Raw genomic sequence first — 72,089 nt, 5'->3', positions numbered from 1 at the left:
AACAGAGGCACAGAGAGGTTAAGTCACTTACCCTAGGTCACACAGCTGGCAAATGGTAGAGGCGGGATTTGAATCCAGATAGTGTGGTTCCAAAATTTGCACTCTTAACCACTACGTACAGGATAAGTGAGTTAAGGGTGGCTGATCTGGCAGGGCCTTGTTGGGTAATGACTTTGGACTGTATCCCATGTGAAGTGGGAAGTCACCAAAGGACTTTGATTTGATGTACACTTTAGCAGGATCACCTTGGCTTCTGTGTTGATAACAGATGGGGGTGCCTAGAGTAGAAGCAGGAAGACGAGTTAGGAAGCTCTGTAATAATTCAGGTAAGAGATGATGATGGTGGTTTGCCTCAGGGTGATATCAAAGAAGGTAGTTTTTCATGCAGGTATTTTTTCAAACTAAAAAATGTTATATTTAAATAAAATAAATAAGAACGCACATGACACCAACACAAGCATATCCTGACTGTTTGTCAGTGCCCAGGTGCTGGGCTAGATGCTGGAAATACTACAGTGAACAAGAATTCAAGACCCAGTCCCTGCCCATTAGCAGCTCACAATATTGCAAAATAGTTACAGATATGAATAAACGTAATACAAAGCGATGTGTGTCATAATGAAGGTATGAGTGAAATGCCATTAGAACCAGATGAGAAAAAAATAATTCTGACTGCTGGGGGCAGGGGGGTGGATCAGAGGGAGCTGGGGGTAGAAAACAGATTATCAGGGAAAGCTACAGAGAGGCAGGTTATAGATGAGCTGGGCCTTGAAGGGAGTCACCGTGTAAATGCAAGATAGAGGATAGGTGCCATGCAGAGAGAGCATTTCAAGCAGAGGAACCACCAGAGACAAAAGCATCAAAGTATAAAAAGTGATGGTGTGACCAGGGGATGGGATAGGGCAGGGCAGTAATGGTTCAAGATGAGGATGGAAAAGTTTGGGCCATTTTGCAAAGGGCCTTGGAGATGAAGCCAGGAAGTTCAGATTCTTGCCTGTAGGCAGTGTGAAGTGATCATATGGCTTGATCATTCAGTCATTCAACCAACCAACCAGTCAGCCACTTTTGTTGAGGACCTGCTATATGCAGACACTGCTTTAGGTGCTGAGAATACAAAGGTGAACATGCTTTGTCTATAGGGAAAACATATATGTGAAGAAAAAATTAAAAAACACAAATCGAGTATGCTCTCTTGAGCCTAGAAATGACATGGTCACTTTTATTTTAGATCACTTCAGAACCAGTATGGAGGATGGACTGGGGGCATGCAAGTCTTGATGCTGGGAGATCAGTTAGGAGACTAGCTGGCTGTGATGGGCGGGACCAAAGTCAACAGATTTCAGAGGCACGTGTTGACCGAAGTAGATGTGGACAGTAAGGAAAAATCTGAGGATGACACTTAGGTTTCCGGTTTGAGAGACTAGTTGAGTAGTGACACCCTTTGCCAAGGTAAGAAAGGCGTGAAGACTGGTTTGGGAGAAAACAGATGAATTCTATTAGCAAACTGATGAGTCAGAAGTGCCTGCAGAGTCAACAAATGAAACTGAGGAGGAGGATGACAAAGGAAAATGAAGCAGCAGGAGAAAGTTTATTCAAAAATAAAAGAGAGTGAAAGGTGATCATTACTGTTAAACACAGACAAGTTCTCTTGGTAAAAGCACCTTTAATTTTTTCAGTGTTTTCACCCACTTATTTCAACTAATCCAAAACAATGTCACCATCAGAAAAGTTGACTCAAGAGGACCCAAAGATCAAACCAGTACACCATCCTGCACTTATTTACACTGGAGACTTAGGAGTAATGCTGTCAGATGGAAGCAAAATGCAAGTCTAAAAGGGTGGAAAGCTGATTAAGTGTATTTAGAGCATGGTGTTATAACACCGAAGTCAAAGGTTCAGATCCCAGGGCTGGTCAGCTGACAAAAAAAAAACAAAACAGGTCTGTCCCTTCATTGTAGGTTGCCTGGGAGGGAATAAAGAGAGTAAGAAATGTACTGTGTTAACAGAGGATCTTATCACCCCTTTCGGAGATATATGAACAGGCTTCAATGAGTCTATGAGGATGCTGAATTTGCTGGTACACTGTGTATGTTATGTGAGCATGTGCATTTTTGAGAATGTCCATTGCTTCCATCAGATTCTAAGAGTTCCATGGTTCAAAAACAACCGCTAAGGACCACTGCTTTAGAGCATCTAAGTACCATCACGTATGAATACCATCGTCCACAGATAATTGAGAGCAGTTTGCAAAGCTTAGCAAGAAGCTGTTGCAGGACAATCAGCATGAATTATGTGAGTCAGAGATAGAGGGCTTCCCTGGCTCGGCACAGCTGCTTGCTCCCAGAAATCTGATGTTTAGGTAGAATATTGAGGGGCTGGACAGAGAATCCCAAACTCTTGAGGAGGAAGAGGCCAAGTTGCTTCCAGGTGTGATGATGCCTTCCAGAAGACACAAAACAGATGTCCCTTTACCACCTGGCTGTCATTGTTCACCTTTCCTCCACTGCCGAAACCAAAGCAGCAGTTTTCCATACCTCAAGCAGAACAAATTTCAGAAGCTTCCAAGGTTCTTGATGAGCTGATTAAAAAGCAGAATCCAGTTTCAGGAAAGAAAGAAAGAGAGAAGAGGGGAAAAAAAACTGCTGGACGAGCATTTGGCTCTGGTCCAAGTAGAACCCACCTGTAATCACAAACTGCATTTACTCTAAACTCATAATGTGAAGTCCTCACTGGCATGCAGGCCTAAGGAGCATGCATACCACACTGAACCAGACCAGGTAGGATGAGTAGTGTTGGGCCCATCTAACTGGAGCTAAACAGAGCATTTTTGAGAGATAATAGGAGCCTGCCTAGAGCAGGAGTTCCCAAATGGTCATCACAATTGAGCCTAAGCAGGTTTTCAAAGCTTTAGGATGATGCCCACACAGCTTGCATCCTATTTCTGGTCACACCTTCCCTTCTGGAGAGACCAGGTGGAAGAATACAGACTCTGAGGCTTGGTAGACCTGAGTTCCAATTCCAGCTCCACCACCTGCTAGTATGGAACCTTGGGCAATTTAATTAGCTACAATTAACTTCTTTGTGGTAGGCTTCCCAAGTTATTAAATGGTGATAATATCACCTCTCAGGGATATTGTGAGGATGTGATGAGGTAGGTATTATTAATATTAATAATAATAGTCTCCTCAAGTACCAAATACTCGCAGCCATTGTTAACAACCCCTCACACCTTCTGCAACCCCAAAATCTTATCCCCTAATGAACTGAACCAGCTCTTTCTTAGAAAAAAGTTAGAAATAGCTGTCAGGCTAGAACGGCCACTTAGGTGGTGTCTTTCTTGAAGAATAACTTTCAAGAAAGATTTTCAAATAAGAAAATGCAAGACACATTAATTAAATATATATTTTCTCCCCTCGCCCCACCCCATTCCACAAGCCATGGGCATTAACCAAAATTGTGTGTACCTTATTACCCAACTCCTACCCTGTAGGGGAGAGGATTTTGACATACTTCTACCAACAATATAAATTTTAAAGAGAAAGAAAGTTCTGAGTCCTGAGTGGCAAATGAAAAGGTCTTCACACTCACCGTGCTAGGTTCTCCAAGAGCTCCTCTGGCCTGCATGAAAGCAGCTAAGATGCAACACAGTTAGAGCAATCTAGAAGTACCTAAAAGGATCTTTCCTTTTAGAGACTCTTCCTATTTATATAGCTTGACAGGGGCAGAGCCTTTCTAAGGATTGCTTTCTCCCTGCAGTGTCCTCTACTGGGCTTCCTAGCTACTGGCAACCAAATGCCTCTTGGGCAAGTAGTCACTGCCAAGCAGCAATGTAACCAGGACCCAGTTTTTTGTCTCCTCGTATTAACCCTTTAACTCAGAGTATTGGTTCCAAATTGCTACTGTAACAAATTACCACAAACTTAGTGGCTTAAAACAATACAAATCTACTATTTTCCAGTTGTCAAGAAATCAGTTTCACTGAGCTAAAGCCAGAGTGTTGGCAAGGCTAGTTCATTCTGGAGGGTCTAGGAAAATCCACTTCTTTGCCTTTTCTGGCTTCTGGAGGCTGCCTGCAATCCTTGCCTTGTGATCCCTTCCTCGAATCACTCCAACCTCTGGCTTCTGTCATCACATCCCCAATACTGCTCACTCTCACCTCCCTCTTATAAGGACCCTTGTGACTATATCACTAGACCCACCTAGAGAATCCAAAACGATCTCTCCATCTCAAGATCCTTAATCACATCTGTGAAGTAGCTTTTGCCATGTAAGGTAAGATATTCATAAATTCCAGGGATTTGGACGTGGACATCTATGGGGGGCCATTATTCAACCCACCACACCCAGGCTTATGCAACATGGAATAACCAAAAGACCACTGGACCAGGAGTAAGGAGAACTGGATTCCACCCCTTTCTAGTTGGGTAACCTTGGGCAGGTCCCTTCACCTGTCCAAGCCTCAGCTTCTTCACTTGTAAAATAAGGATGATAATAATAATTCCTAGCTCACAACATGTTAATTGAATATATGAAAAGCTTTTTTCTAGCATAGTAACTAGCGTAGAGTAGGCACTCAAGAAACGTGCTGGTATGGGGGATGTTCCTGTGGGGAGAGAGAAGATGAGCAGTTAGAAGGCCACAACAATAGTGTAGATGAAAGATAATAAAGTGCTAAGTGAGAGGCAATAGCAAGAATGGAAAGCAGGTGTGGAAAGATAAATGAAGAGATATACATGAGTCCAGATTTACACATTTCCTTGGACTCAGGGTAAAATGATCCTCTTTTTCCATGATCACTGGACATTATCAGCAAAGAACGGCTTCTATTTATTCTCAGCCCAACCACTTTTGAAAAAACCCAAAGTATAAAAGTGTCTGCTTGAAGGTCAGAGGTAGTAGGATGTCCAATACAGAGTCACAAATTGTCAAGAAAAGGGGACAACATGCAGTCTCTATGGTTGCTGTGAGACAGAACAAACTCTTGGTGGCTGGCCACAGGTCCCACACAAGCTGCTGGCTTATCTGCCATTTTCCAACACCTTCTGCTTACAAGGTGTGTGGCCCTGGGCAAATAAATCACCCTCTCTCTGTGCATTGATTTTACCACCTGTAAAATTGAGGTATTAGCAGTACCTACCTTATAGAATTGTTGTGAGGACTGAATGAAAATCCATGCTGTATACTTAGCACAGCACCTGGCACTTTACATGCTGATTTGTGACTTGATTTGTCAGTCAACAATGTCTTGGAGTTCTCTCTCTGTCAGTACATATATACCTATCCCATTCTTTCCACACCATTGCATAATATTTCATAGTAGTCTAGTCATTCAGGAAGAGATAACAAATGTCACCACAGCCTTTATCTTTGGGCAATATGCAGCTAAATCATCACAAGCAGATGGCTGGTCTAGGCATCACAAGAAATCAGGCCCAGCTTCTTTTGGCTACCTTCCTAGAGCTCCTCTCCCAGAGTTCTGGCTCTAATGGCAGGCTCTATTGAAACCTGCCTTCTCCTCCACTCCCATTCCTGCTGAAATTTCTGGTGCTGGGTAGGAGAGAGGCAAGGACAACTTTAATATGCATACTGATAACCTGGAGATTTTATTAAAATGCAAACTCTGCTTCAATAGGTATTGCACAGGACCTGAGATTCTGCATTTCTATCAAGGTCTCAGGTCATACCAATGCTTCTGATAACACATTTTCACAGTGTGCTAATTTAACAGAGAGTAGAAGGCATTCAATAATAATACCTGGGTAACATTTTACAGTTTATGAAGTCTTTTCATATCCATCGTACCTTGTTTTATCATCCTTACAATATGGTATATAGGTATTACTGTCCCCATGTTACACATAAGGAAACCAAACCTAAGTAAGAAATATGAAGTCATTTGCCCAAAGGCACAGAGACAGTCTCAGGCTGGAATCCAGGTGTTATGACTCCAGATCCTGTGCTTTTTCCAGGGGACAGTGGTTCTCACTCTTGCCTGAATATTAGAAGAATCACCTGAAGAGCTTTTTTTTTTCTTTGCTTATTCTTATATCTTGATGCTTTTATAGCTCTAGATGTGCGGCTGAAGGGTTAGCTCAGTTGGTGCTGATAAAACCAAGGACCAGCCTAATTACGTTAGAATCTCTCGGTGTGTGACCCAAACAGCAGTATCTTTTGGACTTCTAAGTGATTCCAATGCACAACTAAGGTTAAAAACCACTTCAATAGAGCAATGGTTCTCGAAGTGTGGTCCCTGAGCCAGTAGCAGCAGTGTCTGGGAACTTCTTAGAAATGCAGATTCTCAGGCCCACCCTAGACCTACTGAATCTGAAACTCTAGTGATGGGACCCAAGAATCTGGGTTTTAACAAGCCCTTCAGTTGATTCTAATAAACTCTCAAGTTTGAACATGGTCTAAAAAAGCTGGGGAAACAAAAGCACACCTTAGGTCCAGGTATAAAATTAGGCCAGCTTCTAAGCAACTGAAGTCAGCCTCCTAACTGATGTACACAAAATAAGAACTGTACTCAGGCTGACAACGGAAATACTGAGTTCCCATGACACAGCCTTTCTGATCCTTTGTAGGAGAGACATCTGCCAAAGGCCCTCTCAGACTGTCAAAACATCCTGCAATGTAATATTTGCCTCCAACTCTGCACCTTGCTCTCCACTCCCTCATTTAAAATACTAACCTTTCCAATGTGTGCTCTCACCCGAACTGAGTAAATAAGCTTCTAACCACTCTTCTCCCCACCCCTCTCTTCCCGGTATCCAAGATGAGAGCAGCAGGCAAAAGGTTTGTTCCAACGTACTCGAGCAAATGGGTATACGACCTAAAGGAGGAGTGACTTATACAGCCACCCTCCCTGAGCCCATCTCACCTACTTCAGCAACATCGTCACCCTTCTGCCTAACTTCCACAAGTCCTATCTTTGGAAAATGGAAAATTTCACAGCCAAACATTGAGCGAGCACCTTCCAGAATACAGCCCACCTCTTCTCCTCTGGTCTACATGATCAAGAAAGGCAAGCCTGTCAGCTGCTACTCACTGACCAGAGACATGGCCCGACATGCTGCAGAAACAGTTCTCAGTGAGTACCAACAACAGACAGCAGCTTGAGATGGGGAATGGGCTCTATTCTAAACCAGATGACAGCTATAAACAATTCTTTGCCTTGTTTTTCCTGTCCTTCTGAATCCTCAACAAATTGAGTTCCAAGGGATAAGAAACAAAACAGCACACTCTATTTTAGAGAATTCAAACTTGAGATGCTAGAAAGCAAAAGAGAAGAAACAGCATTAATGTACAGTAACTTCCCTGAAAGTATGCTGGGCCCCTCAAATAGCTAGCTGGCTCCCACTTCCCACTTCAACTGCTTATGATCATGTTGCTTGATTAAGAGCAATCATAATAGTAACTGAGAATCAGTTATTAAGAAAATGCTTAATTAAGCTGAGATTAGTTATTAAGCTGGTACTTGAGGCTTAGGAAGAAATGGAAATTTAATATCAAACTATGGAGGAAGAAAAGTGTGTCTAGAGTCCATTATATCTTCTGCCAGACAGGAGACCTGATGAATGTCTCCATCCCTCCAAAGTCCTTGAAGCGTCAGTGAAGGGAGAAGACCTGACATGACAGCATTCACCCAGTACTTGTGAGTTGTCTAGTAACTTGGTTGTTGGAGGGAAAGGGACTAGCTCAGGGCCCAGGAGGTCTGCACTGGGATTGCTGCCTTCAGAAAACTGGAGAGGCAGGAGGCTGAGGACTGAAAAAACAGAGGGTAATTCTTAATGACCAGCAGGATGCCAAAGATGGCAAGCGGCCAGCCTGGACGGCCAGCGATGACCAGAAGTGTGCTGTAGCTCTGAGCCACAGCTCCTCCTCCCCTGGCCCAAGAGGATTTTTTTTTTTTTTTTTTTTTTTTTTTGGCGGCTGGCTGGTACAGGGATTGAACCCTGGACCTTGGTGTTATCAGCACCACACTCTAACCAACTGAGCTAACCAGCCAGCCCTGGCCCATGAGGATTTGAGCTGGAGAGCCAGCATGCCGTGGTAAGTGGAAGTCCTGCCATTTAAAGACATGGAGTCATCTTTCTCATTTGGAGTGATCCTTGCTGTCCTGGCCTCCCTCATCATTGTTGCTAATGCAGTAGTGGCTGTGGCTGTGCTGTTGTTGATCCACAAGAATGATGGTGTTGGTCTCTGCTTCACCTTGAATCTGGCTGTGGCTGACACCTTGATTGGCGTGGCCATCTCTGGCTTGGTCACAGACCACTTCTCCAGCTCTGATCAGGCCACACAGAAGACCATGTGCAGCCTTCGGATGGCATTTGTCACTTCCTCTGCAGCTGCCTCTGTCCTCACCGTCATGCTGATTGCTTTTGACAGGTACCTTGCCATCAAGCAGCCCCTCCGCTACCTCCAGATCATGAATGGGTTTGTGGCTGGGGCCTGCATTGCTGGGCTGTGGTTAGTGTCTTACCTCATTGGCTTCCTTCCACTCGGATTCTCTGTATTCCGGCAGAAAACCTACCAGGGGCCCTGCAGCTTCTTTGCTGTGTTTCGCCCTTGCTTCGTGCTGACACTTTCCTTCACTGGCTTCTTCCCAGCCCTGCTCCTCTTTGTCTTTTTCTACTGTGACATGCTCAAGATTGCCTCCAAGCACAGCCAGCAGATCCGAAAGATGGAACATGCAGGAGCACTGGCTGGAGCTTACCGGTCCCCACGGATGCCCAGGGACTTCAAGGCAGTCCGCACTGTGTCTGTTCTCATCGGGAATTTCACTCTGTCCTGGACCCCCTTCCTTATCACTAGCATCGTGCAGGTGGCCTGCCAAAATTGCTGCCTCTACGTGGTGCTGGAACAGTACCTGTGGCTGCTCGGTGTGGGCAACTCCCTGTTCAACCCACTCATCTATGCCTATTGGCAGAAGGAGGTGCGGCAACAGCTCTACCACATGGCCCTGGGAGTGAAGAAGGGGCTCACCTCATTCCTCCTCCTTCTCTCAGCCAGGAGTGGTGGCCCACAGACGCCCAGGGAAAGCTCCTGTAACATCATCACTGTCTCCCACTCAGAGCTTGATGACTAAGACGGTAAGAGCAGAGATGTTTCAAAGTGCCTTTCCCTGGGCCCCAGCTAGGAGATCAGATGGAGCTAGGGGAAGAGAGCACTTGCTTCAGGCAAATGACCCCCATCCCCACCTCTCACCCCCAGGCTGAGAGGTAATTGAGGTGGGGTCATAACTTTCTTCTATAAAGTTTCTCCATTTGCAATCTCCACTCCTTCCTGTCCTTCTTTTGAAAAGGGCCTCTCTCCTCTACAGCTATACTTACTTAAAGCAAGAAACATACTGTTAAAAAGATGCTTATATATCAAATCCTATTTTTTAATATACTAGAGCAGCACTGTCCAATAGAAACATAATGCAAGCCACATACATAATTTCAAATTTTCTAGAAGCCATGTTAAAAAGGTTAATACAGACAAAATTAATGTTTTATTTAACCCAAAATATCCAAGTATTGTTTCAACATGTAATCAATATAAAAATTATTATTTTTCATACTAAGTCTTCAAAATCTGGTGTGTATTCTACCCTTACAGCACATCTCAATCAAACTGACCATAGTTCAAATGCTCAATAGCCACATGTGGCTAGTGGCTACCATACTGGATAGCACAGTACTTGAGAAATGAGGTTCTGTTCTGTTTAACTGTTTACTACAGTAATGGCTTTGGTAAAGTGAGGAGTCCTGTACCTCCTGCCCTCCATGATGTAAATCAGAGATTTTATATAGTGAGTTTGCATAAAATGTAGGAACCTGAATTAGAATCTAAAGCTTGTCTTTTCCTAACCTCATGGTGTTCAAAATAGTGTTTCCTTGGGAAATAGCCTATCTTCTGATTATTTCTGCTACTACTCCCAATCCACCACCTTTTAACTCTCTGGTGTCCCTTCCCCTCAGCTGGCCTCATATATCACTTGTAGCTACTTGCTGATGACAATGCTGAACCACAAATTCTCCTCTTCCAGGACAGAAGAAAGAGGAAAATGGGGTAGATCCCAAGATACGTGCTGCCAAGCTCTCCAGACTGGATCCGCTTTGCTCCTCAGAGCTAGACCTTCTTCCAAGTATTCCAAAATTTACATTTCCCTAAGAAACTCAGTCGCACAAGAAGATGCCACCAAAATGGCACAGGAGACCAGCTGAGAAGGAGGTGCCTTATCCTCCCTTCTGTGAGGTACAGAAAATGACAATGTTGGCTTGGCGGCTGAGAATTATGCTCAGGCTCCCTCTGGGCAACCCTGGCAGCAAAACTTCAAGAACAGAATGGGGAAGAAACCCAGGAACCACCCTCTACCTTCCTGAGCTTCCCTGTAACCCTTCCCTCAAACTCTTGGTCTCATCAGTGGATTCCAGAGTTTGACTCTCGAGGCCCTAAACCAGATTATCTTCCCAGAAAGCTGCTAAATTGACAACAAAGAGGGCAAGAGGAAACCAAAATAATATGGTTAATTTATCTGGGAGTTGGTGCTGAAACAACCTGGGAAGGTTAATCCCTTGATATCTCTAAAATGATGGCCGGACAATGTATTTGAATACAATGTGTAATAGCTAATTCCAAGAGGCCCTGAAAATTGTCATTCAAAACTCAAATAACAATGTTCAGAACCTCTCAAAAGAATGTCACTATACACCATGACGCTTTGCACTTGGGTTTTCTGAGTTCCTCTTTAGTCTTAGATGAACTACCAGCTTTCTATCATCAGTCATTCTGAAGATAATGATCATCCCTTTCAGTTTCCATACTTTTGAAAATTCCCTTTTCCCTACCTTCATCCTCTATCTTCAGCCCAAACGGTCCACTTCTCACTGATCTATTCTACTACACATCAACCCTCCTTCAGAAAATCTTTTTGCAGTTATTCTGCTTACCACTCTGTCCCAGGGGAGGAATGTGCTTGCTTTTACCATAGCACACTTTATGTTCCTACAACTGGAGAACTTTTTGGCTCTCAAATGGATGATGGAACACAATGTGCCTTGAAATACTGAGCATCCAGCAAGTAACAGTTACGCCAGCAATAAGGCACACTGTTGGATTGGGTTGAGTTACTGGGAACTACGTAAAATACAAATAGTAACTGGATTTTGGACAAAAATGAAAGCAGGTTCAAACCAATGCCTTCTTTATCGGTAGTTCAAAGATTAATTCCTGGCCATGCTGCAAAGGACTGATCTCGCCAAGGTAACATAAGCAAAGTGGATTGGAAATTAGTTAAAAAGTTAATTAGCCTGATTTAATCATCCACATTGTAAACATATATCAAAACATCACATTGTACCCATAAATATATACCATTATTATTTGTCAATTAAAAAAAATTTTTTTAAGTTACAGGAGAAAAGCACAAGCTGAGGGGATCAGTGTTTTATTAGGTTCAGTCTAAGAAACCCTATTATCCCTGGGAGTCAGTATGTGCAGTGGAAAAACCACAGGCTTTGAAATCCAACAGATCAGTGTTCAAATTATGATTCAGTCACTTAAATTCTCAAAGCTAGATTCCTTATTTGTAAAATTGGGGGAGTAATATCTACCTTGTGTGGTTATAGTGAGAATTAACTCAGATAATGTATGTGAAAATGCCTAATAAACTACAGCACATTGTTAGTGCTCAGAAAATGTTAGTTCTCTTCCTCTTCCTTAAAAACCCTAAAGAATAAAACAGCCAGCTGACTCATTTAAGGCAGTCCCTCATATTCAGATATTATGACCTACAGGACAAGGACAATTTGGCTCAGAACTTTGAATTTCTCAACCCCTGAGTAAGGTTTTTGAAAATGAGTGAAGAGAGGTGACTCAGGTTAAAAAAGACAAACAGTAAACCTGATACCTTAGCAGTATGGAGACAGAGGAGCGGACCCAAATAAGGCACTGGCACTAGTATCCTATGCTTGGATTCAAGAGTAACCTCGATTAAGAACACTGTATAATAAGCTGCCAAAAGCAGACATAGAATGCTATATTCAAGTCTAAAGGATTTCTTTGATGCAGACTCCTTCACAGATAAGGGAATGCATTTAGAGAGGAAACATTTAGATTTCATTCACACATCCAGTACTGTCTCCTGATGGACATGCAAAGAAGCCAGATTGTGTTCAGCAATTTGATCAAAATATCCAAAAGATATTAAGACCCTGTAGAATACAATGTAGATCAGTCCTATTTATAGTTTCTATGAACACCTTTTTGTGAATTTTTTTAAAAAAATTGTGACATGACTAAGTTTTATATTAACTCCTCATGGAGCTAAAGTTATGCATATCACACCTCAGTTTCCGAAGACTATTCACAAGAACCTAAGAACAGTGTTATAGTCTTTCGTACAGGGATGTTTTGAGTAGTTTCACAAGTGTGAGAGGCAGGTTGCCCTGACCTACCAATGCCCACTCTCCTGCTTGTCCACATGACCAATAAGCCCATCTCTTAGAGGTGGCCAGCCAGTTAGCCTTAGAATATCTTCTCCCTAGATGGAAAAGTATTAACTGATTCAAATGGGAACTAAACTCATGACCTTGATTTCTTTCTCATTATGCTCAGTCACTGGCCAAACTGAAAAGAGATCATGAAAATGACAAGCACAAGAAATACTTCAAGAACACACACAGAATAAGGAGAATCAGTGTCAATAGCCAGGCAACCAGAGCAGCACTGGACTCAAGGAAAGACCACAACTCCTTGGCTACTGTCAGCCACTCAATTTTGTGACTCCTTCAGTACCTTCCACGTCATTCTTCAAACTGCTGATCAGTCTGGAATCTTCTCCTTTTAATTAACGAATCTTCATTTGGTATTTCTGTAGTCTTATAAACTCAGTGGTGGTACCTACAAATGTCAACTGTCATTCACTCATTCCTCTGTTTGTCCATCCATCTATCTATCCCACAAACATTTATTGAGAGCCAGCAACTAAAATTGCCCCGGCTTTGCTGAGATTTCTTTTTTAGAGCTATACATTGATCTACAAGTGATGTTTATTATTCTTTTCTGATTATAAAAGCAACTTTCGTTCATCTTAGAAAATATAGAAAATCATAAAGGTACCCATAATTACACCACCCAGAGATGACCACTGTTATTCTCCTTCATCTGTTTTGTTCACTTAACTTTATATTGTGCATATTTCCTGTGCCATTAAGTCTTCTTCAGAAACATAACTTGTAATGAATGGTTGCATGTTTTTCAACAAATAAGTATATAACATTTTAATCATTTCCCTGGAGTTGTGCTAAAATATAGGTTATTTCAAATTTCTCACTGTTATAATACCACTATAAATACCCTTGTGTATAAATTTTTGACACATCACTGTTCAATTCCTAAGTATAACATTCTCCAAAGCAGTATTACAAGATCAAGGAGTATTAAACATTTATAAGAATTCTGATGCCTATTTTGCTGGCATTTCTCGCAGTGTTAATGTTTCCCTGGGATATCTGCTAAGAGAAGTCATATGTGAGCCATAAATGGACAGACCACACTGATATGAATATCTCAAAGAAATAAAAGCATGTGGCTTCCTGAAAGCATAAACCATACTGTGAGGGAGTTGAGGAAACCTTTTGATATGACCTACTGCTAGGGTTAATCTGCCTCCTGCAAATTCAGATATCTGGACTTATTAGAACAGAGCAGTTTAAGAACACCCCTCACAGTATAAGTCCATAATCAATACAGCACAATGTGATATCCAGATATTGATTTCAGTGTTTTCACTCTTAAAACTTTCTGAAGTAGTTGCTTTATGCAATACCATAAAATGCTCAGTAGGTATGAGAATGAGAAAACATTTTCACAGGAGCTAGGACACAGTTCTTGATGCAGTTGAAGCCATGAGGCTGTAGTCTTCACAGTTTGCTGAAAGGGAAAGATGTGCTCCACCTAATGGATCAATCGTGGTGGGATAAAGTGTACGAGAGTTTAACAGGCTACTACCCAGCCATATGTTCACTGGATGTACAAGCTGTTAGGATCATAATCAACCACTGGGTTCAAAGAGCGCTCTCATGAGGAGTCCTGGAAACAACTGATACAGCTGCTAAGGGTCTAAGAGTCTGTTTCAATACACAAAGCAGTTTCTGTTTCTTTCAAAACCTTCTTACACAATGGGGCAGGCAGGATTCATTTGCTCCTGAGCACTGGAGGGACTAAAATCATGTAGGGCCAAGAGCCTGAGGGTGTGTCTCCTCATTTGTTTAGGTTTATTCTTATTTGGTGTATGTCGCCCAACAATCCCATGACTGAATCATATTTCCCATTTACTATAATAAATCCATATCAGTTCCAGTTCTGTCTCAATTGCATTAAGGCACTAAAAAGCTGATAGACATGCTGAGATAATAGTCATAGGCCCAGTAAAATGCCATGCTGTTTTACAAAATTGTTCAATGTGCTTTTACCACCCATAGTAATTTTACAGATTTGTCCATTGAGTTATTCAACAAATATGAAAGCACTTCCTATAAAAAAGCAAATGGTTGTCATATCATCTCAAAGGTGGTTAAAAAAAAAAGGTAAGAAAACTAAACCAAAATTATAGCTGAATGGCTATGACATTATTTCAAACGTGAAAAACAGACTATAATCCAAACATTTATCCAAAATTCTAACCACCACTTTAAGATTACCAGGTCCCCTAGTAATCTTACACAATAAATGTGTTAAATTGTTTTTCTTATTTACTAAATAAATGGGAAAGACAAGGATGCATGAAGAGTGTTTATAGTAAGGCGCAGCCCAAAATACAACTAAAATCTGATGCTGGGACAGTGACTGGAGAAAAGAAATATCCTTTACAGTGACACCTCAGAAATTAAGATTATTGGGGAATGGCCATACTAACTGAGAAGACATGAAGATATTTATAATTAAAAAAAAAAAAAAAGGCGGGGGTGGGGCAAGGAGGCTGGCCAGTTAGCTCAGCTGGTGTTGTAATACCAAGGTCAAGGGTTTGGATCCCCGTACTGGCCAGCTGCCAAAAAAAAAAAAAAAAAAAAAAAGCAATTTTATTACTTTAACCTACATGCAGTATCCTAACTGGGCTAGACTAACAATAACATTATCCCTTAAATGATATGCTTTAGTGAATTGAGAATTATTTATAATCAGATTCTTAGTAGTCTAATCATTCCTCCTATAAATTTGTTTATAAGCATTAAAAAAAAACTTCTTTGCATTGGAGGAAAGAGGATGAGAAGTCTATCCCCTTGTCCAAATTACTAAATTCCAAACTAGTGACATCTGTATCAGTAATTCCAAGTTCTTCAGTAAATGGTCTAACATACAAGAGGAACAAGTTCCTATTATTCTGGTGTGACAGCAAGACCTCTTTCTGAACCTTGCTGTGCTACCCCTGGTGAACTGTGCTCCCTTAGTCTAGAGGAAGAAGGGGTGGGGTAATGACGAAGGAGGTCATGGAGAAGAAAGGTCAACAAAGGGAAGAGAGGGAAGCAGTAGAAAGTGGAGAATAAGGGGGAAACGATATGTTCACAGTCACAGGTCTCCAGGAAAATAATCTAAATCCAGTATTACAGTTAAGTGTCAAAGAGTTACCAGCCACAAAAACTACTAACGTTCTTTCTCCCAAAATGCAATAAAGACAGGGAAATTAATGAAATCAATATTCTTTTCTGCTCACCTGCCATAAAATTTAGGTGACTCTGGACAAGGTTAAGTAAGTACACCTCTAGCATAGTGATAATAAGCATAGGCTCATGAACCAGACTGCCGGGTTAGAATGTTGGATCTGCCACTTTCTAGGGACAATGTATTTCACCCTTCTGTGCCTCAGTTCTTCATCTGACAGTGGCTGTAAGGATGAAGACGGAGTTTTTTAAACACAATACACTTAGAACCGTACTTAGCACATAAATAAAAGCCATATAGAACATTCTATGGGCTACAAAGTGGAGTGGGCGGAAGGGGGGATGGGGAGGAAGGTTGGGGATAATTGGGTGGGGGACACAGGGTACAAATGCAATTTGCAGTTATGGGTATACAGTCAGTATGAATCTGGCCCCCACATCACGGGCACGAGGGGTGACAATCAGCTTTGTATCTCATGAATATTCATAATCAATTTTTTTAAAAAGAAACTGCCATAAATAAATAAATAAAAGCCATATAAATGTTAGCTATTATTATTATTCTCTTAGTTGTTTCATTCTCTAGCCTCTCAAAAAAAGGGAAAAAAGTTGAAAGTTTTTTCATCTTATGGCCTACAGACTTTGATCATTTTAGCCCTTCAAATATGACTTTCTAGGGGATAGAATGTGGGTTGTGAGAGAAAGAACAGAGTTAAGGATTACTTCAAGTTCGGAGCCACTAAAAGGTTTTTTAGGGAGCAAATCAAGAATTTCATTTTGTACACGTTAAGTTTGAAGTGCCTATTAGACTTTAATAGAGATGTGGAGTAGGCAGTGGGACACAGAAGTATGAAGTTCATGGGAGAAGTATGGGCTGGGGATGTACATTTGGAAATCATCAGCAAACAGATGGTACTTAAAGCCATGGCAATACTGCCCTCCTAGTGGCTCAGGCTTTGAAGTAATCCTTATCATATTATAATCATTTATCTAGTAATTCGAATCTTAACTTAGTTCATCTTAAATCCCACAGTATTTGCTGAACCTTTACTATGTTTTAGGTATTTTATCAGATCCTTTGAATACAGATTAAATTATTTAACAAATATTTACTGAGTGCATATAACTGTGCTAGGTAGGCACTGAGAATCCAGCAGTGAACAAAATCAGAATAATTCCTATTTTTATGGAGCTCTCGGACTGATCTGGGATATAGTTATTAATCAAATAATCACACAAATATAATATGTAGCTATAAATTGTGATACATGATATAAGAAATTATAATGAGAAAAGTTATTAAGATTGGGGGAGAGAAAAGTCACTGGAAGTTTTCTCTGAAGGAATAACATTTAAGTTGAGGCAAATGAGAACTATTTTCCTATATAAACTCTTCAAGAAACTATTTTTCAGCTTATACCATTATGAAAAAATGGTTTCCCTTTTGCTCATCTATTTGGGGATGAGTAATATATCTGAGGGTGTAGTGTTTAAAAAATTGGGCCAAAATTCAAAATAATGACAACACCAAAAGCTGGGGAAGGATGTGGAGAGACAGGAACTCTCAATCATTGCTTCTGGGAATGTAAAATGGCACAGCCACTTTAGAAGACAGTTTGGCGGTTTCTTACAAAATTAAATATATTCTTGGCATACCATCCAGCAATTGTGCTCCTTGGTATTTACACAAATGAGCTAAAACTTATCTCTACACAAAACCCTGCACACAGATGTTTTTAGCAGCTTTATTCATAATTGCCAAAATTTGGAAGCAACGAAGATGTCCTTCAGTAGGTGAATGGATAAATTGTAGTACATTCAGACAATGGAGTATTATTCAGCACTAAAAAGAACTAAGCTATCAAGCCATGAAAAGACATGGAGGAACTTTAAATGTATATTACTAAATGGAAGAAGCCAATCTGAAAAGGCTACTGTATGATTCCAACTATACGACACTCTGAAACAGACAAAACCATGGACACAATAAAAGGCTCAATAGTTTCCTGGAATTAGGGGAGAGGAAGGAACAAACAGGAGGAGCATAGAGGATTTTTAGGGCAGTGAAACTATTCTGTACTGTTCTATAACAGTAGATACATGTCATCGCACATTTGTCAAAATGTACAATGCCTTATCCACATGGTAACATCTACTCTTCCTTTGACTCAACTGAAATGTCATCTCCACTATGAAACCTTTGGCGAATCCCCTAGGTAAGGCTGTCCCTCTTCTGTGCTCCTACAGCTCTTTGTTCATCTTTCTCACAGTACTTAGAACCCACTGTCATTATTTACCTACATATCCGTTCTCCCACTATAATGTAAGCTTGAAAACAAAGAATATGTCTTAGTCATTTTTATAGTCCCAGCATCCAGGATATAATAATACATACATAATAAATGTTTGTTGAACAAATAATGAATGGTTAAGATGAAAAAGTATTCATTCCACAAATATCCAAGTGCCTACAATGTGCCAGGCACTTCTAATACAGATTGAGCATCCCTAATCCAAAAAATCTGAAATCCAAAATGCTCCCAAATTTGAAAATTTTTGAATGCCAACATGACAGCTCAAAGGAAATGCTCACTGGAGCATTCTGAATTTTGGATTTTTAGATTAGGAATGTTCACCCAGTATGTATTCTGCAAAAATTCCAAAATCAAAAAAAAAAATCCGAAATCCAAAATATTTCTGGTCCCAAGCATTTCAGATAAGGGACACTCAACCTTTACAAGAAAGGAGCAAGAACTTTTGCCAGTAAGATGATCAGTACCCTGGATACAAGGTTCTGTTTTAAGCCTCTTTCAGCATATTAACTGTAGAAAATTCCAAATGAGCCACTTGTTAATTTATTCATGGTTAGGAAAAAACCACTTGCCCGATGTTTAGAAGTGAGCAGCATTATGACAATGAATGGCAGTGGGAAAGCTCAATGCACTTATTCTATGTGCTCTTTAAGAGTCCAGTCTCAATTTCATAGTCACCTCTTTATCACTTTCTGGAGAACGTAAGTTAGAGTTGGCAAAGGAGAAAACAGTAAATGAAGACAAAGCCAAAGTGATACTGCCAATAAATACTTTAATGAGAACTGAGGTCTGTAACATACACAGCAGTAACTGCCCTGGCCTATGCCTTCTGCTCTAACCCAAATCTGGGACGAGCCAACTACATTTGACACACGTTTGGAAAGAAGGCCATTTTGAATGTCACCCATCAGTATCCATCTTCACAGAAGATACCAATCTGGGGCCAGAGTCTCAATGTTAACAATTCCTTTCAGGGAATAGTTAACATGGTAACACAAATACATAAACAACTTTGAACCATCCTATTGTTCTTCCATCAGGAGGCCCTTGGGAGACCAATGGTTTGGTAAACACTTACAACTTTGTCAAAATACATTAGAACATGGAGAAAGGGAAAAGAATAGAGTAGAAAGGCTGGCAGGGCTGGGCTCACATATAATTCAGTCCTTAGATTTGAAGCCTCTTGAGCTGCTCGTATGTTATAAAAAACTGAAGGAGTAAGTCATGGAAGATCACTGTGTTGATGCTGAAAGCCAAACCTAGTTCTCTAAAATTGTGTATTGCATTCTCTTAAATTAAGGTACTTAGTCTGTGCTATTCTAAGTTGCACTTGCTTATTAAAGTCTTTTTTAGAACAACACCTGTCAAATCAAGCATGCGTTGAGTGCCTACCATGTGCCCATTATGAAAACTGTCTCTTAGCAACATAAACAGATTAAAACTAATATACTTATAGTCTTCAGGGGAAAAAAGACACACACACACACACACACACACACACACACACACACACACACAAAAAAAAAAAAATAACCAAGAACATCAATGACAACATATAATTCAGTGCTAGAGTAGTGTTATAGACATTAGGTGATCAGAGCAATTTCAAACAGGGACAGAGAGATCTCTCTCAGCCTAGAGACCCCACAAGGGCAGCGAATTACTTTCCAACCCTGCAGTGCTCACCACACCACACACAGTATCCAGAACATGACACTGCACATAGAAGGCACTCAAGCATAGCTAAAGGAGGGAGATTCTCCCATGGGGAAAGAGCCCTACTTGGCTGTAGATTCCTTCACTCTATTCCTGTTTGCTATCCTGTTATCTCCCATCTATTTTGGTCCTATAGTTAGGGGTAGGAAATCTGGACCACCTCAGCACAGACTTTCCTGTGGGCATCTCCCAACAGGGCTTCTAAAAACCTCATAGCCCCCGCTTCCAGACTGGTTGTTTGCTGTAGTTTTGTTTTAAAGAGGGAAGTTTGGCACATCTTTTCTACCCCCTTTAGTTTGTATCAGCCTCCAGTTGAAAGCTGTTTCTCTGCATAGTTCCATCCTCAATGGCCACCATTGGGATGCTTGAGTTTCTCACTTGCCTAAAAGGCTTTAATAATCAAAATTTTCTTCCCATAGCCTAGAATTACCTAGGAGCTTGAAGCATTTGCTTTCATTCTTGTATTCTAAAAGGATACAATGATGTTCCAGGGTCCAAGTCGAAGCCAGTTTGGCCAAAATCCTTTATAGAGTGCAAAAAAGCCCTCATGTTTCCACATCTGAGGGAAAGATATAACCAAAAACAGAATGAATTCCCCTTTCTCTTTACATTTGACAACCATCTTCCATGCCAAACCCAGCAACTTATGGCTCTATGAATGGTCTATTTTCTAAAAACACATTTTGAATTCATATGTAATCTAAATCCATTCCACCCACTTATTCAACAAATATTTATTGAGCACCTACCATATCCAAGGCACTCTTCTCAATGCTGGAAATAGTAAACAAGACATACGGTAGCATTGTAGGGTGACTATAATTAACAACAACTCATTGTATACTTTTAGTTAACTAGAAGAGAGGATTTTGAATGTTCCCCACACAAAGAAATAATAAGTGATTGAGGTGATGGATATGTTAATTAACCTGTTTGGTCATTACACATTGTCTACATGTTACATTGCACCCCATAAATATGTACATTATGTGTCACTAAAATTCTAAAATTAAAATAAAGTAAACAGTAAATAAGACAGAGAAAGTGTCTGTGATAGCCAGTCTCCAAGATGGTCCCCAATGAACACTACATCCAGTTATCCATGCCCTTGTGTAGCCCCCATGCCATAACGTATCAGGATTGTTCTGTGTCACCAAGAGAATACGGTAGTAGTAAACATATGTCACTTCCATCGCTAGGTTATAAAAGATATCTGCCTTGTTCTCTCCTGGATCATTCACTCTGGAGGAAATCAGCTGCCATGTCATGAAGAAAGGCCTACATGGTGAGGAACTGAGGCCTCCAGACAATAGTCATGAGTGATCACTGGAGCAGATATCCCAGCCCTAGCCTTTAGATAACTGCAGCCCTAGCTAGCTGACATACAGACTACAACTTCATGAGAGATCCTAAACTAGAATCAGTCAGCTAAGCTGCTTGTCAATTTCTGACCCACAGAAACTACAAAATAATAAATGTTTGCTGTTTTAAGGCACTGAGTTTTAGGGTAATTTTTTATGCAGCAATAGATAACTTATGCAGTCCATGCCCTCATTGAGTAGGGCTGACAAATACACAAATTGATATACAATATATTATATCCAGAAATAATAAGTGCTACAAAGAAAACTACAGCAGGGTAAGGGAATAGGGAGTTGGGCAAGTCATCATCCTTCTCTGAGTCCATTTCATCACTGTAAATTCTATGTAACGCTATGGCCTACTTCATATGAGTGCTTTGAGGATTACATGAGGAACACTGTGAACTACTTTGAATTTTGGTTTCCTGCTTCATACAATGGAGATCCTTTACACACCAACTGAGTGGTTATGACAATTAAATGACAAATTATACATACCAAAGGTCATAAACTGGTGGTGTATGCTGAATTCTGCCAGCGGAAACAGTTCATATATAATGGACAAATAATGGACATGCTGATAGTACTGATCTGGCCATCACATCTTGAGCACAAGTGGTGATGGTCAGCTTTGTACTCCATGAATATGCATAATCAATTAAAAAAAAAAAGGGACAAATATGTATTAAGTAACTACAATGTGTGAGGCACCGTGTCAGACATTGAAAAATGTTTTTTTGCCTTTCCACTAGTGAAATAAAACCCACCACTATTCTAAAAAATAGATATATTTGGATAAGACAGTAATATGAGAAGCCAGACTTGTAAACATCCCTTATCTCATCCTGCAGATTAAGAACACTAAAGATAATTATCCTTACTAACCATTTTTTGGAACAAACAGTAACATACTAAGTGCACTATTTATGGAAACATAGAGGTAATATGCTTCCCCTAATGTATCTTCAGCAAATGCTGAATGTCTCAGACCCAAACTGATGTTGAGAAATTATGAAAATCATTCAAAGTAAAGCCCAGATGCAGATAACCTAGAATCATAGACTGATAAATGACAGAGACCTCAGATACAATCCAATCCCATCATCTCTTACCTGGACTACCACAATAGACTAACAATTGGTCTAAAATCTCCATCTAGAAGCCAGAACAATCTTTTAAAATTATAAATCAGATCAGGCCACTTTCCGGCTTAAAGCACTAGAAATGGCTTCCCGGTGGATTTCATTCTAATTATAAAATTCTCTGCGATAATCTACAGGATCCTACATAATTTAGCTCCTGCCTCTCTCTCCAGTTTAATTTCCTACTACTTTGTCCTTCATTCACCATATTCAGCCACATGAGCCTCCTTTCTAAACACTGAACATGTCCAGTTCATTCCCACCTTAGGCCTTTTGTAACCTCTTTATGAAATGCTTTTCTCCCAGCTCTTCACATGGCCACCTCCTTCTCATCACTGACATCACAGCTCAAATGTCACCTCCTCAGTTTTTTCCTTACCATCCTAGCTGAAGTAGTTCCCCACCACTGAGTCACTATTTCAATATGCTCTATTATTTTCTTCACAGCATTTACTTCTATCTGAAATTATACTGTTTATTATTTGTGTATTTATTGTCTATCTCCCTCAACTAGAATGTAATCTCCAAAGAGCAGGGACCATGTCTTGCTCATCATTATATCCCCACCACCTAACACAGTGTCTGGCACATTACAATTTCCAATAATTATTTGTTGAATAAATGAACACACAAAAACAGTAAGGTTCTCTAACATTCCCATGAGCCATTTGAATCCTCATAAATCTCCAAAACAGTGACCATATTTTTCGGAAGGGTAGAACTAAGAGGCACTTTTTGGCTTAAAGCAGATGTGTGTACACAGACAAGAACTTCTGTAGATAAGCACAGACAACAGGGTACTTCACGAAATTATATAGGTTCATTCATTCAATAAATAATTTCCTGCAGATAAAGTGAAAAACAAGATGCACACAGCTCTGCCTTCATTGAACTTAGAGTCTACTGAGACAGAGACATTAAAAGCAATTACCATAAAATGTAACAAACGTGAATAAAATGTGATACAGCCACACAATGGAATATTATTCAGCAATAAAAAGGAATAAAGTACTCATACATGCTATGTCACAGATAAACCTTGAAAACATTATGCTAAGTGAAAGAAGCCAGTCAAAAAGGTCATATTTTGTATGATCCCATTTACATGAAATATCTAGAATAGGCAAATCTATAGAGATAGAAATGGGGGATAGGGAGTAATACCTAAACAGCACAGGGATTCTTTCTGAGAAAATTGACTGTGGTAATTGCTGCACATATCTCACTGTTATATACAAATATATTAAATATACCAAAAGCCACTTTGAATGGGTTAATTCTATGATGTGTGAATTAGTCCTCAATAAAGATGTTTTTAAAAATATACTAAATGCTATGATAAAGGAAGTACAAGAAACCACACACACATAACCTAGTCCAATGGTCAGGGAAGACCTTCATGAAAAAGTAACAACATCTGAAATGAGTAGGAGCTAGTCAAGTAAAAGATGTATTTAGGGCAGTGTGGGGGACATCTAACAAAGTATATGGCATGAGTGAAAACTTGGAGAAAAAAGAAAGTCTAGTGCTGGAAATTGTTTGGTATGTTGGGACTATAGAATAAAGGTGGTAGACACAAGGCTGTAGGAGTGAAAAGGGAGTCATATAGAGCCTTGGGTCAATGAGAAGCCATTAAAGGATTTTAGATAGGGATGACAGGATGAGATTTGCAGCTGTTCTTTTCTACGTCAGAGAAGAATGCATGACTCCATTCACCAAAGTGTTTGGGGACACAAAGATGAAATACAAAATAATAAAGTATGATGCCATTATATATAATGATAATATAGAATAAAGTCATTTTAAAGAAACTTAATAGCAAGTAAGTGAATGAGTGAGCAAACATAAGTACTTAAAAGTTTCTACCAACATAAAAATATGTTTTTGTAGATATAACACAACACACTGGTTACAAGTAGGAACTTTGGAATCAGAGAGACCCAGGATTAAATCCCAGGTCTGCCACTTATTAGCTGTGTAATCTTGGGTAAATTACTTAGCTACTCTGAACCTCAGTTTCCTCATTTATAAATGGGAAAGATAATATTACTCCATAGTGTTGCTGTGAGAGTTAAAGGATATACTCTACGTATAGTGCCTGGCATACAATAAGCATTCAATAAATGCTAGATATACTACATTATTATATATCCTTTTAACCAATCTTCTTGAAAGAGTGCTTTACACTTGTCTACTTAGCCTCACTTCCTATGTATCTATCTCCTTCTACTAGAATTTAAGTGTCAGGAAGGCAGGACTTTTTTGTTCACCAATGTATCCTCACCAACTTAGAACAGTGCCTAGCACATAAGATACAAACTTTTTTTTTTATTGAATGAATGAATAATTAAACACACTCCTCAATGCACAGAAATCTGGCTTTTGTAAACATCAATCCACCAAACCTCTCTCGAAAATATTAAATCCAACAGACACTTTGCAGTCTTTATCATACTGGATCTCTGTATTGCATGTGACATTAAATAACCACTCATTTCTTCTTGAAACTCATTATTCCCTTGGCTTCCATGATGATACTCTCTCCTAAGTTTCCTCATATCTTTTGAATTGTTACCTCTTGGTGTCTGTCTTGGGTTCTTCACCTGCAAGCCCTTAAAAATTGGTATTCCCCAATGTTCTTTCCTTAGCTCACTGCTCACTGCTCTTCTGTCTATACCAGTGATTGTCAAGTGGAGAGGTGAGCACGTCAGAATACCAAGGAAGGCTTTTGCCAACTTATATTCCCCAGGGTCTGAGACTCACTGCCTCAGTGAATTACTATGACTGAAAAGAGTTTTATACTACTCCAGTATACTAGAAAGGCAAATAGGTTATGAACTCCTCTATCTACTCCCCTTGGTCAACCTCCTCCACAGTTACTTGCCACATGTATGCTAATGATTCACAGGCTCTTATCTATATCCATGAACTCTCCCCTAGTTAGGGCTAGTATATCCAAATATATCCACTAGATATTCCTCATGCACATCAAACTAAGTTTCCAAAACTGTGCTGTCTCCCACAAAATCAGCTCCTCTTCCTGTGATGCTGCTCTCAATGAATGTCACCATCTGTCACCAAATCCATGTAGAGGATTCATAAAACAAATGTACCTCACAGGGCCTGGTTTTCCAAAGCCTTGCAGTTTCAAATACTGACCTTGTAAAGGACAGGAAATTTTCCCCAGGCTATTGAGTCTCTGTTGCAAGACAAGAATTGTAACACAGCAAGGCTGCTGGTTCAAAGACAGACAAGTTTCTAATTGATATGTAAAATTACTAAAAAGCTGCTGGAGGGAAAAGAAATGTTTGCTAAATCAAGCCTTTGTTAGTGGATCACTTAACTGCCTAACAGAATGTCATCTGTCGTGTTTTTACTGAATGTTACCAGCTTCTATTGTAAAGCTTGTTAAACTATACTTAGCAAAACCCCATCTCTGTCTCCTCCTGTAACTTCTTGGTCTGGAGAATAAATGCAGGAAGAAAACCCCAATTCGTGGTTAATTTCTCAAATGGAAGAAATGCCTTGCACTTGAGGAAGTTCTGGGATATTAACCCCTTTCTGGGGCTTCTCACTGTTCAAAAGAGATGGGCTTTGAGTAATCTTTGGCGGCTCCATCACCCAGGCGAATAGGGGTGACATATCTGTGGGAGGCAAAGCAACAAATCCAAAAACCTGGAAGTTATCTTTGACATCTCCTTTCTCCCACACCTCTCTACATCCAGTCAACCAAATCCTGCTGATTTTATCAACTAAATTAGTTTCAACTCTGCCCCACTTTCGACAGCCCCACTATCATGCTCAAGTTCGGGCATTCATCCCTTCTTGCTCAGATTACTGTAAGAGCCTTCTAATCAGCTTCTCTATTTCTAGGTCAGGGGTTCTCAAAGTGTGATCCTCAGACTAGCAGCACCAGTACTGCAAATTCTAAGGTCCCACACTCTACATGTACTGAATCAAAATATCGATCTAGGGCCCAGATAACTGCATTTTAACAAGTCCTCCAGGTGATTCTGATGCATGTTAAACTTTAAAAAACCACAGCTCCAGGCTTATCCCTTTAGATTAGTGGTCTTCAACCTTGGATGAACATTGCAGTCAACTTGAGAAGTTTTAAAAATATTGAAAACTGGGTCTTTCTCCTCTGATTCTAAGTTAATTGGTCTATCGTAGACATGGGAGTTGTTAAAGTTCCTCAAGTGATTCCAATGTGCACCCAGGGCTGAGAATCAATCTTAGATCCAGTCTCCACAAAGCCAGAGTGCTCTATATAAGACGCAAATCTGATCCAATTAAAAGTCTTCAGCAGGTCCCCAAGAAGGTAAAGAAAAAAGTCCAAGCAACTTAGTATAGCACTCAATACCCTTTATAACCTAACTAGCCTTTAGCCACCAATATGAGGACCAAACCACAGTATAGAAGTTAAGACTACCCTGATTTGATCATTACACATTGTATACATGTAACAAAATATCACTCTATACCCCATAAATATGTATAATTATTATGTGTCAATTAAAAATAAAAATAAAACTTTTAAAAAAATGTTGATTGAAAGCCAAATGGTCTGAGTTTAAATCCCAGCTCTCCCACTTACTAACTGTGAAACCTTGGGCAGGTTACTTAATCTCTCAGTACTTCGGTATCCACCTCATGGGGTAATGATGAGGATTAAATGAAAGAATATATGTAAGTCTCATTACAACAGTTCCTGACATAAAATAAAGTGCTCAACAGATGTGAGTTATTATTATTTAAGATGCCACTATGTACAGAAAGCCTACTTCAAACTTCCAAATTGGGCTAAAATTTCCTCTCACAGAACTCTGATTTTATCACTTACCAGGTTGTACTGATTATCCATTGTACACCTTATAGTACTTTTGTAATAGGTATAATTTCTCTGTAACTACTAAAATGGTGCCCTATATATAAAAAGATTTAAAAAAAAAAAACTGATAACAGCAGATAAACCATATAGCACCATCATATTTTAGCCCCAAATTTGTTTTTGTAGCAATACTACCACCAGGAATTACATAATACGTTTATGATATTCAGCTTCCTACAAACATAACAGCAGAAACTTTCAAAGTCAAAGTGTGAACAAAAGCACACCCTTGAACTGAAATCAAGTACTACATTTTTAAAGTACCAGGTTTTCAATTACAGGGTATCTGTCTTATCTGAAGTGGGCAAATGTGAAATATGTTAAGTCTTTTCTATCAATAATTCTACACCATTCTATTAATGAAAGTATCCTGTATTCTCAAGCACTCTAACTGGAATGATAATATTAAGGACCACTGTGCATCAGCAGATTGCCAAGGAGACAGCTTTTCTACCGGGAATGACTCTGAGAGGCTACTAAAAATATAAATAATACTTTCATCTTCAGAATGATATGTAGCAACTAAGAATAAAGGACTGAAAGGTCTGAGACATCAAAGAAAACTAAAAATGTCACCCATATCCACAGTATGCATACCTTTAAAATACCATCCAAAGTGCCCTTGTAGAGGTCCACATGTCCCACAATTGCTCTCTGGTTCATCATGCGAGTTCGCACCACATCAACTGGATTGGATGCCAGAGCCCCAGCCAAGCCACACGTAAAGCTGGAACTAAAGATAAAAATTTTAAAAAGACAGATTTCCCCCACTTCCATCCCCTGCTCACTTAAACAGAAATTAGGCCAAACGCAAACTTACAATAACTCAGACCCATCAGGCAAAACCTAGCACTTGCCGTTTCATTATAATCTAAAGAGAAAGAAAATCCTTTCTAAAGAGACATCATTCAAAAGTTGTCCCTTCAGTTTTCAATCTGAAACTCAGCCTTTTTTTTAAAGGAGACAGTTTATAAGCCTAACGAGATCCCTAAGCAGGAAATGTCATGCACCATCAATTAGTTACACAAATTTTTCAAACCACAGCATCATATGCCAAATGCATTTGAGTAGCAAAATATCATAGAGGTTACAAGACAAAGAAAATCTAAATTGAGATTAGCAACAGCCTTCAGCCAAAAGCTGTGGTTTAGTTTCACAGATCCTAAAAAATTCCGCCCTTTTTTCTGATTCACATTGAGAAACGTCTGCTTTGATACAAAATTAACCAAAGCAAATAACAGATGTGCTTATTAGATATAGAGGCTGTGTGTGAATAAATGCGAATCCTATACACATCTGGTAGGCTGCTGTATTAAACACTGCCCCCAAGTATCCAAGCGCCCATAGCATCTGGGATCTCTGTGAAGTATAAAGTGTCCAGAACTCTTGAAGTTATGGTAATAAGAGAGACAAGGGTATTTAGGCCAGAAGTACGAGTTATCGATCCCACCTGAGGATTTCAGTGAAAGAGGCATTTTATACTCAAAATGCTAGAAATAAAGAATGAGCACAACCTATCCTACTTACACAAAATGAGTTAAAATTGTGTCTCCCATCATTCCTGACAATATTAAGTGCTTCTTCGTAATATCATAGACTGGTAGTTCTACTCCCACGACAATGGCAGCACGCTGAGCAGTTGGAACCACACCCTACAAAACACAAGTGACATTACACACCAAGGAAATACAAAGAGAATGACATAAGTCTTAAGTGAACAAGGTAGGTTGGGAGTTAAAAAGTGCCAGAATAATCCAAGTGTGAAGTACAGAGGTCACTCTTTCAAATCAATTACTAATACTGGAACACTTATAAATTCCCAATTCACTTGCTATACTAAAAATAAAATAATTGATATGACACCCAAAACACAAAAGACAAAAATATAGATAAACTGGACTTCATCACAAAAACTTTTGTGACTCAAAAGACACCACCAAGAAAGTGAAGTGACAATGTACACAAAGGGAAAAATATTTGCAAATCACATATCTGATAAGGGACTAGTATCCAGAATATACAGAGAACTCTTATAACACAACAATAAAAAGATAAACAATCCAATTTAAAAATGGGCAAAATACGTAAAGACATTTCCCTCAAAGAATATACATGAATGGACAATAAGCACATGAAAAGATGCTCAACATCATCAGTCATCAGGAAAATGCAAATCAAAACCACAATGACCTACCACTTCACACCTACTAAGATAGCTACAATAATTTTTTTTAAAAAGTAAAAGAGCAAGTGTTGGTGAGGATGTGGAGAAACTAAAACCCTTATACACTGCTGATGTGAATGTAAAATGGGGTAGCCACTGTGGAAAACAACTTGGCATTTCCTCAAAAAGTTAAATATAGAATTACCATATGACCCAGCAATTCCACACCTAGGTAAATACCCAAGAGAACTGAAACATGTTCATGCAAAAATGTGTACACGAATGTTCACAGCAGCATTATTCATAATAGCCAAAAAGTGCAAACAACCCAAATGCTCATTAATTGATGAAGGGATAAACAAAATGTGGTGTATCCACACAATGGAATTATTATTCAGCCCTAAAAAGAAATGAAGTGCTGATATATGCTGCAACATAGATGAACCCTGAAAACAGTATGCTAAATGGAAGAAGCCAGTCACAAAAGACTACATATTGTCTGATTTCATTTATATGAAATATCCAGAATAGGCAAATCTATAGAGACAGAAAGTAGAGTAGTAATTGTTTAGGGCTGAGAGGGTTGGTGGAAACGGGAAGTGACCGCTAGAGGGTAGGGGGTTTCTTATTGGTCATGAAAATGTTCTAAACTTAGATAGTGGTACACAAACCTGTGAATATACTAGAAACTATTAAATTGTTCAATGTAAAGCTGGTAAATTTTATGATATGTTAATTATCCCAATAAAGCTGTTATAAAATAAAATCATGAAACAAAAGTCAGTGGGAAGAGGAGAGCTTCCAAGTTTAATTCACAGAATTTTAGGATATGCAGAAAGGACACACACTAGGGTGACAACAAAGGTATGAAGCAGCTAGGGAAAAGGCCAAGGGAAAGCAGTAAGTCCTCCTGTGATAACATTACCCACTGTTTCACTCACTAGCACAGTGCTACTATCACAGCTCACATTACAACACAGGGTTACTAGAGTATTAAAAGTCACATTTTTGAAGAATATTAATGACATAAGAAAATGTTTATGATATAATGTTAAAGAAGGCAAGCCATATATGAAGTATTATTTTGACTTCAGGGAAAAAGGTATGAGAGAGGGCACATCAAAAAGTTCATGGAAAGATCTACAAACTTTTGAAGTACCCTCATATATACACACACGCCAAAGTTTTAGAAAAGATTAGAAAGAAATACATCAAAATATTTTTCTTCATCTTGGCTAAGGATAACAGATAAGTGAATTTCCATTTTTATGCCTATATATATATATATATATATATATATATATATACAGTTTTTTTTTTTTTTAAAGATGACCGGTAAGGGGATCTTAACCCTTGACTTGGTGCTGTCAGCACCACACTCTCCCAAGTGAGCCAACCGGCCATCCCTTTATAGGGATCCGAACCCACAGCCTTGGTGCCATCAGCACCACACTCTCCCAAGTGAGCCACGGGCTGGCCCTTATATATATATTTTGTTTGTTTGTTTTTGTTTTTTACATTTTCACAATGAATGTTTCACTTTTATAATTGTGTTTAAATGTCATTTAAAATTGAAAATAACATACTATAGGGACAACTGCTTTCTGGGGTAACTGTTATATTAGTGTCATTCATGTCTAAATTCCCAAACTGAATTTATAAAGTGGAAGTGACGTAACTGTGACGAGATGCTTGACTCAGCTATCTGGCTGGCTAGCCAAACAGTGCCTTCCTCTCTGTCACTTCCACCTGTGCTTCACTCTGTTAAAGAGGATGACTTTCACAGATTACTTTGGTGAACAAGTAACATCCCAAACTGGAGCCCATGGGTGGAATTCAGGCCATGAACATGTTTTGTGTGCACGACTCAGCATCTCTAAAAGATTGAATTAGTTGTCAACATGTAAGAAAAATCAGAATATTTTACATAGAAATGCAGATTTCCAGCTTCTCTTGAAAAGCCAGAAAATGTGGCCACACTGAGCTCACCATCAGTGCAAGGCAGGAATGGATGGGAGCTGAGTAACAGCTGTCCTCTTTCAACAGAGCCGGTGCTCTCTAGTTCACCACAGTCCCCAACACGCTATTGTCTCTCCAACTCTGACATAAGTGCCACTTATGCTGTGTTATCGTACTCATGCTGTTTTTTCTAACAAGAGAGTTAGGAAGAAAGTGAAATGTTTCCAGTACCCATGTTACAATCAAAGCAGAAAAATAAAACAGACTAAGAGGACCATGTGTTTAAAGAAAAATGTAAACATACTTTCTTGTTAAAATAAAAAAAAATTCCTGTATTTTAATATGCAAATAAGATATGTCTATCTCCAAAGAATATACAACACAATGTACTTCGTTTTATTACTACCTTATGTGCCTGGATCATGTAAGTAGCCTGGATCATTAAAGTAGCTATGTTCAGTTCCTCAAAAAATTAAACATAGAATTACCATATGATCCAGCAGTTTCACTCTCAATACAGAATGAAAAGAAGAGTCTCAAAAAGATATTTGCACACCCATGTTCATAGCAGCATTATTCATAATAGCAAAAAGATGGAAGCCACCCACGTATTCATCAGTGGTTGAATGGATAAACAAAACGTGGTATACACATACAATGGAATATTATCCAGCCTTAAAAAGGAAGGAAATTCTGACATATGCTACAACATGGATGAACCTTGAAGGCATTACATTAAGTGAAATAAGCTAGTCACAAAAACCAAACACTGTATGATTCCACTTACATGAGGTACCTAGAGTAGTAAAATTCATAGACACGGAAAGTAGAATGGGGGTTGCTAGTCACTGGGGAAAGGGGAAAAAGAGGAGGAGTTGTTTAATGGGTACAGAGTTTCAGTTCTGCAAGATAAAAAGAGTTCTGAAGACTGGTTGCGCAATGATGTGAATGTACTTAACACTACTGGACTGTACATTTAAAAATGGTTAAGACAGTAAATTTTATGTTATGGGAACTCTACCAGAATTAAAAATAAAGTAGCTGTGCTCCCCTGACAAAATCTCCAATTCTATTTACTGTTCTTTGTCTGTCCCTTGGCATTGCTTTGTGAAAATGTTCTAGTTAGTTCCATTTTCTGGCTTTAAATTAAACTAATCAAGAAAGCGCACCCTGCTGTTATCAAAAGAAAACCTCGAGTAAAAGAATGTGTGTGTGTGTGTGTGTGTGTGTGTATGCATGTACACACACATACTTTAAACAAATAAGGCCAAAATTTCATTTAATCCAGGTCTTGCGTATACAGCATTCATTAATGGATGCTAAGACCATTAGGTAAAGGATTATTAGAAATTAGGATATATGCATGTTGCTAGAATATCACACCACAGATTACCTGCTAATTACAAAGGGAAAAATCTTATCTTTTACAATAACAAGATCTGGTGGACATCACCTTACCGAATAATCAAACTTGGCATTACTAATCATGGAACAATCTAACATTACATGCCTCTTACTGTGATGCAATATGAAATACACAGCATTACCTATGAGGCTCTCTTACCAAACATGATTAACATGAATGTAACCAAGCCAATGGACCCAACTTTCAGTGTATAAGAAATAAAGGGGATAGAAGTACAAGTTAAACACTATGAGGAAACATTCTGTAAGAAAACTAGCCTGGTCTCATCAGGAAATTTTAGTATGGACTGGATGTTAGGTATTAGGACTTATCGTTAATTCTCTTAGATGTGATAACGGTATTGTTATTATGTAGGAGAATGTCCTTATTCTTAGAAGATGCATAATGAAGTATTTAGGGGAGTGCCATGATGTCTGCAACCTACTTTCATATGGTTTAGCAAAAAAATAAAAAGTGTGTGTGTGTGTGTGTGTGTGTGTGTGTGTGTGTACACATAAATAAATAAATAAAGCAAATATGGCCAAACTTTATCATTTAATCCAAGCCATAGGTATGCAGTGTTTATAGTTCTTTCAATTTTTTTTTTATGTTTGAAATTTTTTATATTAAGAAGTTGGAAAATTATAATGGAAGAAAAATAGCAAAGCTCTCATTTTTATTTATGTCTATTAATGGGACTACCCATTCCACTCTCTGCATATATTGCTAATAGTGTTATTTATATTCAATGATTAAAACAGGATTAAAAAGTTACAGCAACCATGACAACAAAAAAGTAAAGTATAGACAGACGACTAGAAGATAATATGGCAAAATGTTAACAGTGATAATCTCTAGGTGATGGGACTACTGGATATTTTTCTTTCTACTTTTATTTTTTCAATGCTTTATAGTACATCTTTTACTTTTCATAAAGTTAATAAAGTTGTTTTAGGTAACAACTTTTGAACCTGAGCACTACAGAGACTATCATAGACAAACATTGCTGTGTTATTACAAAACTGGCAAAAAATATATTGAAGAACTAAATTCACTAGAAATTTGAACAAAGCAAAATGCCTATCTCAAATAATGTAATAACTTTTCCCAAATATAAAACCCTGAACATTAAGCAGAAATAAAGACCACTGATAAGTTTTGTTCCTTTCATAGGTGACGAGGAGCTTTTTACCTTAATTTTTGGGTTATAATTCATAATCTTATACCTTTATATATAAAAGTATTCTTTGCAAATTCTAGGAACTGAGAGTATAGGACAATACCAGAAAAAGAGTATTTACCCTCCACAGACCCCTGGTGCCTTCTTGTTGGTATATATCGATGAAGCTGCCAATCATGCTCCCTTGGAACAAGTTTCCTTGAGCCTGCATTCGAATCTAAGATAAGAGATGAACATTTTGTTTTGACAAAGAGAACCAAAACGAGACATTCCACTCATTTAAAATTAAGATAACAATATTTGAAAATTATCAGAAAAAAATTTCTCCTATTATGATGAAGTTAATGAGTTAAACTAGAAAGAATGTAATTTGTGTCAAAGTGTATTTTAAAAAGATGATTTTCATCAGCCTCACATTCCTCATACTAAATCTATCATTTCTGGAGTTGGAAGAAAATTTGGGGAAAGGAAAAAACAAGTACTCAGCAGGGGTAAAAAATAATTCATTTAAAATACAATTAGTGAAAAATCAGAAACAACCTAACCATCTAAAAATAACAACAATGGATTGGTTACATAAATTATGATATATTTATTTAACGGCATACTATGGAGCCATAAAATTTTGTGGCAGAATAATATTTGTTGACAGTGGAAAATTGCTAAATAGAAAAAAGGTTGCAAAACAGCATGTATATCATTTTTATTAAAAACATGTAAATTTTAAAAATATCCATAAGTATGTAGAGGATTCATAAAGCAAATGTACTTCACAGGGCCTGGTTTTCCAAAGCCTTGCAATTTCAAATGCTGACCTTGCAAAGGACAGGAAATTTTCCCCAGGTTATACACTCAAATATTGACAGTGGTTTATGTCTGAGTTGCAAGGCTACCAGGGAGCATTTTTTTCTTTTGTGTTTTCCTATTTTCCATTTTTTTCTACATTGACCATGCATTGCTTATATAATTATAAAAAGCAAAAATGTTTTAAAATATGCTTTTATGCTTATAAGACCTTAAACTGAGTTTTATTTGTAAAAAGTGTGATACTATATTCTGCCAAGTGGCCTTTGAGAGCTGCAAGAAAGACAAGATAGCATTAAATAGCCATGTAAAAGACTTGGTACAATTTGCCACTGACTCTCCACACATAGAATCATAAGTAGCCAGTCACTAAATACTAGTGGCCCCAATGTAGACCTGATTTTCATGAAGCACAACTCTAGCATTCTAGGTTTCAATAAATGTCCTTGGTAAATCCTGTAACAGCAGCATGCTTTTATACAGAAAGTCAACTGCTATCACGAGTTTTGAAATAAAAACCTAAACCCAATCAAATCGAGATACAGATTATCACAAAGACAAACCAAAATAACAAATACCTTATATAGTAAGTAGAAGAAGTCTTCTACTTACCATAAAAGTAATAAATGAGGTAATAAATGACTAGGACTAAGACGAGGAAGAGGCAAGTAAAGTACTTTCCTCAGGTGCAAAATGTAAGGGGGTAAAAACCTCAATAATCAAGATAATACTGTCTTAATGCAATATTTTTTAAAAAATCAAAATTAATCCACAAAAATCCATGATGGACCAAATAACAAAATTTTAACTAAAGCTGGGCCCCAACAGGGCTAGGATTAGGGTGAGGTGAGTGATATGAGTTGGACAAAATTTTGATATTTGGCTCACTGTGATTTTTTTGCATTAATTTTGATTTTTAAAAAATATTACATAAAAATGTTATTTTTCTTAATTACTGAGTTTCTTGGCACCCTCTAACATTCTGCACCCAAGAGGACTACCTCACTTATTTCACCCTAGCCCCAGCCCTGTTCCTGACGATAGTCTTGAAAGTCAAATTCACCATGAAAAGGAGAAAAGGCATTGCACAGAGGCAAAGAAGCAACACATAGTAGATCTGATATGGATTTATATAGATAACTCTGGCTTCGGTCTGAAGATGGGTTGATGGAGTACACACTAGAGTGAACAGACAAGTTAGGAGGGTGCTGAGATGAGGACCTACAACAGGAATGGCGGGGAAAGAACAAACTTATAAAGATAGGAGAAAGAGCTATCCAAGGATAAGTGAAAGGACTGAACAGTCCAATTTTGATTATAAATCATGTTGGCATGGCCACAGTCTAAAATTGTGACTTTTCCCCCAGCACCACTGAGCCCTACCAAGGTATAAGAAAATAAAAAGGTAGATTGTAGGTCAATGGTTACGATTTTGCCAGACAATAAGAGGGACAGTAAATTGAAGTGAACCACTTAGGTGATTAAGTCTAGGATCCAGATGGATAAGAAAGGAAGTTTCAGAGAGTTAAGTATTGTTATTCTTGAAAAGCACATTCTAACAAGTGTAATTACATTGCAAATACTTTAGAGTTTTAGGATATAGACAATTCTCTTCATAAATACTTTTTCTGTAAATCTAAAGTGATATAAGAATGCTGTAACTAAATTACTCTCACTTTAGTCCAGAAAGATTATTTCCTATCTTTTCTCTGTCAATCATCAATGGTTGCTTTCATGCGTGTTGTTTTTCAAGTCACTCTCTCAGTTCTCAAAACTCTCTGAATTGCAATACATCTCTCCTTCACTAGCCTAGCCACTTGTGGTTTCATCAGTGCTCAAATGAATAAAGCGTGTGTCCTCATTTTTTTCTCACATTCCCCCTAAAATAATTTTTAAAAACTTGTGATCCTCTCACATATTTTAATCATATATTTGGTGCTTTTAATTAATAGTAATTTTAAATAAGTTGATAAATAGAAAATATTTACCATTCAGAATATCTCAACGCAGGCAAAAATCTACCATTTTTAAAGCCTTATCTCATCCTTAGTAGAAATATGCATAAAATAGGAAAAGACAGAGGTATTACAGATTTAAGGTACCCCAATTAGTTATTAAAGGAGAATTCTTCAAAGGAATTGGTCAACGGACACAAAGAATGATTGCATATTGTAATGAGAAATAAGCTTACTATACTGATCTTACCATCACACATTCTACACAATTATTGAAAATCAACGTTGTACCCCACATGTATAATAAAAAGTAATAAATAAGTAAATAAATAAAAAACTTAGGCTTAAAAAAAAACTGGATTTCGATTTATCCCTTTGTTTGGTATCCCAGGTTACATCACAGATCAACATACCATACCAAGATTGGGAATGGGTGGGGGATATGCCCTTCTTTTGTAAAGTAAGGAAAGGGCTATTTATAAATGCAGATTCATTCTTGGACCAGTTTTAGGAAAGATCACAAAATTAAAGTAAGGGATCTGGAAATTGATTCCCTTAAAACTCACAGCCCTTCGAAAGAACATATAGGGGCTTGCATAACCCAGTTTGAAGGCCAATGGATTACTAAACATCACAATAAATTACTACCATTTATTGAGCATCTACTACCAAGTACAATGATAGGCAGTTAACATATATTATCTCTAATCCTTAACAACTCTATGCTACAAGCATTGCATTATTTTCATTTTACAAATGAGGAAACTGACGCATAATGCAGTTAAGTGACTTGCCTAATGTTTTACAGCTGACAAGTGACAGAGTGAATATCTGAATCTAAATCTGACTCAAAGCTCATATTCTTTTCAAATCACACTGCATACATCATTCTTACCTTTAGAACATCAGTGGGGTTGGCTATAGTGGAAGATATCACTCCTGACACTACCCCACAAATCATATTAATTAGAAGAGTTTCATCTGTAAAAAGGAAAAAACAAAGAAAGGGCTGCTTGTGTTAGGCACCAGTTTCTGAGAACAGACTACTGAGCTATTGGAGGAAGGGAAATTTTGTCAGAGATGACTTTAGAAATGAGCTACAAAACCTATACAAATAAAGGAACTCAAATACTTCTAGACCCCAAAACAGGACTGAAACATATAAAATTGTAAAATATAAATCATTTTTTAAAAATCATTATTTCTAAAGGACACTGGAACATATCCTATTCTTCTACATAACTATCAATATACCACATAACTATCAATACCCCACATAAATCCAGAATGTGGTATTTCCTCTTCAACCATTTCAAATATGTAGAAAACGTGGGGGGTTTTTTTTGTGTGTGTGTGTGTGTCTTTTTTGAAGCCTTCTTCTGGACAATCATCAGTTCTAAAGATTCGGGACCTGAATGTTAAAAGATAAAATCTTATATCTAGTAGAAAAAAGTTATCTAAATATTATTTTGACTGGCCTTAGATCTCTTAGGCTCTATTTATTTACAGAAGGCTTCTGTAGTCAAATGTGGCAAAGCAATCATTTAGAACTAAATCCCCTTAGGTACAAAAAAGAACAAAGAAACCACTGAGCATATTGTTCTACAGTGAAAATTTAAACTTCACCACTCCTCCCTACCATGAAGAGCCTACAAGTAAAAAATAAGTAAACCCAAGTGAAAAATCTATGAAAGGAAATTTTAGAAAGAGGTAGAAAGAAGTGCTTCAGGATCCCCAAAGAGGATCCAGAAAAAACCGATCTAGGATAATAAAGTGATGCAAAGGACATTACTAACCGAAAGGCTCTCTAGCTGTCTCTAACCATCCAACAGCCCCAGGCTTATGGTAAAATAACCATTTAGTAAAGTATGAGGCTGAAAATGTTGCAGCAGCAAATAGACACGATAATGCTGAATGTGGGTAAGATGGCCACAGGTACAACAGACTCTAGAATATAATTAGCCTAAAATTATTCCACTTAACAAAAGTTTATCAAAATTGGCAGCTAGAAAATGGCTTAGAGTTGAAGTGTACTTATTGATGAGGATAGTATTAATTTTCTGGACAAGATTATTCCATGTTTCCTTTGGGATGACCAGAAACCTTTTTTTTATTGATAGGAAAAGGGAAAAATTTGAAGAGTAGGTCCCTCTAACCCATATATGACATCTGTAAGAATTTATCTCAAGTCAGTACAAGCTCACTTTGTCCTTGCAGTAACTGTCACCCATTCTCAGGCATCACATGATGAACACTTCTCACTAAGCATGATGTCAATAATCCCTTTGAGTATTACCTCAAAAGAGAGTGAGTATACTGACCTTCTAAACGTTCTACAAATAATCGCTTCAAGCTTTGGTAAATCCCAATTTTAATGGTGCCGTATGATGCCTGTCTTAGTAAAGCAGGAGCAATTCTGCCAAAAAAGAAGAGAAAGAAAGGAAAGTCAATTACACTCAATGGGCATTTGCAGATTATACATATCTAGACAGTCTACTCGTTTCTGTTACCCATCTCATTCCACCCACAATAGCAGAATACACATTTCTTCAAGAACCTGGAAATTTTCACCAAGATAATGCACATCCTAGGTCATAAAACAAATCCCAACAAATGCAAAATAACTGAAATTATATTAAGTATGTTCTCTGACTGTAATAAAATCAAACTAGAAATCAATAAGGAAAATCCTCAAACACTTGAAAAGTAAACAACACACTTCTAAACAATGCATTGAGGCTTTTAAAGTAGCAGGGGCATGTGGTGAGGCCCTCTGGCCCACAGGGGCAAAGCCTGACTGGCCCCAGCATGCCCCTGCTACTGCTAGGCCCACGACACACTCCCTGATCACCACTGAGGCCTGTGGACCAGAAAGCCAGACATGAAAACTTGAGAGGATGGATTCAGAGAAGAGGTGAATCCAAAGGGAGAGAGGGAGCGAGGCAATATGGCAGACTAGAGTTGCCTGGGGCGTGTTCCTCCTACAGAAAAGGACCAGAACAACTAACAGACAGATAAATATTGACAGGAACATAGGTGGGAGACCATAGGAGTGCAGCAGGTGACTGGTGAGATCCCTGTGGAGCATGAAAGCCCAGGATGGTGGCACAGAGAGGAGAGAGGAATATGGCCTCAGCCACCATGTCTCCTATACTGGGATCACCCAAGAAAAATTTTCTCTTGTGCCTGAAAAGGTAGGTAGAGGACCCATACAAACCCCCATCCTCACCACAGAGGCCCGCAGATCCTTTGGCAAGACAAGCCCAGAGCCAAGAGTGGGGAGCAGCCTAGAATACACACATTGCATCGCTCTAGAACAGTAGCACAAACTGTGCCCTCCCCACCTCCCACCATTGTGACCCAAGCCAATGCAGGATGGCACCATCTTGAAACCAGAGCTATTAGAGCAATTAGGCAAGAGAAAGAAATAAAGGGTCCAAATTGGAAAAGAGGAAGTCAAGTTGTCCTTGTTTGCAAATGACATGATTTTATATAAAGAGAAACCGAAAGACTACCAAAACACTCCTAACCCAATAAAAGAATTCAGTAAAGTAGCAAGATACAAAATCAACATACAAAAATCAGCCCCATTTCTATACACCAACAACAAACTAACAGAAAATGATATCAAGAAAGCTATCCCATTTATAATAGCAACAACAACAATGAAAATACCTAGGAATAAATTTAACCAATGAGGTGAAAGAACTCTACAATGAAAACTATAAAACACTGATTAAAGAAATTAAAGAAGATACAAAAAAATGGAAAGACATACTATGCTCAATATCACCAAGATGACCATATTACCCAAAGCAATATAGAGATTCCATGCAATCCCCATCTAACTACCAATGACATACTTCACAGAAATAGAAAAAACAGTTCAAAAATTTATATGAAACAATAAGAGACCCTGAATAGCCAAAGCCACCCTGAGCAAAAAGAACAAAGCGGGGGGTGTCACACTCCCTGACTTCAAAATATACTGCAAAATGATAGCAATTGGCACAAAAACAGACACATAGACCAATGGAGCAGAATAGAGAATTCAGAGATAAATTCACTTACTTGTCAACTGATTTTTGACAAAAGAGCCAAGAACATACATTTGGGAAAGGACAGTCTCTTCGATAAATGGTGCTGGGAAAATTGGAGATCCATATGCAGAAGAACAAAACCAGACCCCTATCTCTCACCATATACCAAAATCAACTCTAAATGGATTAAAGGCTTAAGTGTAAGACCCTCCCAAACTATAAAACTTCTAGTAGAAAACATAGGGAAAACACTTCAGGACATAAAAAATTGGCAGGGGAGGTGGTTAATTGGCCCTGGTGCTTGCTATTCTTCCTCATTTCTTCTGAGTGGTGCCCTCTTTGCCAGCAGCAAAATGTATTTCAATATGGCAGTCTTTCATTGTTGGTAAGATTACACTAGCAAAATATATTTTCCCTTGTAAACTATGCTATTTTTAAAGAAGTATTTTTATAAAAGAAAAATACGCTTTTTACTTAAGAATAAAGTTTCTAAAGGGAAACCAATAGGGAAAAAAATATATACACTGTATTGATGGAGGAAATCTCAAAGGAAATTTTAAAAATACATAGACCTAAACGAAAATAAAAATTCAACCTATTAAAAGATATGGTATGCAACCAAAACAGTGCTGAGGGAAATTTATTGCACAAAATGCTTACATTAGCAAAGAAGGAAAGTCTCAAATCAGCAATCTTCTAAGTTCTTTCCTCAAGAAACTAGAAAAAGCATAGCAATATAAACCCAAAGCAAGCAGAAGGAAGAAAATAATAAAGAGCATAAATCAGTGAAATTGAAAACAAGAAAATACAAGGGTACTTCAAAAATTTCGTGGAAAAATAGAATGAAAGGTAATACAAACCTTTCCATGAACTTTTTGAAGTACCATCACATAGAAGGAAAAAAGCAATAAAACAAAAGTTTGCTCTTTGAAAAAAAATCAATACAATTGATAAACCTCTAACAAGACTCACAAAGATAAAAAGATAGAAGATACAAATCACCAATATCAGGAATGGAACAGGGAATAGTGCTACAAATCCTGCAGCCATTAAAAGAATAATAAGAGAATTAAAAGAATAATAAGAGAATACTATAAACAACTTTACGCTCATAAGTTATGCTCATAAATTCAACAACTTAGAAGAAACAGACTAATTTCTTGAAAACCACAAACTACCAAAACTCAACTAAGATAAAATAGCTAATCTGAATAATTCTCATAATGTTTGCAATGGATTCAACATTTGTATCCCCCCCAAATTCATATGTTGAAATGCTAACCCCCAATGAGATGGTACTAAGAGGTGGGCCCTTGGGAGATAAATAAATCACAAAGGTGAAGCCCTCATGAATGGTATTACTGCCCTTAGGTCCTCAGAGAGCACTCTCATACTTTTTCTGCCATATGAAGATACAATAAAAGTCTTGGCAGTCTGCAACCTGGAAGAATGCCCTCACCAGAACCTGACCATGCTGGTGGACTTCCAGCCTCCAGAGTTGTGAGAAGTAAATTTCTTTTTTTACAAGCTACCTAATCTATGGTACTTTGTTATAGCAGCCCAATCTAAGACAACCATTAAAGAATCTGAGCTCATAATTTAAAAGTTCCCGAAAAAGAAATTTATGGGCCCAGATAATTTCACTGGGGAATTCTACCAAACACTTAAAGAATTAACAACAATCTTACACAATCTCTTCCATAAAATAAAAGAGGGAATGCTTCCTAACTCATCTGGCTAGTATTACCCTGATACCAAAACTAGACAAAAAACAGTACAAACAAGGAAAGCTACAGAGACCAATCTCTCTCATGAACCTAGACACAAAAATCCATACAAAAATATTAGCAAAGTGAATCCAGCAATTGATAAAAAGAATTATATACCGTTCCCCACCTCATAGAGATTAAAACAAAATTAAACTCTACTTCCTAACAGTTGCAGACACATCTTTAATTCCATCAACAAAAAGGTACTAGATCAAGATTTCACCCTGTTTAAGTTCTGCTTATAAACTGAAGATATTCTCACTCATGCCTCCTGTGAGTAGGTATAAACAGAAAGACAGCAGGAGCTCAAACAGTTAGGATTAAAAAATGATAACTAAATATGCATATTTCTGACTTTATTGCTTGTTATCAGAATAAAAATATCTTTTGATTATCCATGTTGATGAAAGAACAAGGTGAAACAGATGATCCATGAATCACTTGCTTCAGGATATATAGGAGTACTACTTGATTTTTCTCCCCAAGACAATTATCTTTTAAATTAATTCTAACATAAGTTAATAATAAAATTGATGTCCATTCTCTGAGCAAAAAACTGGTAGCCTAGATGCAGGAATGGCCTAGGAAATTGTCTGCAGGTAAACTACAAACTAGACAATAAATCACAAACTTATGGCTAATCAAAAGTTGACAAAAACAAAAAGACAGGTCTCCCTCTCTCTCATTCTGCATTTTCCATTTAAACTGACAAAATAATATTTCTTTAAAGAGGAAAATTTTAAAGGAAGTCAGTATTTGCCAACTTAGGAAGAATATCACAAAAATAGTTAAGTGGTTTTGCTATTAACAGTGGCAACTAATGACTCTCAGGAAACCAGGAGAAAGCCTGTGCTGCAATGATATATCCATTTAAAAATGTATCACTTCCTTTGAAAAATGTCTATTCATCTCCTTTGCCCTTTTTTAATTAATTATTTGTTTTTTTACTGTGTAGTTGTTTGAGTTCCTTATATATTCTGGATATTAATCCCTTGTTGGATGCATAGTTTGAAAATATTTTCTCCCATTCCATAGGTTCACATGATCCAACAATCTCATTACCAGGTATATATCCAAAGGAATGGAAATTATCATGTTGAAGGGATACCTGCACCACCACGTTCATCACAGCACTATTTACAATAGCCAAAACATGGAACCAACCTAAATGTCCAACGACATATGACTGGATAAGGAAAATATGGTATATATACACAATGGAATACTACTCAGCCAAAAAAAAGAATGAAATTCTGCCATTTGCAGTAAGCTGGATGAGCCTGGAGAAAATTATGTTAAGTGAAATAAGCTAGACACAGAAAGAGAAATATCACATGTCCTCACTCATAACAGGGTGGAGAGAGAGAGAGCGAGAGAGAGAGAGAGACGAAGAGCACAATAATACATTGAACTTTCAAAAGGAGAAAACAAACCTAAGGATACTAGAGATGGTGGGGAGGAGGAGGGGGGTTGGGGAGTAATTGGTTGGTGTGTTAGTCCATTTCTGTTGTTTCTAACAAAATACTAGGGAACTGGGTGATTTATAAAGAAAACAAATTTTATTGCTTATAGTTTCTGAGGCTGGAAAGTACAAAGTCCATCTGGTGGTAGTGACAGTGACCTAGGGATTTCACATTGCATGATGGTGGAAGCAGAGAGAGCAGGGAGAGAGCAAAAGAGCAAGACAGACTCTCCTCTCTCTTCTCTTAAAGCCCTCAGAACCATGCCCCTGACCACCATTTTTAATCCATTCACTGCCACGCGGTCCTACAATCTAACCACCTCTTCAAGGCTCCACCTTTCAATTGCAGAAAAGTAGGGTTGAAGCCCCCACAGGAACCCCCACTGAAGAAATATCTAGAAGAGCCAAGGGAGCAGGGCTGCTGCCCGGACCCCAGACCTGTAGGGCCACTGGCAATATGCAATTTCGGCCTGGAAAAGCCACAGATATCAGTGCCATGCCCCACAGAGCTGTGGGGGCAAGGCTGCCTGAGGCTTTGGGGGCCCAGATGCCCCATTGTGCCCGGGATGCAAGACTTGGAGTTAAAAAATATTTTGTAGCTTTAAGATTTAATGTCTGCCCTACTGGGTTTCAGACTTGTTTGGGGCCTGCTTCTCCTTTCTTCTGGTCTATTCCTCCCATTTGGAATGGGAATGTGCATACAACATCTGTTCCACCATTGTATCTTGGAAGCAGATAAGTTTGTTTTTGATTTTTTACAGGTTCACAGCTGGAAGGAGTTTTGTCTTTGATCCCAGATGACACTTTGGACTTTTAAGTTGGTGCTGGAACAAGCTAAGACTTTTGGGACTGTTGGGATGTAATAAACATATTGTATTTTGTATGAGAGACATGAGTTTTGGGAGGCTGGGGTGGAATGATGGAGTTTGGACATATTGTCCTCCGAGAATTAGTGTGGAAATCTGATCCCCAATGTGGCAGTGTTGGAAGCTGTTTGAGTCATGGGGGCAGATCTCTCATGAATGGATTAATGCTCTCCCTGGGGGGGTGCTCTCTCTCTCTCTCTCCCTCTCTCTCTCTCTCTCTCTCTCTCTCTCGCCATGTGATCTGCTTATACCGGCCAGCTGCCTGCCGTTTCCCGCCATGAGTAGAAGCAGCCTGAGGCCTGTGCCAGATGCAGCTGTCTCAGGCAGAGCAATGCTGAGCAGAAAGGTGGGGTCGGAGTTGCAGCAGAGAAAACCTATCAGTCCCATTCCTAATGGATCTGTGAGAGTGGGACCACCATGGAGACCCCGGAATTGTGGGGCTACCAGAGTGGAACACCAGCCTGGGAGAGCTAAAGTGTGGCCTGAGACCAGGAGAGCCGTAGGAGCAGAGCTGCCCAAGGACTTGGGGAGCCAATCCCCATGCCAGCGTGCAGAGGACACCAAACATTGAGTCAAAGTACCTGATTTGCCAGCTTTGAGACTTAATGCCTACCCTGCTAGATTTTAGACTTGTTTGGGACCTGTTACTCCTTTCTTTTGGCCTATTTCTCCCTTTTTGAATGGGAATATGTACCCTATGTTTGTCCCACCATTGTATCTTGGCAGTAGGTAACTTGTTTTGATTTTAGAGATGGGACTTTGAACTTGAAGTTTGGACTTTTGAGTTGAAACAAGTTAAGACTATGGGGATGAAATGAATGTATTTGTATGTGAAAAGGACATGAGTTCTGAGGGGGCCAAAGGCAGAATGTAGTAAATTTAATTATGTCTCCCCAAAACTCTCTGAAGCTTGAATTGTGTCCCCCAAGTTTTATGCATTAGAAACTTAGCCCCAACTGTGACTGTTAAAAGGGTGGGAAATCCTGTTACAGTAATTGAAAGGTGGAGCCTTGAAGAGGCGATTAGATTGTAGGACCATGTGGCAGTGAATGGATTAAAAATGGTGGTCAGGGGCATGGTTTGAGGGCTTTAAAAGAAGAGGAGAGTCGGCCTCGCTCTTTCTGCTCTCTCCCTGCTCTCTCTGCTTCCACCATCTTGCAATGTGTGATCCCTGGGTCACTGTCGCCACCACCAGACGGACTTTGGACTTCCCAGCCTCAGAAACTGTAAGCAATAAATTTCATTTTCTTTATAAATTAAGCAACAGAAATGGACTAATACAGTCAGGTAAGGGGCATAAAGAATTATAATTTGTAATAATGAATATGCTAATAAAAAAATAAATTTTAAAAAGGTATCACTTATAGACAGATGAACACAAAATCCAAAGCTCAAGACTTGGGCTGGCCTGTTAGTTCAGTTGGTTAGAGCGCAGCCTTGTAACACCAAGGTCAAGGGTTTAGAACCCTTGACCAACCAGCCACCAAAGATTTGGAAGCAGGTGAAATACAAACTGGCATATCAGTATTGAATTACAAGTTGAAATGGTGAATATGAAAGGCACAAACTATCAGACAAATGAAATAAACAGCTTCTTTAAAATGCATTTCTGTTCATGATATAAGAAAAGAATCCAGTCTTACCCTGAATACAGAGCCAATACACCTTCTTCTTTATAGATTCGGAACAAGGCATGAAACATCCCTCTATATTTTATTTCTTTGAAACGGACATCGATGCTTTGGCCTTGAACTTGAAGTCGTGTCTTAGTAAGGTCCACAGGGAAAGTTCCTGTAAAGAAACATACTCATTTAAAAGTATTTCCAAAGAGTCACAGTTATGTTTTGCCTAAATGTAAGCCAATGACAATATTTGTAATGTAAGACAAAGTCCTTTTTATAACACACAAAAGATCTCTACTAGAATACCATTTTCAGAGGACAAGAGTTGTATGCAGTAAAGTGAAATGTACTATATACTGTATCTATGAAGCAATTTGACCCACAGTCTACTTGAATTTGTGATATAATAAAGTGCTTTAAGATAGTCCAAATATACAGTAAATGCAACATAATTTAATTAAAACATTTAATTTAAATGTTTTAATTTCATCTGTAATATACATGCTGGTATTTATCAGTGTCTTCCTCTTGCTCCCTCCCACCTTATGTCTCCCCATCTCTCCCTCATAAAATCTCCCCAAATTTTCAAAAAGATATAAAAGCATGGGATTGCTGCTCATATACTATTACAAAGTTTAGTGTGTTTTCTTTTCTTTTATCTGTTTACAAGAAACAAACAGTTCCCCAATATTATAAAGATAATGGCAAAGTCCTATTTCGTTCTATTCATCCTCGTTCCTTAGGTAATTCATGACTAATACCAGCAGAGTTCTTGGGGAAAATTTCTTTAACCAAACCTCTTTCTCTTATGTCAACACATAGGGGTCATTACATTGATAGAATATGTTTCAAAGAATATTTCAAGGTCTAAAACTAACAAGATGATTATGTAGCTCTGGTCACAACACCAGAGCACATACCAAGAAAGTCAACAAAGATTGGTGAATTGTAGTCACTTATGAATAGTTTAGGAAAGAAAATCTAGAGCATGAAAAATCACAATCTAAAAATATTTCAAAATTAAAATCAAATAGAGAAGAGTCTCATTTGATCTTGTTAGTTTTCTTCTTAAACAGGACAGAGGTTTGGATACTTACTAAGAAAGTTATAAACAACTTAACATAAAAAGATGACCATTAGTACAGGAATATAGCAGAAACCCCTATCATATCCAACTCGCTCTATATTTTTGTGTATATTACTTAAGCCTAGCAAATTAATAAATCACTAGACTATCAAAAAAGCTTCCTAAGTTTGACTTTTCTTAACTTCATTTGCCATACCATTAGTAGTACTTTCTCAGAAATATTACTTGATGGCTTTGAGACAGTAATTTTTAAAACAAATAGAGCAAGCTTCTTTTTACTTTTTCTCTACTTTTCACCAAAATAGCTGTCATCGTCCGCAACCATCTCTACCATAAGATACAGATTTGTCATTTTTCACATTCTTACCAAACTCAGCAACAATAGAGGCAAGGCCGCCATATACAAAGGGTTTCCAATTCAGACTAGACATCTCATGGCTTACAGTGGCACTTTTCTGATGCTAAAAATAAACACAAATCAGAACAAGGCACAAGAGTGAGGAGCATTTGTTAACATCTGATCGTATAAATTAGATCAACAAAATTGGCAACTAAAACAGATGTAGAGGAAAAACTCCACCAAGTGGAATGACACAAAATGGGGGATCCTGTTTTAGGTGCTAGATTATCATGAATTTGTTCTTTACTGCCATTCTGTAGGGGTAGGCATGTGATTCACTCAAAACATCAACCTGTGTCCTTCATTCTCTATAGTTTCTTTAACATTATACTCATTCCCACCCAAAGAAGAGGCTTCAGTCCATCCAGTACACCCAACCTAGACATTCAATTAGACAATTACAAGTGAAGGAAACTGTAACTCAAGTTATATAAGGGGTCTTCAAAAAATTCATGGAAAGATTCATACTATCTTTTAATTCCATTTTTCCACGACTTTTTGAAATGCCCTTGTATAGGCTGAGGCATCTCATAAAAGCAGTTCATGGTATTCACTTAGCTTGATTCAGGTGCAAAACACAGGCTCACACCACTGCCCTATCATATTCTTAGCCCTCTCATCTCTCCACTAAACTTTGGGGTTTTAGTTCCTCTGGCTACTTCTAGATACATATGACCCCCCCATCCAGGCTGAGCTAAGCATCTATTCACATTCCTTCTGGCCCCCAGAGGAATGGCAGCAGTATGGATGATTTCTCTCTTATCTCTGGCATTCAACATACACCCATCTAGTGGATCTCCTTTTCCTTTTCCTGGCCTTTTAAAACAAACATATACAAATACTGTTCTTTTATGTTCCGGTTCTGCAACCATGTATTCAGCTCCCAGCACTCCCCCCGCACCTCCTTCCCCATTCCACCCCCATTAGACCTGTCATCTTCAATCTTTTCATCTTCTCTTTCTCTGCCACTCTCAGCTCTTTTTCTCTTGAATTTTACTTTTCTCCACAGCTCTGGCCTTTAGGCCAGTGGTTTTCTAATCTTGGCATGTACCAGAATCATATAGAAATTGTATTAAAACAGAGGTTGCTGGGCCTTTCCCCCAGAGTTTCTGATTGGTGGTCTGGCCCTGAGAATTTGCAAGTTCCAAATAATGCTGATACTTCCACACTTAAGAACTACTGCTCTAAGAACCACTTACTAAATCCTGGTCCAGCTGAAAGTAATATCTTTTGTTAGCATGGACTATCAGATTTCCTTTAAATATTCCTTTTTCAGAGCTTCATAATATGTATGCTTCTGAATTTCAGAAGCAATGTCAAGTGGTTTATGGTCAGGAATGAAGACTCTGAAGTCAGACTGCCTAAATTCAAATCTTGACTTCAGATTCAAATCCTGACTCCACCACTTACTAGTTCTGTGACCTTGGGCATGTTATGCAACCTCTCTGTGTCTCCATTTTCTGAACTGTAAAATGAGAATAATAATGAAAACAGTATCATAGGGTTGTACTGAAAATTAATACATGTACAACACCTAGAAAAGTGTCTGGCACCTAGCTCAATAACTGTTAGTTAATTATCATTATTAAATTCTTGAAAATTCAAGTACCCAAAATTACATTTTAACATATATTACTTGCTGCCCACCTCCTCCATTGCCCCATCTGAGGTTAGCCCCTTGAGTCACACTCTCCTTTTAGAGGAGATAAGGTTTTACTTAGTTTCTGCAAAAGGAATTCTCTGTAACTAAGCAAAGAGCAATTTTCCAGAGAAGACAGCAAACATGAAGATGAATGTGCCACAAAAATAATTATGGAAACTTCCTTTCAAGCATAGTATGTACATAGTCTGGAGTAGATAGCCCTTTTAGAGGAAAGTTGTTGAAAAGAATTCTAAGAAGCAAAGAAGGAACAGGCACTTCTAATGTCAGCTGCAGCTTGCAATAAGAGTCTTGAATACTAAATACTTATACTAAAATATCACCTTATTTGTATGAAATGATAATAGTAGTTGGTAGCTGATTTCGTTCAGTGTCTCTATTTGGCAAAATCAGACTGATTACCCTATATTTGTGCCCCCTCCCCACACCTTCATTTCAATTTTACTGGCCCATAAAATCCAAACATCTGGGGACCACTGGCCAAATCCAACACTGCTACTACCACCACTACCCCAATCCTATTTGATATTAAAATCTGACTCAGTCCAATGTTAAGAATCTTATGAAGAGATCCTGTATCATCTTTAATTAGTCTGATTTTAGACAGTCCTTCCTCATACCAAGCCAAAAGTCTGTCTTCCTCTTATTTTCACCCAGCCTCCGGAGGCAAATTCAACAAATTTATTTTTCCCTAGGGGAGTCCTTCAAATATTTAAAGACAGCTATCATGTTTTCCTACATCTTATCTTTCTCAGGCTAAATGTCCATAACCATTTTCTTCATTCTATGTATTATACTTCAACTACTGCAGCTGAAAATTGCAGTTGCTTTTTCAGGGGGCCATATCACACTATTGAATTAAACTGTCAGCTGAAACCTCTCTTTTAAATAAGGCTATATGCATGCATGCACATTATGTTGCACCTATTCTACAGTTGTGCAATATTTTTTGAACCTTCATTTATCCCTTCTTTATCTTAACTCAGGCATAAAAATAATGACCAGGATGAGGTTTATCTTCTAGTTGCCCCATATTATTTCCTCTCTTAACTAGGTAAGACTTCTGAAGGCAGACGTCATACTTCACAGCACTTTTTATAACCCCCCAGAAGAGCTTGCACAGAATTGAGTATATATCAACTAAATACTTAGTTGGTTTTCCAGTGTGATGTCCTTTACCTATGTCTGCAGTCTGTATGTAAAAGATTACAGGAGAAACGAGAAAGGTAACTTGTTGGGCCTGGCCAATGATACACATCCTGTACACAATACTCTCCTGATCTCTAGATATTCTCTGTCTTCAAATCCTCTTCCCTTGCTTTTGTTGCAGAGAATTATTTGTGCAAAATACCCTCAAGCCCTCTAAAAATTATTTTAACTTGAGGGGGATAACCACAGATATGAAGATCTGACTAAGGAAAATTTGACAGCCCAACAAGTAAGAATAAGAATATCCTAGAATACAAGCTACATAGCCCTACATTGCTCCAATGCTCCAATGATCTGGTTAGGAAATTCTGGGAGCCTTTCTTGCTTTCTCTTTTAAGAAAGAGAAGGCATTAGAGATTCTCAGATTCGAAAGGTAACAATGAAGAGCCAAGCAAATTTATCAAAAGCATACTAAATGCCCAAACCTGCAATGTGGTATTGGTGTAATCATGTTTAAACACACACACACACACACACACACACACACACACACACACACAGAGAGAGAGAGAGAGAAATATGTTCTAACACCAAGACAGTATTTACCATTCAACCTATCTTTCTTGGCTAATCAAGGAGATGGGGCAGGAATAAAAGTTGTATGAAATATAGTACTTGCCTTTTAAGAGTTTATAATCTGGAAGAAATCAAAGTAGTTCATTAAAGAAAAATTAAGTGCTAAACTGTAATACAAACTTATAAGAGCAACAGGAGCAATAAAAAGGAGACAATCGGCATGGGCTTGAATAATTTGACAAGGCCTGTGGAGGTGAGAGAATTTAAATTCAGCCTTGACAGAGGTGCAGGTAAGAGAGAGGGATAGGGGAAGGAACAGGATGAACAGAGACACTAATGTGGAGGCAGGCATCAATATGGTTTGTGCTGAGAAGGAAGGGAGAAACAACTGGAACAGAGAATTCCCTTGTTGACCGAAACCGTATCAGACAAGAAGTATGATAAGGAGCAGGTGGTGTTGGAAGGCTCGAAACCAAAATGAGGGAGTGGGGTGCAGGGATTTACGGTTTTTGGTTTTTGTTTTAACGGGGGATGACCTGAGAAAATCCATCACATTTTAGCTTACCAGGGCTGCAGCGAGCACAGTGGATTACAAAGGGAAGAGGCAGGGAGACCGGCTTAGGATGGTGTGAAGTGAAGCGGATAACAATGCTCGTTGGCAGTGAGGTTAGAGATATACTTCGGAAATGGAGACACAAAGGAACTTAATGTAGGGAACGAAGACGAGGGAAGAGTTCATGATGACTCTACATATCCCTGGAACAAAAACAAGGTCCCTGCTGTTACCTTGCCTGAAAAACTAATTCACGTTGCTGACAGCTGTCATGCCAATCGAGTAACTAAACTGCATTTTAAAAGATGCCTCCAACGCCTCGACCTCAGGGGTGGCGGGGGTAGAAACTGAAGGGGGCATCTTTCAACAGCATCCTTCACACTAATACAATGGAGGTGTTTGCTTACTCCGCTTACAATCACGGCCGCCGTTGCAAACTTCACCCTTAGAAAAATTAGGATTATTCCGGGAAAGATACCCATTCACCCTCTGGGTAGCAGGATCTTGCCAGTTCCTCGGCTGTCAGAGCGAGTTCGCGGAGAGAAGGGGGGCGCCTGAAGGAGGCGGCCTCCCAGGGGGGTCGAGGAAGCAGGGTTCAATCGAAGAAGTAAAACCACCGATGCCAGAAGAATGAAAGACAGGGAAGGGACTCAGCTGAGGGGAGAGAGAGACCAAAGGACCGTTAAGCCCCTCCCACGCCGGGAACCGGGCCAGCCTGGCCCCGCGCGGCCTGGCGCGGCCCAGCCCCGCTCCCCCAGCCTGGAAACCCAGAAACTCCCCCTCACCTGCTCAGGCTCAGCGGACGACTGGGAAGCTGCGGCTCCCACAGTCGGAAACGCCACCGCAACACCAACCCGGAAGCACTGAGACCAACGGAAGTAACCAAGGCGTCGCCTCGGCAACGGTGGTGCAGCCATTCCAATTCCGCCTCTTCCCAGCCTGAAAAAGAAGGCGCGAAATAAGAGGTGGAAGCGGCAGGGGTCGAAAGATGGGAAGCGGCCCGGGTGCGAGCGCAAAGACCCTGAGGGAGCAACCTGGCTTTCGGGAGGTGTGGGGAGAGGGAGCTAACGCGTGAAAATTTCTCGCCAGCGCGGGCACAGGTGTCGCCGACTCACCCGCCCACCAGGCGCGTACAAGGACTGGGGAAGGAGGGGCGGAGCAAAAGGAGAGAAGCAGGCGGGGCCGGGAAGGCGCAAGGGGCCGGGCAAGAGGAGCGTGGGGCGGGACGGCCTGCGCCGCAGAGTCCACAAAAAGCGGGAAGGTGAAGGAGGCGGGGCAAAGGGTTTAAAACAAAAGTGGGAAAATGAGGGATGGGGGTGAGAGGAATTTAGTGAGGCGCCTGAGCTCGGGAAGAAAATAAAGCTCGAGGAAGCAAATAAACCTCAGTGCCTACCGGACATCAGACATTCGTTACTGAAAAATTAGCTCATGCCCTGTACTCGAAGCTCAGGGTTTAATCAGAAATTTCACTTAAGAAAGCAATTTGGAAACAGAAAAGGGGACCATAAAAAGTGAAAAAGAATCTGAAGAAGAACAAGGGAGTCCCAGTTAACCCACACCTCACAACAGGCCTGAAAATCTGGCTCTAGCGCTGGGGTTACTGGAAGGGCTAACCACAAAGCCCCCTGGGTGATCCCCTCAGCCAATGGGCTGCAGCCGATCTTTAAGCCTCCCTGGGAAGGTGCACTAAGCATGGGGAGTATGCAATAATAGGGTTTATTGTTCATATGTAGTCAATCGATGCAAGGCACTTGGCCCTAAATGATTATTTTTGGAATGAGTAAATGTTTGGAATTCCTTTGTTCCAAAAGGATTTTCTCATTTTAATTCAAATCTTTCTTTTTTCCGTTTAAAAATGTCTTCAGGCAACACACATATTTATTAGCTGATATTACAGAGTACTTACCCATGTACCAAGGGTGGTGCCAAGAGCTGTTTGTGCTCATAACTACGTATAAGACAGGCACTATTAGTTTCTCCTTCTGACAGATGAGAAAACCGAGGCCTTAAAAAGTTGAGAGCAATATGATAAGTAGCAGAACTGGGATTTAAACTCAGGCCTGACTTCAGAGCCCAGGCTCTTATCCACTATGCTATATTGCTCTCAACTTTAATAATACCCTTGTTAACTTCAGAAGCGTCCTTGCTTAACATAGCAATAATAAGAGACATGTGCATGCCTTCCAAAATGTGAATTCCCTTCCATTTAGAGCTCCGCAGAGTACTCCCTTTCAGCACACAAGGGGCGTTGTAGCTTAAAGTCCTTCTCACTTGGAAGAACTATATGAGGGTATCACAAAGTTCGTGGGGAAAAAAGTACGTAGTCATTATAAAACAAACTATATACAAAAGTGTAAAGAAGGTATTAGAAATGACCTAAAATCCAAACATCCAAAGGCTACTACCCTTGACAGTCTGGAGAGCCTCCTTCTAGTCTTCACCATGCATGCACACACGCTTATACTGTAATTCTTGTGATGTGCATATTCCTGTCACATGCTCTTGCTGAATGGCCTCATATGCAGGAGTCAGTGGCCTGCCTAGCTCCAACTTATGGTCTTCCTACATCAGGAAGCAGATTTGCTGCTTTTGTTTTCTTAATAAATAATACTTCCCCCTGATTTTAAAAGTTATGCATCTTTATGCAGGGAAAGGAAAACACAAAAGAATATTTTAAAACATACACAAAAAGATTAAAATACAAAAGAAAGTAAAAATAAAATGTAAGCATCATCCCCACTACCCAGATACCAGCATTAACATTTTTAGGCCTTTTCTTCCAGTCTTTCTTTTATATGACTGTATATATGCTACATAAACCTTGTCTTGCCTGCTGCTCTCAGCTTCCTGGTATTCATACCCCTCTGTAATCCCCTCCTCCTTGAATGTGGACTGACCTAGTAACTAATCAATGCAATATGGCAAAGGTGGTGGTATGTCTCTTTTCTGATTAGGCTATGACTACCATCTTATTACAACCTCTCTACTGCTGGCTCTAGTGAAGCAAGTTACCACGTTGGAAAGGCTGACATGGCAAGGAACTGAGGGCCACCTCTGGCCAACAGGGAATTAAGGCCCTCAATCAAACAGTCCACAAGGAACTGAATCCTGCCAACAACGTGTGAGCTTAGAAACAGATCCTTTTGCAGTCAAGTCTTCAGATGAGACCCTAGTCCTGGCTGACACTTTGATTAGAGCCTAGTGAGAGATCCTTAACAGAGGACCCTGACTTTCAGAATTTGTGAGATAATAAATGTGTGTTGCTTTAGGCCACTAAGTTTGTAGTAACTTGTTATGCAGCAATAAAAAACTAATAAAAATATTAAAATAAAGAATACTGTCAACAACTTTATGCCAATAAACTTGACAACTTTGATGAAATGAACAAGTAGACAAATTTCTTAAAATACACAAACTGCCAAAGCTCATTCAAGAAGAAATAATAATCTGAATAGTCCTATAAATATTACAAAAGTTCATTTATAGTTAAAAATTTTTTCCCACAAAGAAAACTTTGGGTCTAGACTTCACTGGCAAATTCTTTCAAATATTTAAGGAAGAAATAGTTACAATTCTATACCAACTCCTACAGAAAATAGAAGATAATAGAATACTTCCCAACTCATTCTATGAGGCTGGCATTGCCCTGATACCAAAACTAGACAAAGATTTCAAAAGAAAGAAAACTAAAGACCAATACCTTCAAGAAGTTAGACTCAAAATTCTTAAATTTTTAGTAAATTGAATCTAACAATATATAAAAAGGACAATTTATCACCACTACGTGGGGGTTCATGTGAAGAATATAAAGTAGGTTTAACAAAGATGGATCACTGTAATTCACCATATTAACAAAAGAATAAAGAAAAGCCAGATAATCATCACTATAAAAACAGAGAACATACTTAACTTAAATATGAGAGAACATACTTAACATACATAACATACTTAACATACTTAACTTAACATACATAACTTAAATCCATCATCCATTCCTGATTAAATCTCTTGGCAAACTCACAATAGAAGGGATCTTCCTCAATCTGATGAAGGGTAACTACAAAAGACCTACAGCTAACATCACATTTACTGATGACAGACTGAATGCTTTTCCCCTAACATCAGAAATAAGGCAAGTCTATCCACTCTTTTCTTTTCTATTCAGTATTATACCAAATAGAATAGTATTATACAGGATAGAAGAAATTCTAGCCAATGAAATAAGACAAGGAAAAAAGACATTCAGATTGGAAAGGGAAAAGTTAAACTCTCATTGCTCATAGATGACATGTTGTCCAAATAGATAATCTAGAATGTCTAAAAAAGATACAACTTTACAGCATGGTGCTGGTAACACCAAGGTCAAGAGTTCAGATCTCCATACTGGCCAACCACCCAAAAAAATTTAAAAATAAACAATAAGTTACAACTAATAAGTGAATTTAATAAGGTTGCAGGATATAGAGTGAACATACAAGAATCAATTGTATTTTTATATATTAGCCATGAATAACTGGACATTTAAAATTTTAGAAATATTTAAAACAACATCAAAAATATGAAATATTTAGGGACAAATTTGGTGAAAAATGTTCAAGACTTGCACATTGAAAACTACAAAAGATTACTAAGAGAAATTAAAGAAGACTTAAATAGAAAGATACTCATGGTTTAGAAGATTCAATAGTATTAAAATGTCAATTCTCGAATTGATCAATAGATTCAAAACAGTACCAACCAAATTCTAGGAGACTTTCTAAAAAAATTGACAAGCTGACTCTAAAATTCTTAATTGACATGTAAAGAAAGAATCTAGAATAGACAAAACAATTTTGAAAAGGAATAATAATGTTAAGGATTTACACTACCTGATTTCAAGATTTATTATAAAGGTATAGTAAACAAGACAGAGTAGTATTGGCAGAAGAATAGACACATAGAACAAGAGAACAGAATAGAGGGTCCAGAATTTGACCCACAAATATAACCAACTGATTTTCGACAAAGACAACAAGGCGATTCAATAGGAGAAAGGACATTTTCAACAAATGATGCTGTCAAAATAGGATAACCTTATGCAAAAAGGAAAAGAAAAAGATAAACCCTTATTTCATGCCATAGATAAAAATAAAATCTCAATGAACCATAGACCTAAAAGTAATAGATTTAAACCATTTCTTGAAACTGTTATGTAGCAAACTAAATGCCTAACTGATGCAGAGGAATCCCAGGGTGTGAAAAAATGTGAAGAATTATATTCCTTTTTAAAGATTTATAACTTACAGCTGCGGTGCAACCCAGCAGCCCGGCCCAGTGCGTGCAGAGCAGGGAAACGTCCAGCAGGGGAGGCGGAAGTTCAGCAGAGACCACACAACCTGCGGTGATGCCACGCGACCCAGCAGCCCAGCCAAGTGCATGCTGACCAGAGAGGTGGCTCCCAAGAGAGGCCTAAGACCCGAGGCAACCACACACGTGAGGCACTAGTGGCCAACTGAGCAGACACTGAGGAAGCCATACCAAATTGGCAACCCCAGCAACATCCTACCCAGACAATAGTGTCAAAACTGTGGACTGTGAAACTCGCTGCCACAATGACTAAACATCAAAGGAAAGATACCAGAGATATGAAAAATCAAGAAAGTATACCACCAAATGATAATAACTCTCAGCCTTGAAATGTCTGACAAGGAACTACGAGTGATAATTCTAAGGAAACTGAAATGAGATACAAGAAAACTCAGCTAGACAACATGATGAAATGAGGAAAAGTATACAGGACCTGAAAGAAGAAATGTACAAGGAAATCAATGCCCTGAAAAAGAATGTAGCAGAGCTTGCCGAACTGAAGAATTCATTCAGCAAAATAAAAAACACAACAGAGAGTTTAACCAGCAGGCTTGCAGAAGTAGAAGAGAGAACTTCTGACCTTGAAGATGGGCAGTTTAAAATAACACAGGCAGACAAAAAAAAAAAAAAGAAAGAAAGAAAGAAAGAAAAAAAAATTAAAGGCATTGAAGAAAATCTGAGAGAGATATGAGACAACCTTAAGCGCTCAAATATCCGAGTCATGGGTATTCCAGAAGCGGAGGAAAAAGGAGATTGCATTGAAAACATATTCAACAAAATAGTGGCAGAAAACTTCCCAGTTATTGGAAAAGACACAGATCTTCAGATTAAGGAAGCTCAAAGATCCCCAAACGTATTGAACCCAAAAAGGTCTTCTGCAAAACATGTTATAGTCAAATTGGCAAAACTCAAAGAGAGAATTTTAAAAGCCGCAAGAGAGAAGCGTCAAATCACATATAAGGAAGCCCCAATCAGACTAACATAAGACTTTTCATCACAAACCCTAAAAGCCAGAAAGGAATGGGATGATATATTCAAAACACTAAAAGACAGAGATTGCCAGCTGAGAATACTCTACCCCACAAGGCTATCCTTCCGAAATGAATGGCAAATAGTATATTTCTCAGACAAGCAAAAACTGTGGGAGTTCACTACAACACAACGACCCTTGCAAAAAATTCTCAAGGGAGTACTGGGTTTGGTACCTGAAAAATAACTACCATTGCTATAAAAAACCCACGAAAAATCAAAACCCACTAGTATAATAAAAATGGCATTCATGAAGAGAAAACAAGCAAACAAAAAGGCTATCTACAACCCAAGGAACCAACAAATACAGAAAACAAACAGTAAATCAGAAAGAAAGGAACAAAAGACACCTAAGACATCCAAACAATAATCAATAAAATGCTAGGATTAAATCAACACTTTTCAATAACAACTCTCAATGTAAAAGGCTTAAATTCCCCTGTCAAAAGACACAGACTGGCTGACTGGATTAAAAAGGAGAACCCAACTATATGATGCCTTTGGGAGACCCACCTCACCCATAAAGACTCACATAGACTAAGAGTGAAAGGATGGAAAAATATTTACCATGCAAACAGAAATGAAAACGAGCTTGAGTAGCTATTCTTATATCTCATAAAATAGAATTTAAACTAAAAACCATAAAAAGAGATAATGAGGGCCAATACATAATGATAAAAGGATTGATCCATCAAGAACACGTAACAATCAAAAATATATACGCACCTAATGTCGGAGCAGCCAGATTTATAAAGATTTACAAACTCTATTAGACCTAAAGAAGGAAATAGACTCTAATACCCTAATAGCAGGGGACCTGAACACTCCACTGTCAATATTGGACAGATCATCTAGGCAAAGAATCAGCAGAGAAACACAAGATCTAAACAACATACAAGAGCAATTGGACTTGGCAGATATCTACAGAACATTTCATTCAACAACCTCAGAATATTCATTCTTCTCATCAGCACATGGATCATTCTCCAGGATAGATCACATATTAAGTCACAAATCAAGTCTCACCAAATTCAAACAAATTGGAATTATCCCATGTATTTTCTCAGACAACAATGGATGAAAATTAGAAATCAATAACCAACGAAATTCTGGAAACTATACAAACACATGAAAATTAAACAGCATTATACTTAATGACACATGGGTCCAAGAAGAAATCAAATAGGAAATAAAAAAATTTATTGAAACTAATGAAAATAATGATACATCATACCAAAGCCTGTGGGATACTGCAAAAGGAATACTAAGGGGGAAATTTATCGCATTAAATGCTTACTTCAGAAAAATGGAAAGATGGCAAGTGAACAACCTAACACTTCACCTTAAAGAACTAGAAAAACAAGAACAATCCAAACCCAAAGTTGGCAGACGGAAAGAAATCATTAAGATCAGAGCAGAACTTAAAGAAATTGAAAACCAAAAAGCAATTCAAAAGATCAATGAATCAAAAAGTTGGTTTTTTGAAAAGATAAATAAAACTGACAAACCATTAGCACAGCTAACTAAAAAAAGAGAGAAGATCCAAATAACAAAAATTAGAAATGAAAAAGGTAGTTTTACAGCTTATACATCTGAAATACAAGGAATCATTCGAGACTACTATAAACAACTATATGCCAACAAATTTGAAAATCTGGAGGAAATGGATAAATTTCTGGACACACACAAGCTCCCAAAACTGAACCAAGAAGACGTAGAAAATCTGAACAGACCAATAAAAATAAAGGAGATTGAAGCTGTTATCAGAAGGCTCCCAACAAAGAAAAGCCCAGGAACAGATGGATTCACAACAGAATTTTACCAAACATTCAAAGAGGAATTGACACCAACTCTTTACAAACTATGCCAAAAGATTGAAACAGAGGCAAATCTCCCAAACTCATTCTATGAAGCAAACAACATCCTGATACCAAAACCAGGTAAAGATACAACTAAAAAAGAAAACTACAGGCTGATATCCTTGATGAACACAGATGCAAAAATCCTCACTAAAATACTAGCTAACAGAATACAGCAATGCATATGTAAAATTTTACAACACCATCAAGTGGGATTCATCCCAGGGATGCAAGGTTGGTTCAACATATGCAAATCAATAAATGTGATACACCATATTAATAAAATCAAACACAAGGACCATATGGTCATCCCTATAGATGCTGAAAAAGCATTTGATAAAATTCAACATACATTCATGACAAAGACCCTCTATAAGTTAAGTATAGATGGAAATTATCTCAACATCATTAAAGCCATATATGATAAACCCACTGCCAATATCATCCTGAATGAGGAGAAGCTGAAAGCTTTTCCTTTAAGAACAGGAACTAGACAAGGATGCCCACTCTCACCACTCCTATTCAACATAGTGTTGGAAGTACTAGCCAGAGCAAACAGAGAAGAGAAGGAAATAAAGGGCATCCAGATTGGAAAAGGTGAAGTCAAACTGTCCCTGTTTGCAGATGACATGATCCTATATATCGAACAACCTAAAGCCTCTACAAAAAAAGTCTCTTGGAGTTGATAAATGATTTCAGCACAGTGGCAGGATACAAAATCAACACACAAAAATCAGTAGCATTTCTATTCTCCAATAGTGAACATGCAGAAAGAGAAATCAAGAAATCTTGCTCATTTACAATAGCCACCAAAAAAATAAAATACTTCGGAATTGAGTTAACCAAGGATGTGTAAAATCTCTACAATGAGAACTACTAACCACTACTGAGAGAAATTAGAGAGGATACATATCCCATGCTCTTGGATTGAAGAATCTACATTGTGAAAATGTTCATACTACCCAAAGTGATATACAAATTCAATGCAATCCCCATCAAAATTCCAATGACATTATTCTCAGAAATGGAAAAAACTATCCAGACATTTATATGGAATAACAAAAGACCACTCATAGCCAAAGCAATGCTGAGCAAAAAAAATAAAGCTGGAGGCTTAACACTACCTGACTTTAAACTATACTACAAAGCTATAATAACCAAAACAGCATGGTACTGGCATAAAAAAAGACACACTGATCAATGGAATAGAATAGAGAATCCAGAAATCAACCCACACACCTACAGCCATCTGATCTTTGACAAAGGCACCAAGCCTATTCACTGGGGAAGAGACTGCCTCTTCAGCAAATGGTGCTGGGATAACTGGATATCCATATGCAGGAGAATGAAACTAGACCCATACTTTTCACCATATACTAAAGTCAACTCAAAATGGATCAAAGAATTAAATGTACACCCTGAAACAATAAAACTTCTTAAAGAAAAGATAGGAGAAATACTTCAGGAAGTAGGACTGGAGACAGACTTCATGAATACGACCCCAAAAGCATGGGCAACCAAAGGAAAAATAAACAAATGGGATTATATCAAACTAAAAATTTCTGCACAGCAAAAGAAACAATTAACAGAGTTAAAAGACAACCAACAGAGTGGGAGAATACATTTGCAAAATATACATCTGACAAAGGATTAATATCCAGAATATTCAAGGAACTCAAACAACTTTACAAGAAAAAAACAAGCAACCCAATTAAAAAATGGGCAAAACTGCTAAATAGCCATTTCTCCAAGGAAGATATACAAATGGCTAACAGACATATGAAAAAATGCTCATCATTACTCAGTATCTGGGAAATGCAAATCAAAACCACACTGAGATACCATCTCATCCCAGTTAGGATGGCTAATGTCCAAGAAACTGTGAACGATAAATGCTGGCAAGGTTGCGGAGAAAAAGGAACTCTCATACATTGCTGGTGGGACTGCAAAATGGTGCAGCCTCTATGGAAATTGGTATGGAGGTTCCTCAAACAATTGCAGACAGATCTACCATATGACCCAGCTATCCCACTGCTGGGAATATACTCAGAGGAATGGAAATCATCAAATCGAAGGTATACCTTTCCCCAATGTTCATCACAGCCCTCTTTACAATAGCTAAGAGTTGGATCCAGCCCAAATGTCCATCATCAGATGAGTGGATACGGAAAATGTGGTACATCTACACAATGGAATACTACTCTGCTATAAAAAAGAATGAAATACTGCCATTTGCACCGACATGGATGGACCTAGAGAGAATTATATTAAGTGAAACAAGTCAGGCGCAGAAAGAGAAATATCACATGTTCTCACTTATTCGTGGGAGCTAAAAATAAATAAATAAATAAATACAAAAAAATGAGGGGGGGAGGGAAGAAGACATAACAATTACAATTCCTTGAAGTTGACACGACAAGCAAACATAAAGGACATTGTTAGGAGGGAGGGGGGAGAGGGAGGGAGGTTTCAGTAATTGGCCACAATAATCAACCACATTGTATATTGACAAAATAAAATAAAATTTGGAAGAAAAAAAAGAAATTAACTGTTTGTTCTCAATTACTTTTCTGGTGCTTTTACCAGTTATTTTTGGATATGCCTTCTGTAGTCTCTTTAACTAATCATTGTTACTTCAAATGTTAAAAATTTCTTTTCAAGAAGTACAGTTTGTGACTTGTTTTGTAATAATATTAAGAAAAATCTTTTTGAATGTTTTATAAATGTTAAAATTTATTAAACTGTTTTTAGTATTTAGTAATACTTATTCTAAAATAAACAGATTTGGTCAATTTGAGATGTTGGTCAAAGGGTACAAAGTTTCAGTTATGCAAGATAAATAAGTCCTGAAGATATAATGTACAGCATGGAGACTGTAGTTTATTATACCGTACTGATTGCTTGATATTTGCTAAGAGAGTAGACCTTAAATGTTCTTATCACATGCAAAAAAAGGTAACTTGGTGAGGTGATGGATATGTTAATTATCTTGATAGTGGTAATCATTTCACAATATATTCTTATATCAAAACATGTTGTACACTTTAAACATATCCAATTTTTATTTGCCAATTATACCTCAACAGGATGGGAAATTTTTAAAAAATTAATATATTTTTTATTTAAAGTTGGATTATTGGCTTAAAAAAAGATTAGAAGACTTGCCTTCTCAACCTAGTTGCATGCTTTGTCTAAAATTGCTGAAAAAGGTGAAATCTCATAGAGGGAAGGATTATTCCAAAGAAATTAGAAAAACATAAAAAGGAAATGAAAATACGATGAAAGCTATCTTATCCTTGGCTTTATAGATGTTAGATATGTACATTATTGGATCTTATGCACTGAAATAGTTTTGAATAGTATTAAGGTTCCATTTACATTGCAGCATTATTTTGGGATATTAAATATAGACATAATGAACTCTATAAAAATCAAAAATTGTTTATTACAGTTTTTCAAACTAGAAAAAAAAAAAGAATTATTGTATAGGGTAAGTTATCCCACTGCATTGGCTAGAGAAATTCATACAATTTGCTTGTACAGTGACATTGCTGAATGCCTGCTGATTGAAAAATCAGTAAGAAAGAAATCATGGTAATGCCAGCTGACTAAATTAGAAATTTAGCTAAACCTGAAGGCTGAGTTAATATCTCGTGGGCAGAATTGTCCTTTTGCCTTACAAAAGGGTGATTCTATAGCTATGGCTGAACTTGCTGTTTTGCTTATTAGATCAGGGGGTCTCAGCACAAACTAACTGCTAAAAGATCTTTTTTGTGAATATTTGGCAAACAAACAAGTGGTTGGAATATTCAATGTATCGAGTAACTGTTTTGAATCTCACAGTTTGTCCTGGGCCAACATTCTTTTGTCCTTTGCACTGTTGGCACAAAAACATTGCTGGGTAAAACTGCTGGTACCTTAGCAGGAATTTATGCAGTGGCACCAAACTGTACTAGCAGTTATTATATTCATTATCACCACACACTCACAGTAAAATATATATGTTTCATTTAATAATGTTCTTTGTGAAGCAATAACAGTGATTAATTTTATTATATCTTAGTCCTGGAGTACATTCTTTTTAGTAATCTGTAGGAAATATGCATAAGGCACCTCTGCTGTGTGTCAAAATACAATGGTTATCTCGAGGAAAAAGCATTTGTGTGACTGTTGTGTGATTTGGGGACATTTGTAAACTGTACAATGATCTTAATAGCTTTCCAATACTTATATGTTTTCTCCTAAGTTTGGTGGTGACGTAGACAAATGTGATTTTGGGGTATTCTACAATAAAATGCATTGACATTAGGAATATCTGTAGAACTTGGTAAAACAATTTCTCTAAATGACCAGTGTATGATGTCATAATATTATGAATGAGTAAAAGATCCATGTAAATGTAAGATAGAGCAGTGGATTTTAATGTAAAAGAATGTGAAAAGCTTATTGATAAGTCTTAGATTCCACATTGCCACTAATCTTTAATAAACTACGAGTTATTGAGTTTTGATGTATAAAAAAAAGATTTATAACTGACAATAACCTATTAAAAACTGAGAAATCCAACAATAAATAAATATGTTTAATTTTTTGTTCATGTGTGTATTTGATAAATCTGTTTAATTTTGTTCAACCCAGTAGTACACAAATATATTTGACCATAGAGCTCCTTATTTACACATTAGTAATATTCCATGAAATATGCTTTGGAAATCATGCTCTCGTTCAAAACTTTTTTGCTTTAAATGTGAGAAATTTAATGGCCAGAGATATTAATTCACTTAAGCAAAACCACTTGTCTAATAGGAGATATCTCCAGGCATAAATCCTCTGATCCTCGTGTTACACAACAGATTATCACTTTTATTGATATGGAATATGCCTTGAAGATTTCATAAGCAAGTACTGCTTCAATTCCTGTGCTTCCACTACTTCTTGGGCCATCCCTAATGTAGCACTTATCCTATGATACAATAATCTTCCCTTCCCATGAGACTGAGCACTACTTTTGCCCAAGGAATGTGGACTAATCATTTTTGCTTTGCCCAATTAATTCCAGTGACTAGAATATAGTGGAATTTCAATAAATGTTTCGTGAATGAAAGGGGAAGAAGGAAGGATTTCATGTGAATAGCTCAAGAACAGGAGTACAGACATCCAAAAGTTAATGTACAAAACTCCAAGGTGGAAAGGGAACATTATCTAAGAGAGGAAGTCAGGTTTGGTGGGAAATTAATAATATTTGCACAACAAGAAATCAGGAAAGTAGACACAATGAGATGTAGTGGTGTCACTGGCACAGAGATTTTTGGTTCAGGAAAGCTGGTACATTATTGCATAATCGCCCAACAACTACCTACACTAAAGACCAAGAATATGCTGTTCCATGCAAAAAATTAGAACATTATGACATAATAACCACTTTAAGATAATTATCGCAGTTTGATAGCACTAGATATATAGGTTTAAGTATCCGTTCCATCAGTTAAGGGAAATCATTTCAAGCTTGTTACTCTCAAAATAAAAATGTTAGAATATACAAAAACAAAAGTGCATCACAAATTGAACTAACGTTTACTGATCATGCTAAACTCTTGACAAACATAAGCTCATATAGGTTTCATAACTACCCTGTGAGGTAGATAACCCCCCCCCCCGGCCTTTTAAACAGATTTGAGGAACTGACGCATCCTTTCTTCTAGCCATCAGCATTCTGTCATAAGAATCTAGGTAGTCCCATTTTTTTCCCCAATAATTTCCAAATTCCAAGATTTTTCAATGCAGTGAACTTTTCCAATGACTCCAATTTTACAGAGTTTAATTTTTCTGACTTGTCGAGCCTTTAAAAATAATAATACATCCATCGTCTTGCTCAGGACATACTCTAGAAATTTAAAACAGGTACCTCTCCAAGGAGTATCCAAAACTTGTAAGAGTTCCTAACACAGTTTTAGACCAAAATTGATTTGTAACTTTTCATGGAACCAGAAGTACAAAGGGGATGAACACTTATAGAGTGCTTAATAATTTCCAGATATTGTGCTAAACACTTTATAAAGCTTCCTCTATTTAATTGTCACACTCTTCTTATGAGATACAATAGACCTTGCTTCTGGGATGTGTGGAGGATTAGAAATCTTGATTCCTATTTGATTATTAGACAGAGTTTTTAGGTAAAGCATGTATGAGACGAAAGTCCTCAGATAGGAGGCAAGAGCGTACAGCTAGGGGGCAAGAGCCCACTGAATCAATTCTAATCACTATTTAGGTAAGGGATTATATACACAGATTGTTAATATAATGGGTTTATTGGAAGATTTTGTGAGAAGGAAACTCACACAGGTTTAAAGCCTTTAATGTGAGCAAAAGAACTGAAACAAAACAGGGATTGTTCTGAGGGCAATAACCTTTAATACAACAAAGCTTAAATGATGGGAAAACATGTGAGTTAAGATTTCCCAAGGACGTTTTGCTAGATTAGTTAGTACATGGGGTTTTTTTTCCACATTTTGCTTTAAGCTGTTTCTTTGAGTTTCTCAAGAAGTCAGGCACATAAATGATTGTCTTATTGTTTCTTTTGCATGTCTCCTAGCTTAAATTTATGACTCTTTAGATGGTATATTGTTTAAACTATTTTGAAATTGTGGAGTATACATAAAGCAAATGTATTTCACAGGGCCTGGTTTTCCAAAGCCTTGCAGTTTCCGGTTTGGCCTAGCTTCTTAAAAGTACACATAAAAAATGTTGATCTTGCAGGGGACAGGAAACTTTCCCCAGGCTAGTCTCTGTTGTAGGATAAAGAATTGTAGCACAGCAAGGTTGCTGGCTCAAAGGACAGACAGGTTACTGAGTGATATGCAAAGATACTGGGAAATTGTTGTAAGAAGAGAATGCTTGCTAAGATCAAGCTTTTGTTGGTGGATCAACTTAACTTCTCGAAAATTGTATTATGGAAGGTCACCTTGCTTGTCTTACTGAATGTTACCAGCTTGGATTGTTAAACTTGTTAAACTGTACTTAGCAAAAACCCCACCTATGTTCTCTTTCTGTAACTTCCTGGTCTGGAGAATAAATGCGGGAAGAGAACCCCAATTCGAGGTTAATTTCCCAAATGAAAGGAATGCCTCTCTCGAGGGTTCCGGGAGATTAACCCCTTTTGGGGGCTTCTCACTGCTCAGAAGAGATGGGCTTTGAGTAATCTTTGGCAGCTCCGTCACCCAGGGGAAAAGGGGTGACAAATCCGTGGGAGGCAAAGCAACACTGAACCATGCATGCTTGGATGAAAATTGTTACATAGTCAATTTCAGTACGTTCTTACTATGATTGATTAGCCATCTGTTGTTTTCCTGTAATTTCCTTGTCTTCAATAAAAACTGAAGCAAAAACTGACTCGGGGCTGTACCCAGTTTCTCCTTCTAACAGAGGAGTTGCTGAGGTGCAGCCGCTTCAGGCTTCTTATCGCATTCATGTTGCTTTGAGTAATCTTTTTGCATCTCTGCTACACAGTGAGAGGTGTAATGGATGTTTATAAAAAATTATGTTTTTAAAAGTTAGAAAAACAAAATACATAAGTGGGATTAATGTTTAATAATGGACCAGGTTAGTTATGAATATACATAAAGCAAAATTAAAGACAGCATTCCTGTAGGAATGAAAATCCAACTTATTCTAGATGCTAGTAATTTAATCTGAATATAGGACAAAATTCACTCATCTAACAGGTGGCATTTGAAGATAAATCTAATTAATTTGTGCCATTTATTTCATTAACATTTTAAATAATAGTCCACAAATATAAGGCAAATACATCAAATGATGCTATTTCCTAAGATTATTTGAAAATATTGGTTACATTCGGTTCTGAAAAACTAGTCACTTACTTGAAAGATTTTAAAATTAGTTGTAACTGCAAGTTTTTGCCTATGATCTTCACTTTAGAATGAAATGAATATCATCACATTTACATGAATGCAGTAAAAATGTGTCCGATGAAATTACTACATACAACAAAAATTCATTATAAGTTCTTCTATAGAGCAGGTATTAGCCCTGCCTCTACTAGCAGTTAATAACAAAATCCAACCCATTAAAAGCGAGGGCAGGGCTGGCCGTTAGCTCAGTTGGTTAGAGCATGGTGCTGATAACACCAAGGTCCAGGGTACCAGCCAGCTGCCCCATTTTTTTCTAATTTAAAAAGTAAGGGTAGCAGGCCCTTTGCTTTCAGCTGATATCGCAAGTCATTAAATTATTTCCCATGTCAAAAAAAAAAAAATTCCAAAGCAATCTTATAATAAAAGTGCTCAGCTTAATTGGCTGGAAATTGTAGTCATGGACTACTACCATTTGCAGCAACATGGATAGACTTAGAGAAAATTATATTAAGTGAAATAAGCCAGGCACAGAAAGAGAAATACTGCATGTTCTCACTTATTTGTGGGAGCTAATAAAAATAAATAAGTAAATAAACAAATGAACGGGGTGGGGGGGGAGAAGACATAACAACCACAACTCATTGATTTTGTTAAGACACGAACAGATATGATGTTGATGGGGGGGAGAGGGAAAAGGGAGGGAGGAAAAGGAGGAATTGATAAAGGGACACGAAAATCACCTATATTGTATATTGATAAGCCAAAATAAAAAAATAATTAAAAAAACTAATAAAGAAAGAAACTTAGCCACCATTGTGACTGTTAAGAAAGTGGGAAATCCTATTACGGTAATTGAAAGGTGGGGCATTGAAGAGGTGATTGGATTGTAGGACCACACCATAGTGAATGGATTAAAACTGGTGGTCATGGGCATGGTTTGGAGGGCTTTGAAAGGGGAGCACGAAGAGTCTCTCTGCTCTCTCTGCTTTGATGATCTTGCAGTGTGAGACCCCGGGTCACTTTTGTCACCACCAGATGGATATTGGCCTTCCCAGCCTCAGAAACTATAAACAATAAGTTTTGTTTTCTTTATTAAAAAAAAAAAAAAAGTTCATTGAAAAATATAATTGAAAGATAATATGACTCTTTTCATGAACTTTTGGAAGCACCCTCATATTCCTTTAAAGCACCTGGTCTAAAAAGATAAGCTGATGTTTTTAAAGTGGTCTAGCACCTTTGCATGTGGTGATGACATAGAAATACATAGCTCATAAGCCTTTTAATGTAAAACTATCTCCAAACTGGGCCACCTGCTGTATAGTTTACCAGCAAAATTCCAGTTTGAACAAAGAACTCAAATATGTGAATAGAATAATTTTCATCATGTAACCTGATTTTCAAAAGCCATTAACTCTAAAAATATGTGAAAAAATAGGACGTATAAAATTTTACCAACCTTGCTGTAGCTATCATATTTTGATATATTAAATTGTTATAATTTTTGGACTTTATTTTAGAAAAATTAGCACTTCAAATAAAGATGTCATTAGTCACACAACAACAACAACAAATTAATTAATTAAAAAGTATGTTGAAAAAAATGTTATTTTTTTCATATAAAATCCCCAATCACCAAAAAACATCAGGGTCGGAGGGTGACTCATGATTACACCGTTCTCCTTTTAACTGGTTAAGTCAAATGACCTCTGAAGCATTAAGGTTTTAAATCTACAAGTCTAGACATTACATCGAAGTTCAAATGTCCAGTTCAGGGAAGCTGGCCTCCCCAAATTGGACACCTGAACTTTTTTCAAAGCAGATGGAGTTCACGCTGCCTAATCTCCACATCGACTTTTTTTTCTTCTTTTCCTTTCTTTTTTGGAACCCCCAAGATGTTTCGGAGTTCTCACACCGCACTGAAGTCCAGAACGTCGCTCAGCTCCTTGTAGGTCCTTGTAACGACCACGTGCTGCTGCTGGAATTCATCTTTGGCAACTTCTAGCAGGTCCTAAGGCTGAGGAAAGGGGCTCAGTGAAAGACCCCCGAAGCCCAAAGTGGAGAGTGGGGAGGTAGGGGAGGGCATTCGGGAAGAAGAAGAAGATTGGGGACGCCGGGCACACTTCCAATACCCCCAACTCGTTCCCGAAGCGGTGTGGGCGGGAGGCGGGGGACCCCAGGGCCGGGCCGGTTAGTCCACGCGCTCCTCCGCAGCAGTTCCCGCGACTCGCCCCCTTTCCCGCAAATGTCCTAAGCGCGTCTCTGCCCTCGCCTGGAGCCCCCTAGCCCGTGGCGACGCAGGCTCCAGGGCGCGCGGGCCCGAGCCGGAGGGGGGGGGGGGCGGTCCATTCGGCTTCCACCTGGAGGAGCGGCGTTGGTGAGGGGACCTTTGAAGTGACCCGCTCGCTCGGCCAACGACAGACTTGACAAGCTGCAGGGAACGCGCCTCTGGCAGGGTAGCGTCTGAGGCCGCCGCCTCCCGGACGTGCCCCGCGGGGCCTCAGCGGTCGGAAAGCTCCCCTCTGGATGCCCAAAGCGTGTTACTAAAAAGAAAACAGAAACACCGACCACTAGTCCCGCTCTCGCCTGGCGACCTCCTTCCCCGGCTCGGCTCGGCCTCCTCCCGCTTTTGCTGCGCTGCCCGCGCCTGGCCAGCCCTGGACCTGTCGAGACGACGGGACTCGATTCCGCGACCGAAGCCGCCCGATCTCCCAGTCGCCCCAGAGCCAGGCGGCCGGCTAGCGCCGAGCGCGGAGTTCGTAACACGGGACACGGTGCCTGCGCCTTCATTCGGCTCCCCAACGTAGAGCGGACTCCGCACTCCGCGCGGTACCCCCGGAGCGCGGCCACTGGGGCGCGGGGCCAGGGCGCCTGTCCCCCTCCCCCCACCTCTCTCCACCCCCACCCCCGCCAGCCCGGGATATGCCTGCCGCTTCATGGCCGCACCAAACCACCCCGATGAAACCATCCCGTTGGCTGGGAGAGCGGGTTCGGGCTTCCCCCTCCACCGCCTTTGCCACTCGCGGAGTTTGGGATACAAGTGGGGAGGGGCGGGCTGGCGGTCCCCTGGGAAATAAAAGCTTGGCGGGTCTTCTCGGGCGGACATGTTTTTCGCCGGGGTGCTCTCAGCACCGCGCTCGGCCGGGCTCCCGCCCCGGTGCCTTCCTTGCCTCGAAAACGTCCCTAGCTAACCCCTTACTCCCTAGTTAGCTCCCGTCACCCGCGCGGAGGAAGTAGGGGCCCGGGGAGGGGGCGCGGCAGAGCCGGCGGGAACCTGGGGGGCCCCTACGAAGCTGGAGGACAAAACCCTGGGGGCCGAGAGAGGGACCAGACGAAGCGTGCAGGCACCCCGCGAAGTAGAGCGGGAGCGCCAGCCGGAGCCGGGGAGGCCGGGCCCCTTTAGAGCTCAGGGTGGCGGGCATCGCGGCACCTCCTCCCTCCCGCTATCCTCACTGTCTTCTGGGGCCCCGAAGGAAGACCAGGAGACGTAGCTGCGGACACACCTGGAGCAACCGTACAGGCGTTGGACGCTGGCGGCTCAGGCCCGGGGAGGCTGCGCTACGCTAAGCGCTGAAGATGTGCTCGTAGGGGAGGGGAGGAGTAGGGTGCGGGAGGTCAAATTCAGTGCTGAGCCCAATGCAAGGTAAAGGGCAAAACCTCCCTCAAACTCCACAAAGCAGCGTGGGCTTTCGGCTTCCAAACACTCCATCCACTCAACCCTCCATGTCCACAAAGCACTTCCTCCAACGCAAATCCGATTCGGGGCCACAGAATTGCACAGCGGGACGAGTCCTTGAAAATGGATCAGGACAGTCCTTTTTATTTTATAAAGGAGAACCAGACAGATTCTGTCACATAGCCACTCTCTGGCACAAGTTCTGAATTTGGCCTGAGGAAGAAGCCTCAAACGGAGTAGAAAGAAGACAAGACAATTAAGCCTCAATTCCATTCAATTTCGGGGATGGAAGTAAGGATTTCTTCAGTGACGACTTGTCGGTTTTTAGGTCAATGATTGCAGTAAAGATTGGTAAGGGTCAGGCAGAAGAGACATTGCTGAGAAAGAAGGCACACCCAGAGTAACAAGGAAGCAGCCAGTACCTGGGGTAACAACATGGCAAGAAGGAGCCACTGGAACTCAGAGGTGGATGGAAACAGGGATATGGGTGGAGTGGGGAGGGATTTCCATGATGCTGTCAGTGGCTAAACCAAGACCCTGTGGTAGCTACCCCAATATTCACTGCTTTTCTTGGTGGTCACTCCCTGTTCTTCA

At 38.9% G+C, this 72,089-nt stretch overlaps 2 protein-coding genes and 1 non-coding gene across 5 annotated transcripts; 1 reads left to right on the top strand and 2 right to left on the bottom strand.

The window, feature by feature from the left end:
* Positions 1-7,930: 7,930 nt before the first annotated feature.
* On the bottom strand, positions 7,931-8,004 carry TRNAI-GAU (transfer RNA isoleucine (anticodon GAU)). The gene has a single exon. It is a non-coding gene; the product is annotated as a tRNA-Ile (tRNA).
* Positions 8,005-8,077: 73 nt separating this feature from the next.
* On the top strand, positions 8,078-9,085 carry GPR119 (G protein-coupled receptor 119). The gene has a single exon (XM_063084912.1). It carries the CDS (start codon positions 8,078-8,080, stop codon positions 9,083-9,085), a length of 1,008 nt encoding a protein of 335 aa, XP_062940982.1.
* Positions 9,086-18,745: 9,660 nt separating this feature from the next.
* On the bottom strand, positions 18,746-52,578 carry SLC25A14 (solute carrier family 25 member 14). Of its 3 annotated transcripts, none has more exons than XM_063083811.1 (10): positions 52,503-52,578; positions 47,747-47,840; positions 46,314-46,461; positions 38,855-38,949; positions 37,429-37,514; positions 33,896-33,991; positions 28,594-28,718; positions 27,664-27,799; positions 20,151-20,231; positions 18,746-19,165 (listed from the first exon to the last, which is right to left on the bottom strand). In XM_063083811.1, the coding sequence occupies exons 2-10, from the start codon at positions 47,808-47,810 to the stop codon at positions 19,124-19,126; spliced, it is 873 nt and encodes a 290-aa protein (XP_062939881.1). In that variant the 5' UTR covers positions 47,811-47,840; positions 52,503-52,578; the 3' UTR covers positions 18,746-19,123. The 3 variants fall into 3 exon arrangements, with proteins under 3 accessions (XP_062939881.1, XP_062939882.1, XP_062939883.1); XM_063083812.1 differs by lacking the exon at positions 52,503-52,578 and adding an exon at positions 52,125-52,347; XM_063083813.1 differs by lacking the exon at positions 52,503-52,578 and adding an exon at positions 52,134-52,347.
* Between the last annotated feature and the right edge of the window lie 19,511 nt (positions 52,579-72,089).

This window comes from Cynocephalus volans, chromosome X, assembly GCF_027409185.1.
Source record: "Cynocephalus volans isolate mCynVol1 chromosome X, mCynVol1.pri, whole genome shotgun sequence".
Classification (NCBI taxonomy): domain Eukaryota; kingdom Metazoa; phylum Chordata; class Mammalia; order Dermoptera; family Cynocephalidae; genus Cynocephalus; species Cynocephalus volans.
Note: the sequence above shows the minus strand (reverse complement) of the source record. Positions and strands in the feature narration are given on the sequence as shown.

What these genes read in the sequence shown, in the direction of transcription:
- GPR119 (XM_063084912.1), top strand. Translation starts at nt 8,078, where the DNA reads ATGGAGTCATCTTTCTCATTTGGAGTGATCCTTGCTGTCCTGGCCTCC.
- SLC25A14 (XM_063083812.1), bottom strand. Translation starts at nt 52,199, where the DNA reads ATGGGTATCTTTCCCGGAATAATCCTAATTTTTCTAAGGGTGAAGTTT. An exon ending in GTATTGGCTCTGTATTCAGG is followed by an intron (nt 38,950 to 46,313) that starts GTAAGACTGGAT and finishes CTTTTTTGGCAG; the next exon opens with AATTGCTCCTGCTTTACTAA. An exon ending in GCACCAGGGGTCTGTGGAGG is followed by an intron (nt 28,719 to 33,895) that starts GTAAATACTCTT and finishes TGTGTTTTGTAG; the next exon opens with GGTGTGGTTCCAACTGCTCA.